The sequence below is a fragment of the Tachypleus tridentatus genome, chromosome 6 (genome assembly GCF_004210375.1).
Source record: "Tachypleus tridentatus isolate NWPU-2018 chromosome 6, ASM421037v1, whole genome shotgun sequence".
Lineage (NCBI taxonomy): Eukaryota > Metazoa > Arthropoda > Merostomata > Xiphosura > Limulidae > Tachypleus > Tachypleus tridentatus.
Window position 1 is genome coordinate 89,213,651 of NC_134830.1, and position 72,089 is coordinate 89,285,739.

At 34.5% G+C, this 72,089-nt stretch overlaps 2 protein-coding genes across 6 annotated transcripts in view; one reads left to right on the forward strand and one right to left on the reverse strand.

The window, feature by feature from the left end:
* Positions 1-289: 289 nt before the first annotated feature.
* On the forward strand, positions 290-34,645 carry LOC143253007 (uncharacterized). Of its 5 annotated transcripts, none has more exons than XM_076506038.1 (3): positions 290-338; positions 11,938-12,024; positions 30,793-34,645. In XM_076506038.1, exons 1-3 carry the CDS (start codon positions 305-307, stop codon positions 31,890-31,892), a joined length of 1,221 nt encoding a protein of 406 aa, XP_076362153.1. In that variant the 5' UTR covers positions 290-304; the 3' UTR covers positions 31,893-34,645. The 5 variants fall into 5 exon arrangements, with proteins under 5 accessions (XP_076362153.1, XP_076362154.1, XP_076362157.1 ...); XM_076506039.1 differs by lacking the exon at positions 290-338 and adding an exon at positions 3,549-3,920; XM_076506042.1 differs by lacking the exons at positions 290-338; positions 11,938-12,024 and adding an exon at positions 15,079-16,051.
* Positions 34,646-58,761: 24,116 nt separating this feature from the next.
* LOC143253008 (uncharacterized) overlaps positions 58,762-72,089 on the reverse strand; it is a 32,937-nt gene continuing 19,609 nt past the window's right edge. The window contains exon 3 of the mRNA XM_076506044.1: positions 58,762-59,022. Coding sequence (XP_076362159.1) covers positions 58,919-59,022 — 104 coding nt within the window. The 3' untranslated portion in view covers positions 58,762-58,918. The remainder of the gene's footprint in view (positions 59,023-72,089) is intronic.

Genomic DNA, 72,089 nt, shown 5'->3' on the forward strand with positions numbered 1-72,089 from the left:
ATTTTTATCTCTCTTTGACGTCCTTGCATTCAAATGTTTTTTAGAATATTTAAATTATTTATATATAATAAGTCTAAAAAGAGTATTCAATGTTGATTGAATATTACAATTTTTATATAAGTGATGAATTGCCTTATCTCGTAAAATGAAAATGTGCCATTACGAAAAAAAAATGTGTTTACAGAACAAATTATTTTGATTTTTCGATATTATTAGGTATAATTTCTGGAACGAAAGCTAATACGCGAAGAACGACTAAGTTTAGGTCCAAGCCTTAGCTTGTTGCTATGACTTCCAAACTTCGATGTTACAAAGTGCAGTCTCCCGCTGGTACAGAGGTAAGCCTATAGATTTACAACGCTAAAATCACGAGTTCGATTCCTCTCGGTAAACTTAACACATAGCCCGGTGTAGCTTTGCTATAAGAAAACCACATAAATGCAAATTAATAAAGTAGTGATTAAATTTAATGAGAATGGTTTTAATGAAGCGTACGAGACCTTTAATTTATTACAGGACAACATTTAATAAAACTGTTATTGCAGACGTAAAGAAGCAAATGGTGGAATCATGGCAAAAGAACTTTATTATAGAATTTCATGTGCAGGTATCAGTGGTACTTCTTTGGAGTTTGGATATTTGATGAGATGATCTAACAGATGCTGATTAAAGAAAGGTGGTGAGATCACTCTTTCCTAAAGTATCTGGAACGTTCTAAGATGAGCTGGTGCCAAAAGAGGCTCTTTTGTGGTATTCTACGTTGGCACCACACCAACATCGACATATTCAAGGTGTACTAACACATCGATGCTCAAATCCTGTCAGCTGATTCACCGTTTGGTGAAAGTTTAAACACAACTACAGAGCTATTTTTTATGTGGAAGATTCCACCTGGATCAGGGTGACTTGCTAATATCAAGCCGTCTTTCCAGTTATGATATTTAAACATTTTTATATTAACAATTTATAATAATCAAGATATACAATATTAACAATACATTTATTGTAAAGGCCAATCTTCATAGGCTCTTAATTATTTATGCTTCGCTTCGTAAATTGCGGAATGAAAAAGACAACTCAAAACCAATTTGGATCATTATACTCGAAATTCTAGCTAAAAATTCCGCGTTAAATAAATGTTCCAATGTCCGCACGATGTAGCGTGTGGGAACACACAAATTTTAAATCATGGTAGACAGGAGGGGTAAGATGTGGTAACTCAGACGTTTCTGTTACTCTTAAACAACATACGAAAAAACGAGTGGGCTCTGTCCTTGACCTCTCGAGGTCTCGGTTCGCAAGCCCAAGAAACACGTTCCCGGACAAACCACATCACGAGGGAACAACGATAAAAGAGTCTAGAGCTGCACGTGGAAATGCCAGTGGGAATTCTTTGCATATTTGGCACCCCCCGCCACTATAGCCACTGTGCAGCGGAACAACGACTACCGACAATAGAATAAACTTAAAATTACAGGAAAAATTGGCCCCCGGGACTTGCGGAGTACCATAGGGAGGTGTTTATAAGAGAGAGAGAGGCGGGGCCTTGTTGTATGGGAGGAAACGGGTTTCTTCCACGAAATGTCTGGGTTGCGATACGGTGTGATTAAATTAGCTTAGAAAGAGCGTTTAAGAGCAATACAAATGACTAATAACTACAATATGGTATGTAAGCAATCTTGCCCTACAAGCACTTAATATTAGACATACACACATGGTTAACATGAAAGAACAATTTTGTTAATAAGTTATTTGTTTCCATTTGACTTTAAATGCTTTTACGTGTTTGCAGTAAAAAAAATTAATATGTGGATGAAACAGTTATTATGACGTGTTTTGATATATTTAAAATAAAACTACAAAAAACTACGTCCATTACGTCTTCATCAAAGAACATGTATACAGATAAAATATGTTTGTTTGTTTTGAATTTTGCACAAAGCTACACGAGGGCTATCTGAGCTAGCTGTCTCTAATTTAACAGTGTAAGACAAGAAGGAAAGCAGCTAGTCATCACCACCCACCGCCAACTTTTGGGCTACTCTTTTATCAACGAATAGTGGGATTAACTGTGACATTATAACGCCCCCATGACTGAAAGGGCAAGGATGTTTGGTGTGATGGGGATTCGAACTTTCGACCCTTAGATTACGAATCGACTACCTTAACCATCTGTCCATGCCGGGATTGATAACAGATGTTCTTACCATGTATCCACTGCACAAACCAATTAAAATAAAATCAAAATTTATTGTATTTTAGTTATTACAGAACAAAGTTTTTGCCACGTAATTTTTTCTTTTGTAAATCAGCCATCATGTGTTTTGAAATGGTAGAGGCTGGGTAGTAAACCTATAAACCTATGTGATTACAAGTACAGACACAATTTTTGTTTGACTTGTTGCTTTGAAGTGAGATTACATAGTTTAAAATGCTATACATTATTCATACATCATTGCTGTATATTAACTGAAATATATGGATGTTTGTGGACAGCTATGGGGAGAATAAAAGCTAGCCAAACACATCAGCTTTAATGAATTGGCCACAACTACTTCATATTGTTCTTAGCAGAATATGGAACAGCTCCCAACCCAGTGGTAATATAATACTCAGACAACTGGACAAGACAAACTTTCATCCATTACACAATCAGACCATCGCTATTTGTCGATTTTGAACAAACGCAATCGTAGGGTACCTACCCTGAGATTGAGTTAGATACTCACAGCCGCAGCTGGATGGATGCTTTAACAGTGAACAGACGATTAAAAAAACAACAACTCACAAGGTCGGTCTCTATGCTCAGTCAGTTATAGAGTGAAGCAAGGCTACTAAATTTAACTAGTCATAGAGTGAAGCAAGGCTACTAAATTTAACTAGTCATAGAGTGAAGCAAGGCTACTAACATAAACTAGTTATTGAGTGAAGCAAGGCTACTAACATAAACTAGTTATAGTTATTAGCCAGAATTACTGTGTGAAACAAGACTACAAGCATCAGCCATAAACATAAGGATAAGAACCACAACATATTGTTGTCAAAATACGAGATAGAATTATCTTTTTTTCTGGTTGAGAGTCAATGTGAGGCAAAGGAATGGTATCAGTATAAACCAGAGTAGCATAACGTAGAGTAGAAACACGAAGAATCTGTATGATAAACAGTTGCAACATTAAGCATCGGTACAACACGAAGCCAACATAAGTATGATAGACAGCTGCAACATGAAATCTTTAGGAGTAAAGTAAAAATAAAGTTGATTTTTTTTCATTTCTGTCAGTCACTCCTTTTCACAATGTGGCTTAATTTGCGCTTGCCAAAGTCTGTCCAGACTAGCTAACTATTCATATCTTCTTGATACTGTTGTTGTCATACATAGTCAAGAAGTTTGCTTCTTTTAGTTTCATGTCGACTGCCGCAAGGCCGCCTGTTCGGTGCCGTTGTTTCAGGTGAGCGTGCATTGCCTGCTCACGCACGCACACACATAAACTCCACGAGCTAAGGCTGACAGCTACGTCACCACGTTTCCCGGAAAAAGCCTGAGGCGCTGGCTAAATGAATTATTTATATTGACTATGACGCGTGCGAAAGGGCTGACTGTGTGTGAGTATTTTTCGGCTTGATTTCTATAGCCCAGATCTAGCGATACTCTCTTAAGAGGTTTGGAGAGAAACACTGATCTGCCATCCTACCACGTGTGTTATAGTGTGCAACAGGTGCGCTCACTGTGTGTTTAATAACTTTTGTACGCATTTGCAAGCTCAGAACGTTTGCAGAATCTGCACGCATCCATCCTGTCGTTCAAAAGTGTTGTTCATGAACAGTAAAAACCAAGGGAGTGAAGAGTTAGTTTTGTTAGCTTTCAAGCTAGTTTCGTATTCCCACATTTCCTGCACAACGTATGAGGATAAACCCAGGTAAGAAATGCTTAGATGTGTGTATTATATAAGAAAACATGGGTAGCAGACGTAAATGTATAATTAAATCTTTTATCTGTGGACATTTACACCTGTAAACGTGAATTTTTCCACAATTAAGCCTTTCATTGAATTTAAAATAGCTGGAAAACATACTTTGTGCAAACGTTTAAAGAACGGTAACTTAAGTCATTATGTTTTTTTTTTTTTCCCTAAACAAACAAGGATAAAAATATATGTAAACACAGATATCGTATCTAAAAGCAAAGTGACTAATTGAAAAACGATAATATTTTAGTTGTTTAATGTGGTTTCCTCAATACTAGTATAAACACTGCTGGTTTGTGATGTGAGAGCTTGCAGAACCAGTCTGAGACCCCACACCTGTGCCTACTTTGTTTGTGAACTTGAGTTGAAGGTTGGTTGAACTCAAGTTATTCCCGTTAATCTTTGAAAAAGAATATACGGATATCGCTGAGCTTAACCGAACACTGACAACTATAAAATTACGTTTTAGGTTTAATCAGTAACTAGGCAACCAAATGCAGACCTTGGAGAGTGATGGTAATAAGTCCAATTTACACGTGAGGCAAGGAGACTCTTCATTTAAAAAGCAACCGTGTTGAGCCAAAGGAATAAACGTTGGATACACAGGGAACATTTATACACTAGAAAATAATACCATCTTATCAGAGTAAAGTATGTTTATAGAGCGAAATTAAGAATCAGATGGCTGTCAGTATAATTAATTAAATCTATTTGTCTTAAGTTTAAACCACTGGAACTTACACTGCATTCATTTTGTGTAACATACCATTAGATACCCGTGGTTTAGTGATAGACTTAAACCACACAGACTACATTTTGTAAATGTACACCATATCCATTCACCTAGCTAACTGCCTACCTGTAGGGTTAACATCACAACTGACACTGAATTGTACGAAAGGCTGTACTTACACTTTCGTGAAAGCGCTGAACAGTAACGATTTGCAATATCTGAACTTTAAAAACGATAAGAAAGTAAAAATGTGGGTGAGTTTGAAGAATGGTCATCGTTTTACTTACAATAGTTGTTTGTCTCAGAAGTTACAGGTGTACTCTGTGTGGTTGTAACTGCTCGAATTTAATTTACTTTAATGCATAGTTGTCGAATTACATTAACCCTAAAACTACCTACTTACTTGTTTTGTTGTTGCATTTATTTTACCATTCATTATTGATGGGATTTACATATTGTACTATATAGAATAGTTCTACAGATCTGATCAAACCATTTGTGTGGAATCACGAATTTTCTAAATGAAATATATACATATGAGATCCCAGCAGTGGTTGGTACTGCAATAACAATGACTTTTTATTTTGAGATTTATTCTTCCCTTGTTTTGCACAAATACATACAAGAATTATTCGTGAAACTACTCATGAAAGTTTTCAAATTTCCAGAAGCATATGGTAAGAGACCGTCCAGTATGTTGGTGAAGACTTATCAAGAAAATGTTTGATGTTTTGTGCACAGGGTTATCAAAAACTCCTTATTTAAAATTATTATGGTTCTTAAAACTACTCGACCTATGGAAGATTCAATTTTGCCAAGGGCACTCTGAGAGTTTTAAGATTTATTCAAGTAAGTCTGTATATGGTAGTTGGAAAAACAGGTGTTTATTATGCCTTACTTTTTTCTTGAGCAACGTATCAGTAATCTAGCCCAGTTTCTAAGAAATCATACTTGTCAACGTATTTTTCAATATGATATAGCATATAGTGTTTTTTACACATTTTGTACGCGTCTATTTTGTAAATGCGATATATATTCCACGCCAAGTGATAAAAACAAAATAGCCACCAAATATAACAAAAATCAATTTAATTTGTGATTTACTCACTATGTAAAGATAATCTATGATCTAATATGTTACTCATTCAGAAATTCAATGGAACCAAAATCAATGAAAGTTCAAATACATCATCGTAATATCTTATATAATCAAAATAGTGTGGTGATCTAAAGCTCTTTTTAGGATGTTTTAGCCACCAAGTAATTGATTGAAATCTATATATAACACACATTCTTCGTCTTTCAAAATAATTTCTCAAAGGTTGTTTTCCCCCATAAAAAATGGTCACTATACCCAGAAAGATCTGTAACTTCAGCTCGTTCAAAATATAAGTGTAATCTAAAACCATATTCTAAATATCTATAAATATAATGAAAAATAAAACAAAATATTTGAATTAACATTTTGAAACTTGCCCGAGGTCAAGGTCATCTTTCTGTTACATTAACTTCTCATGACATCATTTTAAGATGATCAGCCTACATTTATTATATAGTTTCAAGATAATGTATATTTTATAGAACTTCTAAACAAGGAATATTTGGTAGAACGTCTCTTAAAATCCATCGCTATTTGAATTAGTTCTTTTGCTAATACCTATATACATCAAATTATATCTCTTCTTATGAATATTTGTCTGTTATCATCCTGAATTCTAGTGTCTACTTAATTAGTACCCGTGAATTTCTAGCACACTTGCAAACATCAGTACATGAAAGTCTAAATCTCCTGCACTTGCATTTTTAAAATTAGCACCTGGTGTTGTAGCCACAAGTGATAGGTTGTAAACAGTAAGCAGGCATAGGTGGCAGTAGCTTCATCTCACCATCTACATGTTCCCATCCTATTGTTGTAACAGAAGATAGGATTGGCCATGTTTCCATCCAGGCATAGACCAGATATGATATTATACAGTATCACATATTTTGGAATAGGCTCATGGGATAATGTTATCTTGAACAGGATGATTCATGCCTTATTTGTCGTTGCCTTTAAAGGAACAGTGTAAACTTTAAACATGAAAGCCTTGGCGGATTTTGTTTTCCTTTCACCTGTAAGACATTTTTGTCTAAGTCTGGTAGAATACTCACATGGACTCAATTACTCTACTTGACTCTAGCTGCATTCAAGTACTATTGAATGTGGTTACATTAAATTGACCACCATTCTTCTTGGATTGATAACTGCACTACTTTATTCATTCATACTGCATGTATCATAAAATTACTAACTTCAGTAAACTGTACATCATGCTGAAGCCCATATATTTCAATTTTGCTTAGATAGATTCTTAAACTGGGTGCCCACAACATCAGACTAGTACTTTATAAGTAATTTCATTTTAGCTCGAAAAGAAACCATAGCGTCTTCAATTCTTGTAGTTAATCATTTAAAAAAATGACCTTACACTTTGATGGATAACCTTGAATACTTATTTCTATGCAATTTTATTTTGCTTCCATTGAATCCCTGCACACTTAAAATGCGAGAAGATAGTCTTATATTATCTTTCTATATTCAGTATATCAAAGGCAATAATGACTTGTTTTGAGTTTGGAGGTCATCTTGTTTTTTTATTAATTTGTTGCCTCAGAAGAGTAAAATTTCGCACGGCAGTGTTCATTATATCTCGCAATATCCTTATTAACACTTTTTAACTTCAAATCATCAACCTCGTATTGCCGAAATATAAAAAAGTATCAGAAATGAAAAAAATGTCTGTTTGCCAGTAAAAACGATTTATACATTCAGTATAATTTGTTTCTCAAAGACCCTGTGCCATCTCCGAACTCTCCTGAATGAATATTATGATTCTTCAAAGTATCTTTAGTGAAACATGGTTATATTACGACAAATATTTTAAAGACATAAAGATTTTAAGTGTGTGTGCGTGTGTGTATGTGGTGGGGTAAATCACTATGTACTCTCCTGGCCCGGCATGGCCAAGCGCGTTAAGGCGTGCGTGCGACTCGTAATCTGAGGGTCGCGGGTTCGCATCCGCGTCGCGCCAAACATGCTCGCCCTCCCAGCCGTGGGGGCGTTATAATGTGACGGTCAATCCCACTATTCGTTGGTAAAAGAGTAGCCCAAGAGTTGGCGGTGGGTGGTGATGACTAGCTGCCTTCCCTCTAGTCTTACACTGCTAAACTAGGGACGGCTAGTACAGATAGCCCTCGAGTAGCTTTGTGCGAAATTCCAAAAAACAAACAAAACAAACTATGTACTCTCCATCTAATACAAATAAAATGCATGATTTGTACGAAAGCAAGTTGGCGACATGGTGTTTTCAGTTTCAGTCAACAGTAAGATAAATTAAAAATTCAGAGTTAGGTATAAACAGGCACGTCCTAACATCGTACAATTGAAATCTAAGCGCGTGTTTTCTAAAAGACACTAATTTACAAAAACACTGATGCGCTTTATAACAGGATTAGTAAGAGTTTATTTAACGCAACAGCTAGAAATTAAAGTACACAGTGAAATTGAAAAGTTTACCAACTAAGTTCATTTTAAGAATGTTTTGTCAGTACGCACTCGTGATTTCGTCTGTAAATGACGATGAACTTAGCAAACTGCCCTACTTTCTCGTCCCAATGCGATATACCAGTCCTTTAAATTATCAAATTAAGTATTTTATTATGGTAAAACGACTTTTTTGCCTACACGGTCTTTGAGGAAGACAAATAATAATCTTGATCGGTACGACTGGTACTAAACAGAGCTTGTTGTGTGTGTAATGTTAACTAATTGTTTTAAACGTGAACCTTCGGTTTTCTAACAAGTTTTTATGAATAACGACACAGAGTTTCAAGTATTTCTTTCATTTATTATTGAATATATGAGAAAACAGGAACTGAGGTTTCTATAGACTTTTTTATTATTGATTTTAAGACAAGTTTTGTACCCTCCATCTAATTAGTAGGAGTAAATGTAGGATTTAGATGATGGGACAGTTGATTGTTTTGAAAGTTTCTGCTGATTTGTAGCTTATTCTCTTCTATAAAACTATTTTAGTAAAAACTGGAAAGTGTTTTAAAGAATTCTGTATATAGTGGAGGAAGGAATGTAAAATTTCATTATTAATATATTAGGAAATATTTTCACATCTCGACGTGTAACAGAAATGCCAGTTTCTTCTTAAACCTAGTAAAATTATTAAGGGTGTTTTTGAATTAAAGACGCCACATTTCCACGGTTAATACTTTTTGCCTGTTTTCATGTTCGGTTCATCATGAAAAAGTTACATTTGGCAACACCAGTGATGACTATGTTAGACATTCTAATAGAGAGTTTCATTCTGTTTGCAGCCCGGCATAGCCAGTTGATTAGGGCGCTTGATTCGTAATCCAAGGGTCAAGGGTTCGAATCCCCGTCACACCGAACATGCTCGCCCTTTCAACTATAAAGGTGTTATAAAGTGATGTTTAATTCCACTATTCGCTGGTAAAAGTATAGCTCAAGAGTTGGCGGTGTGTAGTGATGACTAGCTGCCTTCCCACTGCTAAATTATGGGCGGCTAGCTCAGATTGCCCTCGTATAGCTTTGCGCGAAATTCAAAAACAAACAAACAAACTTCTGTTTGTATGCTTCTGCTGAAAAGTAAAACTCTGATGAACAGTAAGACACCAATCTGAGGAACTATTTGCTCAAGATGTCAAAAATTGCATAGTTATTAGATTTAATATAGACGCTGGCACTTATTTTCAATTTTACGACTAGTTCAACTCAAACCTGGTTATGTGTTTGTTTATAGCAACACAAAGAAGTTTCTAGTTAATAATAATAATTTTCAATTAGAGTAAACAATGTACTTAGAATGAAACTGCAAATCAACCTGGTCGCCAGTATAGCTAATTAGATATACTCTTCACACGTTTCTACTTATAACGATTAAAATGTATTACTTCCTCAATTAGGCACTCTCGCTATACCTTCGATATTTTCGGCCGTAATCCCAATAATATCTCACGAGGTTTGGTCAGCTCAAGAGATTTAGGTTAACTCTATATACAAATTGGACGCTAAAGATGCAAAATAATGTCTTCAATGAAATTACAATAATGAAAGTTAAATTCATATAAAAAGTAATTACATTCAATACACTAACTAGTAAATATTATTACACTAATTTAGAGAACCTATAAACAATATTCCTTATGTTATACTTATAGTTCTTTAGGCATATTTTTCGAAGACTTTATTTCTTTAATGAAATACTTTACTTTTCCTTTATATCATTTTCATTAATATATTATTGTTTATAAGTTCATTATGATTTTGAATATCATTATTAATTTTACATTTATTAAGATTATACTGCACTATTAGCTTATCATACGAATTTAGGCCTAACAAAAATATTCTAACCTCGCTAGAACTTGTGAGATATTATTATGTTTACGGTTAAAAATATTGCTAAATGAAGGACTTTTCAGCTGATGGTTTAACGATTTATTTCTACTTATTACAGGTATAGTTTACTTGTATTTTGATTTAAGATATTATGCACTTCTATTCAAATTAAATGAATTATTTTATAGTTTACTTTTATAGTTATAATCTACGTAAGTTATTTACTTTTGATTAGACGTTTTTTTTTTTAAAAAAAGAGTGATTTATAATATATCATGATTATCTTTGTTGAAAATTTGGGGGAGATAAAAACTAACTCATTCTAATATATTGTTATTAACACTGTATATACACTAAATGAGAAAGTGGGGGTCTTACACTTTTTGCCTTTCCTGTGGCACAGCGGTATATTTGCGGACTAAAAACGCCAGAAACTGAGTCTCGAAACTCGTGGTGGGCGCAGCATTTGCTATATTTGCTATATATATATACATACGCATTCATTTACGGAAATTCATTTTAACATTGAAACTAGTTAGTTAATTAAATTGTTGTTGAGGTAAAGTTACACAACTGATCACCCATGCTCTATCCACTGCAGGTGTCGAAGTCCGATTTTTAGGCTTACAACCCTACAGTCTTACCGGTGAGCCACCAGAGGATTTCTGAATCTAAAATATAAACTTGAAACTACTAAGTTTAACAATTATTCGAAAACAACTTAAGTGGTCCTTTTCATAGAGTTATTCTGAGAGTGTCTCTGTAAAGTATTTCTTTTTAAGTATAAGATTATAATTTCCAAATAATGAAAAAGGTAAACTTTTACTAATAAAATATTAAACTAAAAGTAAATTAAAAATTAACTGAACGCGAAACAAGAAAAATTTAGGAAGACCTTCATATGTTCCATTTCCTTTAGGCATCTGTTTTGCTAGCACTGTTCACAAAGATTCGCACAAAATCTGTTAGTTCATTTTGCTTAAAGACATATGTTTGTACACTCATAAATGAATAACAGATGTTATAATCGTTGTTTTTAATTTAATTAATTTATTTTTTTCAGACAAAAACTACCAGTCTTTCTGAACTTAGATAAAAAGTGGGATTTACGTACCTTCAGTATGGACTTATCGGTACGTTAGAGGGCTTAGAATGTTAAAAAATAGGGGTTCGGTCATCGTTGTAGATACAACACAGATAACCAGATATTTGGAATTTTTCTAATGTACAAATAATTCTCTTCCTTAGAATTTGAGAAATTAATTCCCAAAACTACACAAACGACACCTGCACATAGCCATTTTGAAGTAATAGACTAGAGGATAAGCAGCTAGCCAACACTCAACAATACTCACGTCAACTCTTGGGTTGTTGTTGTCTAATCGGAATGTGGGATTTAACCGTTTCTCTTATAACGCACTTACAGTCCCAAAGTGCGGACTATAAGCTTTTGTGACAACGGTTCGCGAGCTAAGGATTCTTGGATTCATATTAATACTAAAATTGATACCATCTGTTTCTGAAGCAAGATATTATCACGAAAAGATATGATTGACAAACAGCTTTTGACGTATTAAAAATTACGTTTTGCTGTGAATAATATATTTTTTAAGTATCACAGTTGTTACTTGCTAAAAACACACACACCAACTTCCAACAAATCACCTGTAAATAAACAACAAATTTACTTACATATTAAATGATGTCTCACTACGGTTTATCATAATACGCATGATTAATTGGTTTTATGAATTATTACAATATTTTATTGCAACTTTGAATATTAAGATTTCAGAGCATTGATGTATCTTTTTAAATTACAGGTTTTGCAGAAGGGCGCCATCTCGTGGCAGTCCCATCAGACTTGATGAAGGAACAGGTGAAACCTCTTGATCTTAGTACAGTACGAGGTACGATTTCAATTTATTTGGGTCGATGTGCATGTAAGCGTGTACATTTTTAAAATCTGTAATGTTTGAAGAATATAATGTGTTATCAACCACACTGCACTGTGCTGTACCTTGAAACATATTCTGTTTGTGTTATTAGTATCTTAGTTAATTTAAAAATATTTGAATCTCACCCATTATTAACATAAATATATAATTACTGCACTTTTGAAAAAGCAGCGACACAAGAGGTTAGTCATACAAGATATAACTATCTTTTACCGCAAAGACTGTGCGAGTAACGATTATATGTGTCGTTTAAAGTGATTGGTGCTGCGAAGACAGTTCAGCCTATCAGCATTCGTTAAACATCTTGGAAGCATATCGCTCACGATTGCAGTGCAAAATAGGGTTGTAAATGCCAGGTCGCGCTAATTTAGTATAAGTTATTATGCTTAATGCTGATTTATTTTTAATTACACATCTTTCATGATAGTTTTGGTTATTTTTATATGTTTTATTGCTGTTATACAAGTATATGTGTGTGTGTGTGTATATATATATATTTATAGGTGCGATAAACTAAAGACACCGGTCAGAATACGTCTCTGATATTTTGCATGTAGATAATATGTTTTCAATGATGATAAATAACTTTCGATTTCGTCTGTATCTGCGAAACATTTAGGAATTATCTGAAACATCGTATGCGCACACATTTCTCTGGTTAATATAGTGTGTTAAGCTTACGAGATTTTCTCGTAATTTTCTAGTACTGTAACAAATTATGGCACAGCGAGGCAATGTCGATTATAACTATCTTGGTGTTCGGATTATTAAAGTTTACTTTAGTATTTTTTATTTCTATGAGACTAAAATAGACACATTTTAAACACATAATATTTTTTTACTTTTTTCTTTGAGTAAAATAAATGTATTTGAAGTACCACGGTAAAGATCTCCAAACTGGTTTTGTAGTGGTACAGTTTACTTTTCTTTAGTGAGTTTTTGTTTGAGTACTCGTTTAGTAATCTTGGATGTTATTTCGTATTTGATAGTATAATTTCTTCCTTATATTAACTGGAAGTTGCTTTGTTCCAGAAAGTGTGATTTTATTGAGAGAAAGACCCTTGCAAACGAGAGTATTATGTTTACTAACGTGATTGTAGGGTTTGACATAGCGCCTGGCCGTTATTTGTAAACATATTTATAGCTTTAGGATTTTCACAGTATTTGTAAATAGTCTTTAATGAAAACTGAAAAGTTTCTTATTATAAACGTCAAAGAACTGGTCATTTCATTGGCAGATATTTAAAATTAAACCTTTCACATACACCTAATCTCAGATATATGTAAAAATCCTCTTAGATATTCAATTTATGTAAAAAATAATAATTTCAGATATTTGAACATATAAGAAAATCAACCTAACAAGCGACAAAAAAGAATAGACTAACATTTGTATATTGATAGTTTTGTTTGTGAAATTAAACTAAAGATTCTGGGTTTGTTATTTTTGCACAAATAAGTTACAATGTCACAGCAATGTTCAATTTCTGATTGACATAGAAGCTGTTACCCAATTCGTTAGAAGAAAAGCTGTTTGGCTCTCGTTACACAATGCTTTGTTTTATGTTTGTTCTTTGTTGTCAGTGAGGTGATTATCACGCGTCTTGTTAATATATTATCTCCACAAACTCGCTGTAGTTAAAGGAACAAAGGATGTGGTGAATAAGGGAGAGGGGTCTCGTTACATTTCATTTCAACAAGTAACTAGGTTTGTTGGTAAGACAAATACAGATACGAAATGCTTGAAGTTTAAAATGAAAGAGAGAGAGCATGGGTATTTTTCTCAAAACTGAAAGCTGTTTGTTTCATTTTGCATACTAATTTATGTCAATCGTTAAAAACTAACGCTCAGTACAACGAACCGTGTATTCTTTCGGTCAAAATCCGAAGTTTAAAAGAGTCATTGTGGGACGGATGTAATAAATGACATTTCTTGCGGAACACTCACTTCTTCTGTGGCTAGTCATAGTTTAACACACACGACTTAACACCGTCTCACTCCGAACATTGGTTAACCAAGTACAACGACGTTAGCTTTCGTACAGTACATAGATATGTTACTATGAAAGATATAGTTTAGGCTTAGAAAAACCATCTTTCACTTCTAAATTATGGACGGTTAGTGCAGATAGCCCTAACTATAAGGGCTTTGCGACACGTTATGAGTCTTGTAAAAAAGATACATACATGTCATACCGTATTACGTTGCTGCTCCGTAAAACGTTTTGCACAAGTTATTTCAAGGTCTACAAAATAAGCTTTTGAGTTCAGGATTTACTGGGCTATATTAAAATCACTTTTAATTAACGCTCTTTGAAAAGTTAGATACATATGATGTTTCTTTTTGGATTTTACGCAAAGCTACACGAGAGCTATCTGCGTTTATCGTCCCTAATTTAGCAGTGTAAGACTAGAGAGAAAGCAGCTGGTCATTACCACCCACCACCAACTTTTGGGCTACTCTTTTACTAAAGTATTGTGCGATTGACAGCTGCATTATGGCGAACATGCTTGGTGGGAAGAGGATTCGAACCCGCGACCCTCAGATTACTCTGACCACCTGGCCATGTATGGCCACAAACGTATGATGAAAAGCATAAACGATCCACAGAAACCAACACTTGAGTGCCAATAATTCTGTTCCTTTTTTTTAGCAAGATATAGGTTATAAAGTTGCATTTTTATTAAAGAGCTTTTGCTATTCTTATGAACTAATCATTGATTATATATAAATCTTATAGCAATGAGCTTGTTATTTCTCTATTGGTATTAATTTGTCTTAACACAGATTCTTGAATTATGTTGTCTCTGATCGGATTTTAGCTTAGTCATATGTGTTGGTGACCTCTTCCATAACCCGGATGTAAAGATCTACACATGGCGCCGACGAATGGTGTTTTCAACAAATCTATCATCGCCTTCATGTGTTACGGCCGATCGAAATAATTGACTGCTTCGTTTTAAATTTTTTTTATCTTACTGAAAGTATATTTGTTTGACCTCAATTTATAATTAACTATCAATATATATATTTTAAAAAACACACACTCTCAAAACAGGAATATATTAGGAATCTCGTGAGCGCCCGTCGTTATAGTTATATCTGTCCAATAGCTTGAACGCATGTATTATCCGTTACGAAGTTTGTAAGAAATCCGGAAGTGACAACACGCCACATCGTCCTTGTTCTCCACTCCCTCCCTTTACATAAATTGAAGCTATTGCAACCATCTGTTTTAAAGCTTCGTAACGTCTCAAGCGTGAAACGCGTCTATTGCACTGCGAGAAGGTGGAAAAAAAGTACTCCAAAGAACTAAGTCCTTGGCTCATCATTACCCTTAATAAGGCCATAAGACACGAATTTTTTCATTACACGTTATTCTTTGTTCTGACAAGTTCATTTTTAAGGATATTTCTCAAATCATAAAAGAACGTGGAAGTTATTGGTGAGACGGAAGTGAAAGTAGGTCAGTCTAATGTGTTTTTTTTTTTCCTGATTAACCTGCATGACGTATCCTGGAAATTCTACTGTAAACACAGTAAAACAACCAACAAACTTAAACCACATGCTACAGAAAACAAGGCAAGACGCACGCGCCACTCTCCCCTGAAGAGAAGCGTGTGAGGTTTGGTGCTCATCAGTCACATTCTGGGTTTGCGGTCACGCGAGGTCGTCGGCTGGCGTGTGGTGCTGACGGCGGTTGTCCAGAGAAGGCATGTTTTAGCCTGACAAGAAGCCGGAACTGGAAATCTGGCCAGGCCAGAGCTCAGTTATTGCTGAACGAGTGGCAGCGGATTTACTGAGCTACAGTCAACCACAGGTTTCTCTCAGCGAGCACTTATCGCCTTGTAAGGACCCCGAGTTTTGCAGAAACTACCTTGAATCTTGGGTACTCTGAACTCAGGAACAGAATCAGCCTTACGAGAAGCGGAGTTTTCATGCAGTTAGAAGAAAAAGAGACAATTGTAATTTCACACGGCAAGTACATTATCTGTTCTCTGTAATACGTATATATATTTTTTCATTGCTGAAGTAAAAGGCTACAAAAAAGTTAAAAGTCTGGGGAAGCTAAACAGATTGTTTTGGTGATTGTCACGTGGTTGCGTTTTTCTGAGCACAGGTGCTGACTGATAAAGTTTAAGGCGTCCTTGCTCTGTTTTTGTAGCCTTCCCTGAAGCTATGTTATTAAAGGGAAACAACTACGCGAGTCTAAAATCACTTGTAAGGTTCATCAGATAATTATAAATTATTTTTGTGTACTTGAAATATTAGAAGAAATGTGTGTTTTTAAGTTATAAGTACTCGTATATGAGCATCTCATCGTATTTTTTATTGTAAAGATTTCTCCTCTCCAATTTGTCAGATCCCACGTATTTTTTAAATATCAAATTCTTTTTATATTTAGAGCAACTTCACAGTACGCTATCTGCTGTCACCATCGCACGAAATCGAACCCCGGATTTTAGCGCTCTAAGTCAACCGTGATACTCAAACCTTGTAATTACATTCAATTATGCATATGTTTTTGATAAATATTGTAGAAACTAAGTTAGGTGGTTAAATAGCAACATCTTAAGAAATAGTTTCTGCATAATCGATTGTATTACGTGTCGTGTTTCCTTATTTGTCGACGATACGACCCACAGATTGAAAACCACGAATCTAGATGGTTATATTTCGGCTTTGCAGTTAGGTATTATTCCATTCTTTCTGACGTACAGCTTCTAAATTACAGCTCTCATCCAACAGGCCTAACTGAACTAATAACATGTAATAGTTGGACTATCACCGCTCAGCTTTGATAGTACGAGAGAAATTGTAACTTGGTTCTTCAACATTATATTATACATTTGTTTATCTCAGGAAATGTGCTGATATTTTCAAGATTTGTGCAAACAGTTTATAGTTTACTGCTCTGTTACACACAGATAAACATCATAGATGAGTTTTGTGACTAACCCTTCTACTCTTCGTTATTTGTGTGATAACTGTGTTGTGTGACGTAACAAATTTCTTGCAGCGCCATTTTCCACATGATTTACACTAATGTGTTATTTATTAATTACTAAACATAAGGCCCCACAATGGCACAGTGGTATGTCAGCGGACTCAATCAGCTGAAAACCGGGTTTCGATATCCGTGGTGGGCAGAGCACAGACAGCCCATTGTATAGCTTTGAGCTTAATTCCAAACAAACAAACAAAATGAAACATAAGCTGAATTAACTGTCACGAATGTGTTTAAATAAACACATACACGTGAGTCATTGTATACAAATTACCGTATTTTATTTTTCGTGCTTGCGTGAATGAAAAATAAACACATATAAGTTCACAGAGTGAAGTAATTTTTCAATTACGCTTACAGCTGCTTTTAACTGAAACGCATCAAATGCAATATTCCAAAATAAATTCCCGTATACTAGCTCACGTACACGTAACATTCAATCCAACCCGTTTTGTCCCTTCTCAGGGGCACTTAAGAATACGCGCCTGGTTTGGTGACAAACGGATCAGAGTTTCTCCGACTTTAAGAAGATATACACACACAAACCTTTGTCAAATAAGAGTTTGCACAGATGAATGGCGATACAAACCAACTTGTAAGTCTATGAGTAAAGAAGTTTACATTTTCCACTAAATATTGAAAATTTATATTTTATTTCTCCAGTTTGCTCAAATAATGTTCTTCCATATTTTTGTTATAATTTCTTTGAAGAACTAACAAACTGCATTGGTTTGTCTAAAATACCCTTTTGTAGAATACGACAGAGAGCGTCCTCTATGGTTTAAAAAATTGGTCAACATGCTGTCTGCAATGTATTTTGAAAATACCATCAGAAAATGTAGAAGGGAGGAAGCAATACTTTTGCATTGAAACATGGTGAGAAGGAAAACGGGCTTTTACACTACCTTTCTGAATTTGGTTGTTCGATACGAGACAATAACTTTGGGATTTTTATAATTAAACGCTTTGTTTACTACTTACTGAAATGTTATGTATTCTTTGCTTGTTTGAGACGCTCGTTTAAAGCTATCTGGGCTAGTCAACCTTAATTTTGAACTGTTAAGCTGGAAGGAAGTCAACTGGTCAAAGCACTCACCACCATGTTTGGTCTACTCTAATTAACTAGAGAAATTTGATCGTCACACTTATAACGCACTCTCTGCCACATAGCGTGACATTTTACGATGTTGAGACGCGAACCATAGATCCTCGGGTCCACGTTGTGGTACGCTAATCAGTGGTAAATCCAGGATTTTTGGTTAGAGAGGCTGATTTAAAAACAGACACAACCAAGTATCGAAAATCCTGTTTACGAATCAGTGACTTATAAACTTTAATGATTTGTTTAGTGTCCCCAAAAATTTACAGTTGTTTACAACCTAAACTACACTACACATATTAGAATTGTTAAATTGCCAGTTATTTTTATTTATGTTTTGATATGGAATAGAAGAACTTCTTAAGTTAGGTAAAATAGCGACAGATTTACAGCGTGTTACTGGATCACTGAAGGTAAAGTCATTCGCTTTACTATTAATATTAGGAGAAGACTACTTCAAGAATATGCTACTGTTAATGTATTGTTTTGAATATTAATCCAAGAAATTAACTGGATACAAGGAGCATTCATGTATATACATATTTGTAAAAGAAAACACAACAGTTAGAATTATCGGATAGAATACAACGAACGATTTTTTAATTCCTCAAGCAACTAGGCTTAGTATATGCAAAACTTCGTACATCTCATTTTGACACCTTTACATTGATTTCATACTTATGAGCAATCAAAGCTGTTACGTCACCAGGCTCAGTACTCTAGAGGCTAGTGGCGTCATACTTGTCTTAAAGATTGCGTAAGATATATGCTTCATTCCTCATTGTGTTCCAGACTCAGATACATTAGAATTTAGTATATATTTCTTTCCAAAACTTTTGTGAAACGTAAGATAATAGTTTTTCAGTTCTACCTTTTCTATTATTTTTATTCTCTGTTTGCCGTGTTCTTGCTTGTTTGTTTATTTTTGAATTTCGTGCAAAGTTACACAAGGGCTATCTGCGCTAGCTGTCCCTAATTTAACAGGGTAAGACTAGAGGGAAAGGCTAATCATCACCACCACCGCCAACTCTTGAGCTACTCTCTTACCAACGAATAGTGGGATTAAACGTTACATTATAACTCCCCCACAGTTGAAAGGGTGAGTATATTTGGTATGACTGGAATTCGAACCCGCGACCCTCGGATTACGAGTCGAGCGCCCTAACCACCTGGCCATGCCGGGCCTTGCCGTGTTCTACCTTTGCGCATGGCAAACCGATAACTTTACGAAACTAGTAGAACAATATTTATAGGCCTGGGTGGCGGTGGGTGATGATGACTAGCTTGCCTACCCTCTAGTCTTACATTAAGGACTAGTCTAAATTAGGGACGGCTAGCGCAGAGAGCCCTCGAGTAGCTTTGCGCAAAATTAAAAAAAACAAACAAACAAAGAATATTTATACGTATAAAGTTTCAGTTGTTTGTTCGACTACATTAATAGCAGTTGTTTTAAATACCCAGTTGTTAGGGTTACGAACAAGAAGGCTTATGATGAAAACAACAACTGGATCGATCAATGGTCATGCTACATTGTTGGGCAATATATCAATAGACATAATAATTTAAGAAAATACCATCACTGTAAAACTGTTAACGGAAAATATTTAAAATACTCTACAGAGTCAATATTAGTGTTAGAAAAACTGCACAATCCTTAAAGAACTAAGTTCACCAACTAATAAATATATTGATTGTTTAATGTATCCATACTAGTTAAAGAGATTACAAATTTTTGGCATAAAAATTTGTAAATTTCACTACGTAGTGTCAAGTTTTTAAACTATATTTATTGCCCCCCGCTAGTACAGCGGTATGCCTCCGGATTTACAACGCTAAAATCAGGAGTTCGATTTCCCTCGGTGGGCTGAGCAGATAGCCCTTTGTGGCTTTGCTATACAAAAAACACACACACACACACACACACACACTATATTTATTACATCTCGTAGTGTAAACATGCCTAACGATTAAGTGTATATGAACTAAACTCGAAAATTTTTGCACGTTGACAAATGGCACAGACAACGAAAAATGTTATATTAGTGAAAATGTTTTTAATCCATTGAAGCCATTGTTTATGCTATTGTATGTTAGTTAATGTTATATGAAACTTATAAATTCAATCCATATTTTACATCACTGTCTTAATTGAAGAAAGAGTTGATAGTAATAAAGGAAAATGTATTTGGGTTTCAGTACAGTTTGAATGTTGTTAAATTACAAGCATACACAATTAACTGTTTCTAAGCGTAACACCTGTAATACGGAAGATGATCCAAACACAACGGGATTAGCTCTACCACAGTATCAAATACGGGTCTCAATTTAAGGTGATTAGGTATGCATGAAACATGAATTTTTTTTTTTTCTTAACTGTCACATGATGTTATACATGTAGTTACCACATTGTGGTGTAGTGCTAGACTCGAGGCTGTGAAGCACACAGGCGCATGGGAGCTTGTCACGTTTAAACAATAAACTGAAACAACTTTATTGTAGTGCTCTAGCGTTACATGTGTAGATGTCCAACTAGTACATGCAGATCATCACATGTGAACAACTGACGAACAGACATGCGCATCTTAGCGTAGATATAGAATGGTTGAAAACGTGCCCACGTGTAATTATCTTTCAGCCGCTCTGTGGTTTCTTCACGTTAGCGCTGTTGTGTTGGTTAGAGTTATTAGTTTTAAGAACAAATTATCTATTTAAATAAACCTTTCGGAACCGGGTAATTGTCGCATCAGAGTTCATAATTTCATCTAGATAACACGAACTTTTTCGGACACATTAAAGTCGGCATACATAATATATATACGTTAAGTTTGAAGCTATGCAATTATGATCACGATACAATATTAATAATGACATTTTTAACGGGAAAAAAGGCCGTCCTATCAAAATGGTTTGATATAGCGACATTGTTAAATAAAACTTACAAAACAAAATCATTGCCCCCTGTTGGCTAAATTTTAAACAATATTTTAAAAATACAAACAAAGGTCACACAACTGTCTTTGTGACAGAGTTCTTTTAAAATATGTAAACTGTAATCAAAAACGTTCCAACTTTGGTTCATTTATGATGAAGAAAAACATAAACAAATAAATCTGATAAACGAGTGATTTCAGAAGTTAAACCTTCCTTCGTCAGTGGTAAGTTAAACGTTTCATTGCCCTTAAATAAGAAAAATATACTTCTAATGTGTTTCTTTTCATCGGGGTTCTTTCCTAAGGCTCACAAGTAAGTACATTGCAGAATATTTGTGTACATACACTTCTGATTGGTGAACTGCATCGCTCTGCTCCACGCCACAATGTGGTATCTTCTGTTGAAGATTTTTCCACGCCTGTTCAAACATACATATCTATCGTTGTTAAAATTTTGCTAACATTATAAAACGTAGGTTTTTCTCTGTATAAGCTTAAAACTTATTTAAGCCCTTTCGTTCTAAATGTCGTTTAGCACAGGTCACGAAATAGCAAAGACTCAGACCTTGCCTTTTATGTTAACCTTGCAGCAAAGGCACAAATAACTATGCGCCGAAATGGACGTTGTAAACAAAACATTGTGATGTTTGTTAGGACATGCCAAAGGCAAATGTAAGGATAGAACAGCCGATGAATGTTGGACTTGGAGACCATTTTAAAACAGTTCATACAGCCCTCTTCGTTTGATTTTGATTTTGTTTAGTAACCCTGTCTCGCTTTACACTGTAGGTGGGCAAAGTTGGTTGTTAAATTTCATGAAACCAGTTTGTAGTATCATTAGAAATGTGGGCTTACGTAAGACTGTTTCCTAATTTACTTTCTATCAAAGACACGATGAGATAATAATGATAAGTTTATTGTTCTGGCTCCAGATGGCCCAAAGATAATCTGTAACGCTCAGGGGACTAGGATCATTCACAGCCGAGGATACAATACAAATATTTTATTTGTGTAACTTTACTTAAAACAAAACAACCAACGTATAAACCCACTAACAAATAACAGTGTGCAACATTTACGTCCACATACTATAATATATAAATGTTTAGAAATCTTTGTTTCCTAGAGAAATAAAAACGAGGACACACAATTTTTTCTATTATTCGTTTTTTACGCTTAACTACGAACACTTGGTTTGAACACTTCTCCCGCAAATAAAATATGATGTGAAAATAATAAACAAATGTACCCAATTTAAGCTTTAAAGTGTATATTAAAGAAGCGTGTAAACTAGTGTTTAAGGTTTCATTCTAAACGAATATGGAATAATTACATGAGTAATAACAGTTTAAACCTAAGTGTTAACACCATGTCTTCACTGTAATAGTTCCAGGCAATTTCACGGTTCAATGCAGTCACTCTTAGAATATGCGCCGGTTACCATGTGTATACTGTATGCTGAAATTCGGCATGTGTTTTGAAAAAGTTGTTTGTTTGTTTTTAATTTCGCGCAAAGCTACACGAGGGCTATCTGCGCTAGTCGTCTCTGTGTGTTTTTGTGTTTGTGTGTTTTTGAATTTCGCACAAAGCTACTCGAGGGCTACCTGTGCTAGCCGTCCCTAATTTAGCAGTGTAAGACCAGAGGGAAGGCAGCTAGTCATCACCACTCACCGCCAATTCTTGGGCTACTCTTTCACCAACGAATATTGAGATTGACCGTCATATTATAACGCCCCCACGGCTGAAAGGGTGAGCATGTTTGGTGCGACGGAGATTCGAATCCGTGACCAGCAGATTACGAGTCGACCGCCTTAACCCACCTAGTCATGCCATGCATTAACCAAAGTGAATATCTGGTCTGAAACAATGCAAATTTTGGCAACACAGAAAACACAAATTCTAGCTTCCTTCAAGGAAAGAGATGCAGAGCTTAATAGTGACAGATTTAATTGTGTCAGCCCCCCAAAAAAAAAAAACAACAACAACAACAAAACAAACCCAACAAACAACAACAACAAAAACACAAAACTGGTGTGTAGAGTAAGATCAATAAGACACAGGTCATTCTGATTGATCACTGTTAGCCGAAAAATACCCGCGTGCAAGAACTCTGTGGGGTTTCCTTTGTTTCTGGTCTTACACTAATGTTGTTGGTGTAGTTTCGATAAGTTAAGCCATGATGCTTGATGACGAGAAATACTACATGAAATAAAAATGTATCTCAGAATGGCTGGTATAGGTATTAACACTTCTATTGCTAAAAAGTTTTGGTTGGATTTGTGTTTAGTAGTTTAAATTTGTTTGTATCTGATAAGATATTGTTCATGTTTTGAATGTTTTCATCTGTGTTTATTATAACTATAACATTAATTCTATAAACAACTTTAAACAAGACAACAACATCAAAATTTTAAAAGCAGATAAAGGCATTCAAAAAATGAACAACATCTTATCAGATACAAACAAATTTAAACTACTAAACACAAATCCAATAAAAACACACGAAAACCAATTAAACAAAATACTACTACAAATGAAAGAAACCAACACAATCTAAGAAAAAATTTATTCTTACTTCCCAAAGACCGACTCACGTACATCACCATTATACGGCACCCCCACACCTCACAAACCTGATTGTTAACTATGACCTATAATGTTAACCTACGAATCATTTAACTACAAACTTGGTAAATATATAGTGTGGGAATTTTCAAAGACTCTCTTAACTTTAAACCTATTTTTAATCAACTAAATCATAAACACGTAATGGCCAGTTTCAATGTAATCTCTCTCTTCACAGAAGTTTCAACAACTGAAGCCTACAAGATAACTTTAAAACATTATATCCAAGACTCCAGCCCATTGATACACGTCCCCAGCAACCACTTAACAACCCTGATAGAATTCACTACCACTAAAAATAATTTTATGTTCAATAACCAAAACTACCTACAAATAAATGGACTTAGTATGGGGAATCCCATGTCACCAGTTCTAGCCAAGATTTTTACGACACAGACTGAATCTCAAGAGATCAATTCAGCCTTACACTTACCACTATACTGGGTCAGGTATGTTGATGATACAATTCAGCCTTACACTTACCGCTATACTGGGTCAGGTATGTTGATGATACAATTCAGCCTTACACTTACCACTATACTGGGTCAGGTATGTTGATGATACAATTCAGCCTTACACTTACCACTATACTGGGTCAGGTATGTTGATGATACAATTCAGCCTTACACTTACCACTATACTGAGTCAGGTATGTTGATGATACAATTCAGCCTTACACTTACCACTATACTGGGTCAGGTATGTTGATGATACAATTCAGCCTTACACTTACCACTATACTGGGTCAGGTATGTTGATGATATAATTCAGCCTTACACTTACCACTATACTGGGTCAGGTATGTTGATGATACAATTCAGCCTTACACTTACCACTATACTGGGTCAGGTATGTTGATGATACAATTCAGCCTTACACTTACCACTATACTGGGTCAGGTATGTTGATGATACAATTCAGCCTTACACTTACCACTATACTGGGTCAGGTATGTTGATGATACAATTGCTGGATTCAAGTCTACACAACACACACTTAGTTTTTTCAATCACGTTAACTCGATACACCCTAACATTAAGTTCACCTGTGAACAGGAAAAAACCCCAAAAAAACTAGCCACATAGCATTTCTTAACCTCAAGATCACTAGAACTGATACACAATTCAAAACAGAAATTCACAGAAAAATCACCCATACAAGATTGTACATTCTCTGAAACAAAACAATAACTCAACATATTGAGAAACCAAATTAACACAGCCACAAAACTATGTTCACCTGATAAAATTAACGATGAAATAAACAAAATAAAACAACACTTCATCAACATCAACATATTTCCTCCAGAAACCGTGGAAAAATTATACGCACACACCTAGACCAACAACAAACAAATAATAGTAAATCCCAAGATACAACAAACTACAAAATCTTATACTGCTGCATACCATATGTTCCTGCCATTAATGAGAAAAAATAACTAACATTTGTAAAAACTTATAACAAAACACAACATTCCAGTAAACACCATTTTTTTTTTTTAAAAACCAGGTACAAAACTAAAATCCATACTATGTAAAAATTACTCTGACAAACACGATACCAACATAATTTATAAAATACAATGTAAAAACTACCACTACTTCTACATTGGACAAACAAGGAGAAAAATGGAAACCAGATTCAAGGAACACAAAAAAGCACCTTCACACGTTTTTGAACACTACATATCAAGCAAACACAACATAACCATAGAAAACTCCCAGATACTAAGTAGGGAAACAAATATAAACAAACACAAAATTGAAGAAGCAACTAATTATAGAGCAACTAAAATCAAAATTAAACCAATATAAAGGAACACCTTTATATATATTCTAATTAATAACCTGACATACAACCGCAACGCCCCCTACAATCCCATATCCCTTTATACTATCGTTCCTAAGACACGTGTCCAGCAACGATCAGTTGCAATCTTTCTTTGTTAACCTGAAAATGACCTAGGAAGGTCGAAACGTTGTTCTCTGCTTATCAATAAAAGTGATAGTACCCATACCAGCCATTCTGAGATACATTTTTAAGCTATGAGGGTCCTGGTAGTGGTACAAAATATCCGAGTGCAAGAGCTCTCTGTGTGGTTTCCTTGTTGCTGGTTCTAACTTAATATATAAAATGTATTGTCGGTAAGTTCAACCATCATTAATCTACTACGTTTTAGTTGTATTATTTTCGACACACTAAAGGAACAGGTGAGAAACTACAAACTTCAGGCATAGTTGTCCCTATTTAGAACTCCTGACCAATGAGAGGTCAACCAGATAGTGTTGCCCTTTTAACCGAATAAGAATATCTGTTACATGTATGACAGGTCCACTTTTTACAGGGCGTAATTGATCTAGCGGCGTTCCATGTGTTCGAACTTGGACTTGTTGATCCAAAGTTCGAAACATAAACTACTAGGCCATGCATTATTCATCACACCCTACATTTTATATTCTTAAAGTGTAAGTTTAATGCTTGCAAAATTCTAGAATTTGTTTGGCTCGTTTATTTGTTTTAAACAATAATTTATTTAAAGGCGTTATTTCAGTTTGCATCGTTCAGCGCTAAATAACTCGAACTTTATTAATTTCATGGATTAAATATGACGCCATTTTCAGCGGGATGTCCTGTTCTTTCCTCTTTCGCTGAATGTCTCAATTATGGTTAAAATTTTGAAACACCCAATACTCGTGGCTCAAATAATTAATAACGACTGTAAGAGTAGTTAACTTATATGGTTTCGTGATAAAGTTGTTCAGGTAATGCACACAAGGTATTACTCTTAACTGAAGCTGGTGTAAATATTACCATATTCCCATTATGAAACAAGAAAAAAAAAAACCTTTGTGAACCAAGTTTCCACAATTTCTTAGTTACAAATACAAACTTAAGAAAGCCCTCACATATGAATCTTTGGTCTTTTCATGAGAAATACCAATTCTGTGTATTTACTCTATACTTGTTTCAAGGTATCATGAACTTATACGTCATGAACACTACCATGGGTGAACTCTAAAAACCACGTGTTTAAACAAAGTGAATATCTTATGCTGAAACGTTTTCTTTCTATCTATTATCGCATAAATAAACGAATTCCAAAAGTAGCTTAACATAATGATGTATTTGCGGACAGCCTCAGTGACTACTTGGTAGTGATATTATTAAAAAAATTATTTTATATTATTTCGAATTTTTTAAAATATACACACATAAATGTTTAGGCTTAGATAACACTCATTCCGTACCTTCATTGTGAACAAAAGTTAAGTTTTAATGATTATCTCTGGCAGCTAGCTATACATCTGGTTTATTCTTTATAATTACGTTGTTACTAATACGTTAAACGTTTTTTAATTTAGTTGTTAGGTAGAAGAGGGTTTTTTAATTTAGTAGTTAGGTAGAAGAGGGTGGGTTTGGCCTTTTATGATGCAAAGCAACTAGACTATCTGCGCCAGAGTAGCCCAAGAGTTGGCGGTGGGTGGTGATGACTAGCTGCCTTCCCTCTAGTCTTACACTGCTAAATTAGGGACGGCTAGCATAGATAGCCCTCAAGTAGCTTTGTGCGAAATTCCAAAAAACAAACTATCTGTGCCATAAGCTGAAGGAAGTAGGATATTAATATTTAAATTCTTATAAAGGTAAGCCTAGAATGTCTAAAATACTTTGGATAACGCCACGAAAATCTAATAACTTCGATAGGTGTCTAGAAGAGTGAGAGTAGACGTAAATACCAGTAGGCCAATCAATTATTAATCTACCAATGAATCAGTCAGTTTAGTTTTGAGTTTCTATGCTGCTAGTCGTTCGGTAAAGATTTAGTTTCAGTGATGTGATCAATGTTAGTTATCGAGTAAATTCAGTTACTGAATCGATTAGCTGTGAAACTGTTAAGAGTAAGTTTACTTTTCATGTTAGTTGAAGTATCATTAGCGAAATATTTCTATAAAAAACGTCAATTATAAACTTAAGCCTATAAGTTATAACAGTGTACAAGCCTGTAGAAACAATAAGGAAGATATAAACTAATTTGCTATCGTTACGTAGACTGGACTATGGGTTACTTTCACCAAATAATTTAAAAGAGCCTGCCAAACAAAGAACGACGCTACCACAGTATTTTCGAAGTATGCCAATTTTGAAAAATAGTTGACAGTTGATTATTTTTCAAGATTTATTTAACTTGGTTTACGTATCAATGGCACAGAATTTCAAGTTTCAACAAAATAACTTAATTTTCGACTATGTAAAATACTGTTGTTTAAATTGATTTAAAATTTACATTTTATAATAAAAATATGTTGACGTTTGAAAAAGATAACTTGTAAAAAAAACACCACGAGGTGTTGTTTGCAACAATTTATTGATACTGGAACTTCAACAGTTTTAGCTCGATATATTATGTATATATATATACTATTATAAAATTTTTATTATCAAAATTTCCATTACGTTCCAGATCTGGATACCAATATTTGAATAATAACCAACATTAGTTTGTTTTTGAATTTCGCACAAAGCTACAACAGGGCTATCTGCGATAGCCGTCCCTAATTTTGCAGTGTAAGACTAGAGGGAAGGTAGCTAGTCATCACCACCCACCGCCAACTCTTGGGTTACTCTTTTACCAACGAATAGTGGGATTGACCGTCACATTATAATGCCCCCACGGCTGAAAGGGTGAGCATGTTTGGTTCGACGGGGATTCAAACCCGCAATCCTAAGATTACGAGTGGAATGCCTTCACCCACCTGGTCATGCCGTGGCCACCAGCATTAGTATTCAATTGCTCTTTTATACGTTGCTCTATACAAGATGTGGTTTATTTCGAGAACAAAACCTGTCAAGTAATTTTCTTTTCTGTGTGCATCCAGTCAGTTTTGTTTATCTTATTTTCTTTAAGCTTTGTTTTTCAAATACTACTTCTTAAGCCTCTTAGTAACATTTTGGTATGTCTTCTTATTTATACTACTAGAAATTTGGTTTTGATACCCGTGGTGGGAAAGGAACTGACAGCCCTCTATGTAGCTTTGTGCTTAATAACAACTAAGTCCTTACAACTCATTATACAAATTATTTTCTTTATTGCAGAAGCACAGTATTTTTCCCATAAGTTTTTATTACTTGGTTGTAGCATCTGAACTTTGTTCCCTTTTCTAACGTGTTTGTTATTTTTTCTTATAGCAAAGCCACATCAGGCTACATATTTTGTCAACCGAGGGGAATCGAACCCCTGATTTTAGTGTTGTAAATCCCAAGACTTACCATTGTCCCAGCAGGGCGACTCGTTTCCAAGGAAAAGAACATTCGAGTGCTACTATTTCAGTCACATAACGATTGAAAAACAGTCCTTGAAATAACTTAAGAACTGGCAGTTTTATCATTTCAGATCTACCTTTTGTCTCCTACAAATCATTTGCCAATAATAAACCAATTAAAAAGACTGTTTGGACAAACATATACAGTTTACATGTTTACATAAAAAGACTGTTTGAACAAACATATACAGTTTACATGTTTACATAAAAACTTTGAGTCTTTTGGTTTCCGATATTTCACCAACTTTCTGTGTTGAAACCGTAATATGTAATTTAATTATTATTAACTTGTGATCAAACCAAACAAACTTACTTGTGTAATTAATATTCGTCCAACATATTTTTGTGTGAAAATAAATTAGGGGAAGTTAGCGATGCTATAGTAGTGAGTCATGTGTCAAAGTAACTGTTTCAGCTGATATCATTACAGGTTATATCGTTGGGATGTTATCATTTAGAAAAAGAGTGTATTAGTCAGAATATGATGAAAAAGGTTAAAAACATAGAAGTGTGATCTTTATTAAATGATTCAAATACTACAAACATACGTTTGGTAAGGACTAGTGACATTCTTAGAATGTCATAGAAGTGTGAACTTTATTAAATGATTCAAATACTACAAACATACGTTTGGTAAGGACTAGTGACATTCTTAGAATGTCATAGAAGTGTGAACTTTATTAAATGATTCAAATACTACAAACATACGTTTGGTAAGGACTAGTGACATTCTTAAATGTGTCTTAATGAGATAAAATGGACCAGGAAGAGAGACTGCTATTTTCGTCATCAGAAGTTGGCTATGAGTATCTGAAGTCTGAAACTGAGCCATTAAATTGTTTAAAGAAAACACGTATTACTGACCCGTTCCCTTTCTCCATAGCGGTCTCTATTGATAAATCTAATTCCGGACATCCTTTCGAAATGTAGTGTTATGATATGAACGCAACGGAGATAAGGGAGAAATCCAGTTTCAGACAGAAGAGGGAAATATATGTCACTTTGTTAAAGTTTTAATCACCACTTCGGTTCCTGATGCATCACGGGAAGTTTACTGATATTATTTTGGATGAGGATGGAGAATGTATTCACTATGAACTCAGTTTTGGCTGCAGAACTAAAGTCCATTAGGAACAAGTAGTCTTAATCACTGACTTCCCCTAACTGCTGAGGGTCGGACTTTTAGATTCCTACCACCTCCTTTCAGCTTGGCCCGAAGCGACCCGGATGCGATGAAACAGCTCTATATAGCTGTGATTTCATCTGCGTCATTTCCTGCTTGTCTGATTGTGCTTGATTTTAATGGCTAGCTTCCCGTTCAGTGTTTCATCCAATAACAACCTTTAACTTTCTCATAATCTCTCCAGACTACAGGAAGGATGCCATAAAGTTCTGTTGGCTGTGGTCAAACGACTGTACTGAAGTATAACAACTCATGGTGGATGCCATGGACAATTCTGTACAAAATTCTATGATGGTACGCTCAAAAAATAAATCTGGAAAAGAAGTATCCTTTATCATCTCAAACACTAAAAGTATGTGACATTGTGGATATAACATATTAACTAGAGGAAAATAATTTCAAAGGGGACAGTATCGTATTTTATTATAGTGTCGTTGATATAAAATCGTTTTACTGCTGGACCCTCTTTTATTTTTATGATTCCCTTTAACTTATTATACTTTTTTTTGTGACTACTTGTAATCAGTGTTGCTTTTTCTTTCTTTTTTAACAGGCATGGAGACCAATATCACACTATGGCAGTTCTTGTTGGAATTATTGCTAAGCAACCATTACAATCATATCATCACGTGGACGAATAATGATGGTGAATTCAAGCTAGTGAATGCTGAAGAAGTTGCTCGTCTCTGGGGATTACGCAAGAACAAGCATAACATGAACTACGACAAACTTAGTCGGGCTCTTAGGTATTACTACGACAAGAACATCATTAAAAAAGTTTTGGGACAAAAATTCGTGTATCGTTTTGTGTCGTTTCCAGAAATTGTGAAGACAGAGAATAAGATACCTTTCCATGTGAAAATGGAAAGCATTAATAAGAATGGAACCATTGCTTTCCACAATAGCTCGACTAAAATAGCTTACATTCCTTCTGGTCAGACTTCGCCTGGCAGCTTTTTTGACGATGAAAACTGTCCCCAAACGGTACCTCTAGATCTTCGAGAGGACAGCGAGAAGAAAGCATCTTTGTCACATGAGGTTGAGAATAATCCACCTTATTCCTGGAGTAGAACTGGTCCAACTCTTTCTGTTCCAGAAGTAAGAGAATCTGATGAGAAAAGGCGCATTGAAAACGATGTATCAAGAAGTGATTCGACCAGCCCTAAAAGAAACGTATCTACTTCTGCTTCTCCGGCAAAAAGACAAAAGCTTGAAGCTGACAGCGACTCATGCTCTTCTTCTTGTTCTCCATCAAACTCCTTATCTTCAAATGGGGATGTTAGTATTTCATTAAATAAGACAGGTAAATTCAAGGGAAAGCCTTCGCCAATATTTCCTATTCCTAGCAGCCCAAGACCCACATCTGGATCATTTGCTTCACTTCAGACTCCTCTAGTTACTTTGGCTAGCCCTTTCCTCTCCCAAAGCAAGACGCCAGTTATGCCCTTGCCATTTTGGGCTCCACTGAGTCCATTAACGCTCTCCAGTCCTCACTATTCGACTGGGTCTTCCCATTTCCAGTTCCCTCCCCATCTTTCCAGTCTAGGACTTACTGCTTTTCCACCATTGAGCCCTTTCATCACGCACCCAAACTCGCCGTTTGACCCCAAGTTCATCTTTTCTCCAACAAAATCCATTCAAGTGTTGCAATGATCGGCCAAATATTTGAATATATACACAATGTCGAGGAAAACACAATACTATACTGGAAATATTGGCGTAGCTGGAATATAATGTTATCTAGAAGTGCAGAAATTAATTAAAAACAACACAACTAGTTTTCCGTAGCCTGTAAACATAGATTTAAAGACCAGTTAAAATGCGTAAATTTATTTGTTGGGGCAGGGTTACCTTTTTAATTGGAGGCTGTGATCACTCCCTTGTGTGCCTTTTGACGCACTGCTGTGTTATAATCTATACAGTCTTAGCTTAAAACGAAATGTAGGGTAATGTGGGAAAATGTGATAAGTTTGTTAAGGCTTAAATGACACGGTGATATATGAAGTTATTTGCTATGTGTACATGTAGGTTAGAATTCAAAATATACACACGAATTGCCAGACGTACGCAAAAAACGCGTCAAATATATTTTGAGATTTTATTAGTGCAGTAGAGTTATATTTATGTTTTTAGAACGAAAGCTGGGTTGATACCAGTTGAATGTACGCTTTAATATCAATATTGACAACTCGCATGTGTAGAAATTATTAACATAAATTCGATTCAAGGAACTTTCTCTGTCTATTTTACACAACGTTTTTTATGCTGTATAAACTTTGCGTGATTATTCCAGACTGAGAGAGGTCAAAATAATTAACCTTTAGTAATATAAGTGACCTTACCTGTAGTAAATATGTGTAAATTGAAACACTTCAAAAGTAAAGCCAAGCTGGAGTGTGTATAGTTTTGCTTTTGTGTAAATATTTTTAAGTTTGTGTATATAAACAAATATCTAAATCATAAAATTGACATTTTTTACTGGAGACAAGACTAGCCGTCAGTTATGTGCGAAAAAGTATATTTATTGAAAACTGCTGGACAAAGTGCCAAGAATTTAGAGATATAACTTTGTATTCTCAACTTACAAGTTATAACAAAGTGTGCAAGTTCGTTTGTTCAAGGTTCAAAGGGAAAATCAATACTTGTAATAATGAGCACAACTCAATGTCTTAAAATACGATTGAATATTAGAGATAGCTCTCAAACACTGAAAAAGATGTATGTCGAAATGTTAGATCTAAACGAACTATTCCATATCAAGTTAACACTCATAAATTCGAATCTAAATATCGGGATAATTTGATATGACTGTTAATGACCTAACCTTATATTGTTAAACTAATAGCAAATATACAAGAAGTACTTCAATTATTTCTAAAATAAACATTACACCTTTGTTTAATTCCGTATTTGAGTCTAAATTGTTAAAAACGATTTAAAACTGGAATATCTCGCAGTTTTTGCTATTAAGTTGATAACTTTTGCAAATATCCAGTAAAATTATTTTTAATATTAATAATTATTTTCCATATATATAACTGGGGGCTCTTTTTGAATGTTTTCTAGGCCTTTGGTCTCTTGTTGTAATTAGGTCATTGATTTCGTATATGGATGTGACCTTTGGTTTCTGTGCATTATCTAAAGTTTTGATTAACTGCGCAATTAAGCCTTTTAATTTTTAATGAATTCACATTTTACTAAATTTGTTTACTTAATAAAATTAATACGTTGTTCGTTACATTTTGTTTTTTGTTTTTGGAAGTTGTTTGAAATAAAAAGTGACGCAATGTGTTTTTATTTTTTAAATGCGAAGTTTTGTATTTTCTTTGTTTACATTTTAGAAATATTCTAAAGTAAGAAAGCTTTTGTATAACACGGTTTCTGTTGGTAAAATTACAAAATTGAAGTATTTTCCAGTCAATTGATTTTAATCTAAAATAACACCTTAGCTTAAGAACTTTCTGGTAATGTTTTTGCTGGGTGGATATTATTAATTTATCAATTAAAAATATGTTACTAAAGAATATTACCATGATTTATCTGTAGGAACTACGCTTATGCGTAATTTTATTATAATTGTTGAAAACTTGCAAATTCGTCCTCTGTCTAAGATTGAAACAGTTATTTTTGAAGCTCGCCTTAATCTTATAAAGATTTTAGTCTTCTTTTAGGTAAACTATAAATTTTATGTATTTAGAAAAATTAAATACAAACATGTAATTATTTTGTAAGAAGACCATTAATTAAGCAAAGCTTTTCAGAAATAATTGTGTTACATCAACGATCACTTTCATGATAAATAAAATCAAACGTATCAAAGGAAACGAAAAAGAGAAGAAAACGAAGAAACAATATATTAAGTGCTCACCTTGGAACTGAATTATGATCTTTTTACGTGTATATTTCTCACAGCTATACGAAAACTTTATACAATTTATCAAACGTGTAGTTGTTCTATTTTCCACGTAGATAATTTGTTTCATGTGACAATCACAGTGCCTGTTTGGTGATGAAAATCTATCTGTGACTTTCAAGTGTGAGTTTCATTTCCTGAACGTTGCCGAAGATAATAAGCTTATTCTACCTCTAAATATTTAATGAACGAAAACAGTGAGTGAAGAGATTTCAATGAGCTGACTCTGTAACCAAATGTATCATAGCTCATCAGGGACAAAGAGTTTCTAGTTATATTTTTCTACATATATAAATATATCCTTGATTTATACAATACAGAGACCATGGATAACGTATATTTCCCGACAAGAAGCGCCTAGTCTTTGCACATTTTCCCTGTACTTGTAATGTGTATATTGTTTACATGAAAATCTTAATTTTTTTGACCAAGAACATTGTAAAAATAAACGTTCTCGTGTATAATAAAGTTGTTTTATGGTCATACTATAAAATTGTTGTTGTTATTGTGTCTGTTGACTACACAGTAACGTGGTGTGTCACTGTCATTGTTCTGTCAAATACATAATAACCTGCAATATGTAACTGTTACTGTCAGCTACACAGTAACATGATAAACATGAAAAGAACTGTGTCCTGAGTAAGACTCATTTGATTGAAAGTATTTAAGTAAGAATAACATATATTTTAATAAAGGTTAAAATAACATATTTTGACATATGACACTGCTGAATATTCGAACAATGAATATTTTCAATGTAAATTCACGTTGTGAGTGTTTAAGAAAAATCACTTGCCCTAAAATATGTTTTAGTTGTTCCATTTAAATTAACTTCTAAATGATAAAGTACGTTTTTGTTACTGCATTGAAAGTCAAACATTAAAATCATGCTAAACAAACAATTTCCTCTGCAGAATTAGTAGAAAAATTCTTATAATGAGAATGGCAATGTTGCTCTATTCGGTTGTAGTAGGCCAAGATATGATAAAAATCAAGGTTAAAATACAACCAAAGTTCATGCAAAAAATTTTTTTTTAATTTTATTTGTTTTGGAATTTCGCACAAAGCTACTCGAGGGCTATCTGTGTTAGCCGTCCCTAATTTAGCAGTGTAAGACTAGAGGGAAAGCAGCTAGTCATCACCACCCACCGCCAACTCTTGGGTTACTCTTTTACCAACGAATAGTGGGATTGACCGTCACATTATAACGCCCCCACGGCTGGGAGGGCGAGCATGTTTAGCGCGACGCGGGCGCGAACCCGCGACTCTCAGATTACAAAGTGCACGCCTTAACGCGCTAGGCCATGCCGGGCCCCTTGGTCTGACGATGCGGATTAGAATGGTTTAGTTCTTAATAGCAACTTGCACGACTTATTATATTAATCTCTTTTTTTTTACTTTAAACTTTTTATCTCGAGTTCATTTTTAGAATCTAGAACCATAGTTTTTAAAACCACAGTAGGTCATTATTTAAAACCAAAACTATTCAACATGTGCGTGTGTGTGGGTGGGTAGAGGTAGACGAAGAAGATGGCCTTCCCTTGAGCTAAAGTTTTTAATACACGTTTTATTTAACGGGCATAAAAGGGTATGAGTTATGTTATAATTGGTCGAACAAAGGTTTTTCTTTCTTTTATTATCTTTACCTAATTCGATTTGTTAACTGCCTTTACACTTCTTGATACTTCACCAACGGAAACTGTTAAACTATATTAGTGAACCATCACTTAATTCCTCCAGACGTAAAAATAAAATACACATGAAATATTCTTTGCAGTTGTGACGAAAGTTTGGGATAAAGGATTTTAGAAGTATTAGAAGAAACTACATATTAAATAATGTCTCTGGTGATTAACATCAAAACACCAGAAACATCTAACAAATAAGTAAACATCACGTTCGTATTCTTCTGTACGAGGTGCTAGAAATAAATATACAGTATCAAAAAATGGATGACTTTATCTATAAATACTGTTGACGAAATTAATGCAGTTACATAATGTATTGAAGAATGTATCAACAAAAGCTACTTTGATTTGATCTGTTATGAAGGTACACAGAGCCATCTGCACTAGCCGTCCCTACTTTAGCAGGGAAAGACTAAAGGAAAGACAACTAATCATCATCACCCACCGCCAACTCTTGGGCTACTCTTTTACCAACGAATACTGGGATTGAAGGAAACAGTATAACGCCTCTACAGCTGACAGGGCAAGCATGTTTGGTGGGAAGAGGATTTAAAACGCGCGACTCTCAGATTGTGAGTCAAGCGCCCTCTAACCACTTGGCTATAGCTACTCTGAGGACGCAATAAGGTAGTTCTTAATTGTTATCCTGTTTTCATTGTACACTATTTTATCAAGTCAATAACGTTTTAAAGATCTCAACTTTGAAAAAATGTAAATACCTCTGTTAAGTTGGATAAAATAAAACTTGGAAAAATCTGAATAGTTAAGGAAAAGTAACAAGCGTTTCTTAAGCGAAAAAAAATTATTTAAAATGTGGAAATTATTTAGTATATACAAATATATAAACTACGGACAAAGATAACTTATAAATTCACATTAATAAAAGTAATCAGTTTTGAATGAATAAGTCTGAAAGTCTAGTATAAGTGGAAAACAAATATGTTTTTTGGAAACATCATATTTTCCTGGAAAAACGTCTCTTCTGGAAAAACGTGTATAAACATATCTGAGATTAAGTGAACAAACAGATATGTGTTAACAAGAAAAAAAAAGATAAGATTGAAGGTCGCTGTATCATTAGTAGTATAACTATTTAAATTGTTTTTCGAATAATTTTTCATTTCGTCTCAATAACACAGGGAGAATATGAATGGTAGGTGTTACGTTAGTAGTGATATAATTATATAGTGTTTCATGCTACCTTAAGTTATGGTTTTGGCAGACAATAGTTTACAGAATTATATATATATGTGTGTTCGAAATTTGGCCGAATTTGTTTGTTATTTTGTGATTATTATGTGTCACCGTTCAATCGTTTCAACTATGAAACAAAATTTGCTTGAATCATTCATTGCCAAGAAAATGAAATGAACTTGCTATCTATTTGGCTTGGTTGTTGTTAAGCACAAAGTTATACAATGCGCTATCTATATTTGCCCACAAAACTACAGAAACCCAATTTTTAGTCTTCTAAGCCTTTATACTTGCGGCCCGCTATGGCCAGGTGGCGAGGGCGCGCGACTCATAATCTGAAGGTAGCGGGTTTGCATCCCCGTCACACGAAACACCTTGGGGCGTTATAATACAGTCAATTATACTCTTTGTTGTTAAAAGAGTATTCCAAGAGTTGGCAGAGGATGGTGATGACTTGCTGTCTTCCCTCTAGTCGTACACTGCTAAATTAGGAAAGGCTAGCGCAGATAGCCCTCTTGTAAGTATTGCGAAAATTCAAAGCAAACAAACTTTATATTTGCCACCAAGTCATTGGAGAAGAGGACATTTGAGGTTTCGTCAAGAAATAGTATAACACTAGTAGCTGATGCCATCTCATGGGTTTGTGTACTAGTATTGTGTTAATAAAACAATATGTTGTTTCAAACCAGTAAGTCATGAGAATTGGTGATTATCTATCGAGTACGATTCTATCTCAGCCTGCCGGCATAAGTATAACTTAGTTTATTTATATATTAAAACTGAAAATGCTAAATACTGAGAGATTACAGCAGATAAAACCTTTATTAGATAATACTTTCAAAAAAGACGTTATCCACTAGCCCCTCCACTAGCGCAGTGGACTTAAAAATACTGGAAACTGGGTTTCCATATGCGTGGTGGGCAGAGTACAAATAGCCCATCGTGTAGCTTTGTGCTTAACCACAAACAACCAATAACCATCATCCAAGACGTGATAGACAGAAAATAGACTTATATAATACTTCTTAAGTTTACTATTTGGTATTAATTTGAACACATTTAGTAACAAAATTAATACGTTTATTAATAATATAGTTTTAGTTTTGAATTTTTTCAAATTGAACGTAGTACGAAGCGAATTAAAAATATATATTTTCAAACTTTGTTAGATGTAATTGACTATACTGCAAATGTATTTATTAGAAGAATTTTACGTAGTGAGAGAGGTATGTTTCATTCACAGTCAATTAAAATAATTTAAAAAATTGTATTACCAATGAATTTCTAGTAAGTTTGAGGTTGAAAACTAATTATCAAGAACGTTAAATCTTTAGACTGTTTTGCCATCTGTTGAGATGTAATGAAATCAATACATAGAGTGATAAAATAATATTTTATTTAAGCAATAAGTTATTTAGTTGGTGACATTTTATATCGAGACAACGTTTTCTTATCTTGGGTAAAATGTTTTAAGATATTAAGGTTCGAATTAAATCCTGCAGTTGTAACTAACATCGAAAGCAAGAAATTTACAATGTTTCATCTTTTCAAACTGATGGCCCTCTATTGCTTCACGGGTAAAGCTGAGGGGTTACAATGATGCAAATCGGGTTTAAATAACTGCGGTAGGCAGAGCACAGATTGCAATTCTGTAGTTTGCTACTTAAGGCCAAAGAAACAAAAATTTAAAGATACAACTAATATTTTAAAAATATTTGTTTGTTTGTTGTAAAGCAAATACAACATGATACGGATATCGAACCTTATGTTTAGTGTTATAAACTTATTGATTTATGGTTGAGTTACCGGGAGAAGTTTCTAAAATAAATAATTTTGTCGAGAATTGGGTTATAATAGGTGACATTTTCCGTACTGAATCATATAACTTGAACAGTTACCAAGCAAGTACTTATGAAACAAAGCAAAAGCTATATATCCAACTGTTAGTAAGATAAAAATATTACTACAATAAAAACTGCCTTTCTGTTCTCTTCTGGAAGAGAGTTGGTATCAATAATAAAATTATATAAAAAACACGCAGTATTGTGACGGCAGTGCTGATAAACTAACATATTTCGTATGAAGCATTTGTTTTTATAAGGTCAATATTTTATTAAGGTTTAATTAAAACTTTAAACCTAGGATTTTATTGTTTTCAAGAACTGACTATGTGATTTTTTTTAAAGTGAAGTATGTACATTCTGATTACATAACGTAAAGTGTGTACATTCTGATTACATAGCGTGAAGTATATACATTCTGATTACATAGCGTGAAGTATGTGCATTCTGATTACATAGCGTGAAGTGTGTACATTCTGATTACATAGCGTGAAGTATGTACATTCTGATTACATAGCGTGAAGTGTGTACATTCTGATTACATAGCGTGAAGTGTGTACATTCTGATTACATAGCGTGAAGTATGTACATTCTGATTACATAGCGAGAAGTGTGTACATTCTGATTACATAGCGTGAATTGTGTACATTCTGATTACATAGCGTGAAGTATGTACATTCTTATTACATAGCGTGAAGTGTACATTCTGATTACATAGCATGAAGTATGTACATTCTGATTACATAGCTCTGCAATGGATTTATTATCTTGAAATGTTTGCATGTGACACGTACCTTAATTCCTGTAAGTTGAATCTGAAAATGATATCCATTTTTTCCATTACCTTTTTTTCAGAAACCAGATCCAAATGACATTGTTCTTGTACTAGTGCCAGACCACATTATCCTTAAATTTGTTGTAGACTACCTCCACCTTCAGCTAGTTTCAAACTGAGAAATCATTTTTGTATCTTATACAAACGTTAACATCAGTTTCCATGGAAGCTTGTCCTGGTCATTTTCATCAATCACAAGGGAGGTTGTAGACTTGTGGGCATCAACTCACTCGCCAGTAGGAAAAGTTTTTGTATATACTTACGGTATGTTAATCTTGCAGAAATATCTCCCACGGAAAAACCAAGATGGTATCTTAGACGTAAGACGGAGAACGATGGATAGTTATCACCTTTAGATTCCATCTAGGAACATAGGGCCGCAATCGCTTGCGGATTCTTCAACAAGTATTTAAGTGAGTAGGTTGTCAGCCCACTGCAGCGAGCCGTCCCTAATTTAGCAGTGTAAGACTAGAGGGAAGGCAGCTAGTCACCACCACCCACCGCCAACTCTTGGGCTACTCTTTTACCAACGAATAGTGGGATTGACCCTCACATTATAACGCCCCCACGGCTAGGAGGGCGAGCAAGTTTGGCGCGACCCTCGGATTACGAGTCGCACGCCTTACGCGCATGGCCATGCCGGGCCCAGAACGATGGATAGCTAGAGCAAAATTAATTTTCTCGACTAACGAGATATGTGTAAATAAAACATAGATATCTGAATAAACCAAATATTTTGAAAATAGTTTTGTTAAAAAAAAACACGTTGTATGCTTGCATATCACATATTGTTTTTCCTTTATTTTTAGTTGCCTTGGCCTTCTACAGTTTTAAAGTATAGAACCAGCAAATAAATAAAATCATGGTGTAAATGCCTTTTGTCCCTGTATAGCTACTTACAAGGCGATACAGATGACACATTCTCGTAACAAAGATACAATGCATGATTAAAACCCTTTAATGAAGAACACAATTGGCCAATTAATTATACAAAAATACTTTAACAACGACAAACGTTACAGATAAAAGTATTTAAAGAACAAATACAATATGATAAAGTAAAACTACATTTTAACAATAATTAACAGCAATTTTCAAAATGTGTCTTTTAACAAAAATAAAAAAGAACAACAAAACAAAACGAATAATTTAATCTGTATAATGAACAGTAGTCACAATAAACCTTTCAAATAAAAGTTAAAGTACAAAATAATACACCTTAAAAACCATTAGGTACAGAACAAAATATCCATTACAAAGTGAAAAACCATCCTTTATTTGAGGGTGGAACTGATTTCTCTTAACCCTTGAACGGCGGCCATCTTCAATTGATACTATCACCTGCAATATTCTCACCGTTTAAGTGTTAAAGTAAGAATATAAGTTCAAAAACTAACAGGAGGTTTGACCAAGATGTTTTTTATGAAGTAATTACCAATCAGAGTATGTGAGGTGAAAGTAAGAAGACTGTATGCAATTGTTCAAAACAACAGTGTGTGGTCTCACTTATGAACGATGGAAAGTCTTTTTGTACTCAAGATATGAATCCAAATACTGTTTTCTCTCATTTCAGGTTTGTTCCAGAATTATTTGGTTGAAATTATGTTCCAAACCCATTAAAACTTATTTAGGCAAATTATTAATGTCAGACTTATCAACAGTGACTAGCGCTACCTGTGTGACTTGTAATTTCATATATAATGCCAAGACATAACGTGACCTACTATTGGGAGATACTGCTGTCTCTTTCATACACTAGGTACAGATTCACAGCCGCAACCCTTGTGGGAACACCATGTTTTCCTAAAGGAAATGGCAAAGAACAGAAACAGCAGGCCAACAGCAAGTTAGTGATTTTCTTCACTACCTGTAATATGAAAACTGCATGATAACTGAAAAATGTCGTAACATATTCTTAAAATAAGAAGATAGAACATGCGTATTATGCTTACAAATCAAAACTTTCTCTATCTTTCTGATTCAAACATTTTATCAGAAAGAACAATCAACAGTATTCCAAATTTTTGTTAGCGTTGACGCTGGACTAGAAATCAAATGAACGGACTTGACGATGTAGCTGAAGAATCCCCTGTAGAATGGATCCGACTCTCTTCACCTTACTCCTCCCCCTCCTCTGCTAAAAATGAGGGTTCGCTAGTTGTGGCGGACAGAACACAGATAGCCCATCGTGTAAGTGTGTGATAGGCCTAAATCTACCTAACGTCACAATGTTTAGAAAATAAAATTTTGACAGAAAGAAAGAGGTTCGTGTTATTTTATCATAATTTCAACCAAGTAAGCCTGAAAGAAGATTACAATTCAAGCTGAACTTTAACGTTTTATGTAATGGATAATTATATAATTACTTCACAATCAGGGGCTTATATTTTTTACACCCGATGGGGGGATGATTTTTGCAACCGCTTGTGTGGATTGTTCAATTTGCAAATTGTCAATTTCTGATTACATGAACCCGAAAGCTGTAAACATGCAATCACAGAGTAATATTGTTGCCACGATACTTCAATGTTTCCATGTAGGTTTATATAAGTGAGGTGTTGTGAACAGTTTTCAAAATGTTAATAGAATAAAGATAAATATGCCACAAATTAACTGCCACATGAATTTATTCCTGCACACTGCACAGTATAAAAGATGACCATTATATTTGACAAGGTTACTAATAACTTTCATTGCATGAATTACGTTTTTAAATATTAATAAAATTAGTAATTACACTTGATAAGTTTATATCTACTGAAGAACTGTTCATGTTGTTTGATAAAAATAATTAGAATGTCTTTGCGAACTCTTGAAAATTGCACATCAATACCATATAGCACATAATTATTCATACTTTTCATTGAAGTAAGATTCATTTAGTCCTCTAGTCTACATGTTCCCAAACGTAGACCTCCTTTGTGATCTGTTTATGAAATCTTTCATAAGCTCTTCTATATTTATCTTGTCGACTTAATCTTTGTGAGTGTGACAAACCGCCACATGATTGAGGCGGCACTGAGACATAATTGACCTTAACCACGTCTTCAAACATCTTATTTCAGAAAAGCTGCGTTCACGTTCACAGCTGGATACTGGACATACAAGCAAAATTTTCATGAGAAGAAACACTTCACTAAACATCTGATTGCTTGTTTCATGCATTTTACAGCAAGCGTCCTTCGCACCTTTCAGAGATACTGCTTTTGTTGTTCCTTTGAACATGGGCAACTAAAACTCGAGCCGTTGTGCAAAGATTTCTGGATAGAAATTTATAACCGAGTTGTCAATCTTGCCAGATGTGATCATGTTTTCAAGTGCCAGATATTGCCTTAAGTCATTGTTGTCTGCATTGATTCTAGTGGTCAGATGTTCTGTGTCCACAAATTCAAAATATTGGTTTCTGTAGTAATCACTAGCTGTAGCAGAATGGTGTTCTGAGGCATCACCTGTGATCCTTCTGGAGGGTCTGCGAATGCGTGGTAGTTCAATAGGCACCAGATCTAGGGAAGTTACCTTTTTCTCAGCTTCATCAAATACCTTGTTGTAATTTTCCTCTGTTCGAAATATCCGAAATTGCTCAACTGTCATTGCAGATGCTTCAATCATGCTAGATACTGTCGCTGATTTTGCTTGGAAATGCACGGTTTAGTTCCTCTAATGCAGCTAATGGACGCTGAGCCATCAACAATCCTAAAACTGTCTTTCCTTTGTCAAATCTGTCCAGCAGACCTGTTGCTTTCACTGCTACATCTGATTTTTCATTTGCTAGTTCAGACAAAGAATCAACAATGTCACTGTAGTGATCATTAGCACATGTAATTGCAGATAGGCGGCACAACCAGCGTGTTGGATACAGTGGGTGGATGTATTTAACTGGACCATTGTGGCTGTCTGACAATACAATGTTTTCAAAGATTGTTTTGTATTTGCCGGACCTCTGAAGCAAGACGCCAAGTTTATTTACCCACTGGATAGAATCTCGAACACATTCACAACTTCAACTGCATGTTGCATTATTAAATTAGCCTTCTGTGCTTCGCAGTGAAAAAACAAAGCTGACGGTTACTTCTCTTCTATTTTTGCCTGGCATCCACTGTACCCACCACTCATATTAGCGGCTCCATCATAAGTTTGTGCTCTTAATCCTGACAGTGGTAAATTGAGTCTAGTCAGTACATCAAGTATGGTCGAGGATATTGTTTCACTAGTTGTATTGGAAACACTGTACAAATCAAGAACTGTCTCATGGACGTCAAGGTTTTCATCTACGTATCGTACTCATATTGCTTCCTGTTCGGCACCTGTAACATTTTGAGTGCCATCAACCATTAATGCAAAGATTTTACTTTGCTGCACTTCGTGTGCTATGTTCCTAAGTATTTGATGGTTGAACATCTCCATTATTTTATTCTGAACCCGGGGTGATGTGAATGTGGTTTTATTTGACAAGTAGACCGTCAACTCAAGATCTTCCTCTTCCAGGAGTTTCATTAACTGCAGGAAGTTCCCTTCTGTATCAGTATGTCCACATAATGCTAAACCTTGACGCAGTGAGAAACGTAAACTTTTGAATATTTTGGCTAGACTTCTTTTATATTCTTCCTGCTGCTTCTTTTTTCCATCATGTATCTGGACAGTCACTGAAGTTACATCAAGTGAACCTTCTGGAGATATAGCGAATCTGTGCTGAGAGGAGGATTGGTGTTCGTTGAAATTCTCTTTTGACTTTTTCCAGTTGCAAAAACTGGTGGATATGAAGGTAGACTCCACTGGCCTCTCCAATTTCCCTGTAAAAAGGCCTCTATTTTCCGCCTTGGCACAATAAAAGCATTTGACTTTTTGAGTCTGATTGTCGAAGTGCAGCCATAATAACTCATCAAGCCACTTGCCCTGGAAGTTGATATTTTGAGATTTTGCTTTTTGTCATGGTATTAGTTGTGCATCTGGATGATATGGCTTTCCACACTGTATCTGTGGAGTGTCAGATTTTTCATTACTGCACAAACTTGTTTCACAACTATCTGGTGGTTCATGATGTGCAATAGTTGCAGAAGTATTTTCAGACTCGTCCTCTGATGGACATGGTATTTCCTCTGCATGGCAAGTTTCTATTCCTTTGCTTGAGGTTGTTGGATTATCTGCATCTGCATTGTCACTTGTAGTACTAGTAACTGGCTTGCAGAACTGTCTAATATCGGAAAGTTTCAGACGCTTGCTTGTCATAATTGGAATCTGTTTCCCAGATTACTCAACAGGTTAAAATACAGTTTTTATTGAAAAAAACTCTAACGTACAACGAACGAAGATAGAACAGAATGGAAGTGGGACTGAACTGTACAATGTATTTAAGTCGAACGCGCGAACCTCACAGTGACTACCGAACCGACTGACCGCCTGGGCATCGCTGGGACAATAATGTGTGCTAGCTACAGCACAAGTAATTGCAAGTTTCTCAAAAAATACTTAAACAATCACAAATATATTATATTCCTATTAAAGCTTATCAGAAGGCAAACACGTTGTGATATAATGTCTATAAGCACGTCTATTAAATAAAAACACCTAAACAAAAACTAGCAATACAATTCAAGTAGAGGCTTCAGGCCGTTGAAATCGCTCCTTTTGTGTTCTAATTATACAAGAAAATACAATATTTTTACTATCTATGATAAGAGAATATATTGTTTTTTATCATAAAGCACCAGCACTTTATTAGAGGGCAGTGATAATCTGAAATTTCATGGATTAATGAGAGCCACAAACACAGGTCTAATGAGCCCTGTTGTAAAATCGAGGCTCAGACTAAAGGGAGTGGAGGGGGTGACGTAGGGCGCGTCTGGATCCGAGGGCCCGAACCTGTCGTTAACTATACACTAAACGTACACTATGGTCAGCGGCTTCGGCAGCTAAGAAGAGTAAGGCGTTCGACAATAAAACCGGCTAGACATGCATAAGAACAAATAGCGTAGGAAAACCGCACAATATACACATAGGACTGATGCAGCTACAAGCTACAAATGGCCTGCCAGATCTAGGTCACAGGAGTTTACGCTTGGGAGTAATATTTTCGAATTTCATGCTCTGTTCAATCTGTTGTGATGAAAATTTTACTTAATCTTACACTACGTACAAGACGTAGGTAGATTCTGTGATAGTGCTTGCAAGCCTTGCAAGTATACTTAGGCCTACTGACTGATACTTATGAACTATCGCTTGGATCGAAAAGCTTAGAAGCACGCCTATATTAAAGATGTACATTTCGGCTACTGAAAAAGCCTACATCTAGGCCTAATTATGTAATTCGATTGTTAAGAACACGAGAATCACAAGATCAAACACATAATTTGTAGGCCTGTGATGTAATAAAACAATTCAACAGACTAAACTGTAGGGGGATGATTGTATGCACCATACCCCCCACCTAAAATGAAGGGAGGGATGTATTCCACCCATCCCCCCAGGATCTACGCCCCTGCTCACAATAATAGTTATTGATTTACGGGGAGCTAATGTGTTATATTAAAGTGTCAGCTCTACATATTTCAATAGCTATGTAGAAACTTGCACTTGCTATGTGTAGTAACATAGGCCTAATTAATATGCCAAGGTGTTACAAATATGTGAATCACTCCTCTGACAACAGCAGTTGAAAGTTGTAGAGCAGATAAAATGTAAGTTGATTTCTTTCTTTTATGCACATGATAATACATGATTTGAAGATGTTTTACGTAAAACTAGTTTCACATTTTCTAATAAGGCATTTCATATTTATTGTTCGGCCAGTATAATAAATGTGTAGAACGTGCAACACGCCTTCTTACGGTCAATAGGTTATGTGTGTAATAATAATAATAAATATTTTGATTTAGTAAACGACTGAAATATAATATGTTTACTTCCCCATTGCTGTCTGTACTAAGGTATCGCTCTTACTATAAATTATTTATTATCATTTTCACAAGTTCCACATTGCATTTCATTTCAACATTTTTATATCTAACTGTTTTAATATGTTATTATACACGTAATTTGACGAGCCGGTGCACTGTACATTTCTGAATCTTATTACGAATCTTTGTCATGGTTAATGGTCTCTAATTATTAATCAATTATCAATTACTAATTTCTTTTTTGTTTCGCAGCCAAAAGTAGATGTAAACAAATTAATACTTAATAAAATAATACTTCTTTCCTTTCTTTTCAGTAGACAAAACGTAGGATGTAAACTAATTAAAATGTGTATATGATTTAAAATAATTAATAACTAAGTAATCATTAGTATTTGTTGATTGTTTAGGCAACTAACCATAACTACGAATAATATCTGATAACTACAGATTCACCATAACTACATAACTAACGAGAAGTCAAATACACAAAGTTTGCTTGTTATTAGACGCAAAACAACACAACGGGCTATCTGGCTGAGCTCCCCACTGGTATTAAATTTCCATTTTAGCTTTAGAAACACATAGATTTATCTTTGAGCGCCACGAGGCCGTGCATTACAGGACAATTAGTTTAGTTAAAAACTATGTACTCTGACAATATGACATTACCACTTTTAAGCTAAAATTCGTATTGAAACAAGGTCAAGCAACTGGCAATAGCAGTGTTTAATTTCTGAACTTGTTGCAGAAATTTTGTTTAACATAAAGAGGAAGATAAACATATTACAATTAATTGTGAGAGTGGTTCGGTTGTAAATCGGTGTTTCACTGAAGTGGTCAACCATATTACTTCTCTGCAGCCCCCTTCCAAAATAATACACAAAACGTTTGAAGTGTTATTTTATAGGAATTTGGTACGTTATTCTAGAATCTAGAAAGCAAGCACTGGGCAACAAGCTGAACTACTTATATTTAGAATAAAATACAGTAAAATGAAGAGCCACTTTACTTATTTCATTTCAATATAAAAGAACTATCACAACAGACACTGCTTTAAACCTTCATTATAATTTTTCGGTTAATGACTCCATGGAATTGATTCCCAGACACAGAACCAAGACTCAAGTCTTTATTGTTATAATTAACTATACTTCCTCACAAGCAACACATTACATTACCTAATGCTATTGTATGTTAGGAACACTACACTTGCAAGTGACTAATAAATACTTAGAAAATAACTGTGCTTAACCTTTGTCATACATATCATTCTGCAGGAAATGTCCGTCTATACTACTGTTGCTGGCGAGTTTGTAGACGTCTCGCTTAGGGATTTGAGACCCCTCCCTAATAAGTCGTGATGAAAGATATGTTATAATACACTAAGTTTATATTAAATAATAAATTATCAACAAGCGCTCCTGTTTCATTCCAAGCGGAATTCAATTTATCGGAGGAAACTAGTTTATTAATTTTAATCACAACATATTTAGATAATTAGATCGATCATTCGTGACAAGGTCAACTTGTAACTAGATATATTTCTATACTTCCCCAAGGTTCCCGAAAGTGCTCTGTTTCAAGAGTAAATAAAACCAAACTTAAGAGTAACAAATACTTTTATTTCTTGTGTTTTAGTTTCTTATGTCATGCTTTGTTGTATATTTTACAAAGTGCACAATTCTTCTACCTATTCACGACTCTCGCACGTTTTACTGACGTCACGACAGCATAAGTTGCAACGTCATTTTAATGTCTGCTGACTGACTGACAGACAACACGTTACTGTATTGTGGTGCGAATAGTTATAACATGTGACTTTTCCAGGCAGCTTTCGACTTGTGGAAATTATTTTTATAAACTAGAGTATCGGACGTTTAAATTGAAGCAGTGAAGGTCTCAGAGTTTGGCCAAGCATCATGCCCATCTTTCCGTACACGGAATTGGAGACATTTGTAGAATTTTGTATGGGTTGGGATGGGATGGGAGCAAAATAAGACAAGGAATTAGTTGAGAGCATAAAACTTTTACTTTAGGAATATTCATTTATTATTTTTGTTTTTTGAATGTTAGCCGTCCCTAATTTAGCAATGTATGACTAGAGGGAAGACAGCTAGTCATCACCACCAACCGAGAGCTCTTGGGATACTCTTTTAACAACGAATAGTGGAATTGATTGTAACATTATAAAGTCCCCGTGACTGAAAGGGCGAGCATGTTTGGTGTGACGGGGATTCGAACCCGCGACCCTCGGATTACGAGTCGAGTGCCTTAACCACCTGGCCATGCTGGACCTTTTCTTTTTCCTTTTTAAATTTTAATTATAAATATATTTTAATTTTCTAAGAGCAGACTTTTTAAGGTTATTTTCTTTAAAACAACACGTTCTCTGGGGAATCAGCGATAAACTGAAGGTCCGATGTTCGATTCTCTGGAAAGAGTGCAGATAAATTATTGTGAAACCTTGTTCTAAAAAGCATAACAACTGATATGTTAATAAATGTCAATTGTCAGCATGTTAAGCTGTAAGATATATAACTCGTTTCTTTATTGATTTCCTGTAAACATTTTTATTCCCTTTTGCTCTACTTTCATTTTATAGTGTAACGAATTATGTTGCTCCCCTCTCTTTATCATACACGAACATACAAAAGAGGGTAAAAATAGTTCGTGAAGAAGTTACACCAACTGTTAGTATGACGGAGCTATCGCGCATCGTCGTCCAAGCCACTATTTACCTTTGACTTTTGAATACCAAAGTTTTGTAAACAGAAAGAAAAGGAAAAATAATTTTGGCATGTTAATCAATATATCATTTGCAATTCACAAAATAAGTAAGCCTGTTTTTGGAAAAGAAATCTACATGTAAACATTAAAAAAACACAAAGCAAGTCCAAAAGTCCTGGTACTAGTACCACCTTAAAAAATGAAGTTCCGATTCACAGTATCAGTGAACTACCAACAGAATTTCACTTTTACGTATAAACACCTCTACAAGACGTTACAACCTAAATCTAAATGTTAAAAATTGTATAAAAAGTAACATAGTCGACATTGTAACATACGAAAGTGTCCACTCATAGGAATTGAACCGTTGGTTTTAGCGTTGTTAATTCGTAGAGTTACAGCTGTTCCAGATACATAAGAAAAAAAACGTCTAATAAAAAAACTTCAATAAGTTCTTAATGTTACCGAATTAGGAACTGACAGCGAAATATCAGTTCGAAGTTCTTCAAATTACTGTTATTATTAATAATAATTAATATTAGCGGTTTTCATGTCTAATGATAAACGATATCAAAATATATAACATATCGCCCACAGAAATGTATAGATTTGTCCATATTTGTTACGATTTACAAAATATATTTTTTAAACTTTGTGTTAGGATATAGGAAACCGAAATTCTATGAAGATATCTAATGATGAAAATATGGGAATGAAAAGCTGACGAAACGTCGTTTAGATATTCTTTTTCTTTGTTTAAAAAATGATGTTGTATACATCAAGTATGATTTCTGAAATAAAGTAAGATACGAGTGATTTGTAGATTTAGAAAGAATTGTTAATCCAGCTATTAGTCATAAACAACATAATAAAATATTCAGCTGTTCACGTGGTTGGAAGTATTTTGAATGGTTAATTTAATTTATTTGACAACAATAATTAGCTCAGAAACATAAAGCCTGAGCTAATATTTATTATACTACAACTTCCTCAAAATTTATGGGTAATTTTCTTGTGGAGATGAAGGCACACAAATTTATTCAACACTAACATATCATGATATTTGTTGTGTATGATTATGTCAAAGAATTACTAAACACAATTATTCTTACGCAAGTTTAGCATAATTTTAACCCAATTTCTTTCTTTCTTATTTTTTTCTTTAATATTTATCAGGTAAACGTTTCAGAGTGGCTTCTAGTACGTAACAGAATCTTTCAACCATGATTTTATCAAATGCATTCACTACACTGACTGTTATTAATAATGTCGGAGATTAGAATGGCTTTTGTCCCAATATGAAAATTCCAGAACTAATGCAATATTTCGCACAGATTAACTTTATAGAACGTAGTGAAAAGATAAACATCTCAAATATTTAAAAGCTAACTTACACACGTCTTGTTTGATTCATTGTCGATGGCGGTTTGTAATAAGAAATTAAGTTTAACTTTTGTCGAACAAACTCAGCTTCTTTCACTCTTATATCATTCTGCTTCAGAGAATGCATTTAATCTCCAGTCAAAAGACAACATTTTCGGCAGGAATAAAGGTCATTTTAAACGATTTCGTATTCTTCACGCCTCTTTTGATCTTCTTTTAGGTCATATTTAAATAATCTTGCAAAATGCTAGTGACAATGAAAACAGGAAAAAAAAATGTTTTCGAGGAGTTAAAACGTTATCGTTTGAATAGAAACGTTTTTAAGAGCTGAAAAAAAGTTACCCAGATTTCAGCAGTCCTGGAAGAATTTGCTTTTGTGACCAGGAATTTTTACACGTCAAGCTTATAGCTATACAGAACCATTAAAACTATTATCCGCCACTGTAGACCAGGTTTTATATCTTTTATTGTTATCAAAACTAAAATATGTAATTGTTTATCATTTTTTTACATGAGATTGAATTTATATTTTAATGCTGTGAAAATGGTACCGTCTTTCTTGATGATGTAAATAGGGTAATGTGTGTTTTCTTTTAGCAAAGCCACATAGGGCTATCTGCTGTGTCTACCGATGGGAATCGAACCCGTGATGTTAAAATTGTAAATTTGGAGACTCAGCGCTGTACTAACGGGGAACCTTTTCGCTATTCTAAATCGGATAATATGTATTTCTTGTTGATGTATGAAGACTTTTCGAAGCAGCTTTAATCACTTTGGAGAAAATTTTTTTTTCAAATTTTTCTTGTCTACAACAATGTAAAAAAGTAATTTGATATATTTTTAACATCACAACGTAAAGTCAGAATCACTTGTCTAATCAATATATTTATATTTATGAAACTGTTTGTAGTTGATCACATAGCTATACATTGGGTTCTCTGTGCTCTGCACACTACGGGTATCGAAATCGGTTTCTAACATTGTAAGTCTGCAGATATACCGCTGTTTTTCTAGGAAGCCCTTAATTAGCTAAATAGAGATATTTATGCGGTTTCTCTGATTTTGCTGGTTGTGATATGCAATCTACGCAAATAATAAATGATTTTAAAACAACTAAAATAATATAACATAGTAACAGACTCTCTGCTGTGTACAGTACTCTATGTAACTTTGTTACGCAATCGTAAGTGAGCTAAGCTGAGGGCTGAGTGAGATATATTAAAATGAGCAAGTCTCAAAGTAACCACAACTGATACTACAGTCGTGATGTGACTGTAGTATCAGAACTAAAGTTTCATATTATTTGACATTTATTTTAGTATTATGGTGCCATCGACATTTGATCGCTTTTGTGAAAGGTACGTAACAGTCCTATTAGATGCAAAGTATTCATATGCTTAGATCATAAATATTATCCTAAGTATTCATATACTTAAATCATAAATATTTGTTTAGAATGGTAATTTAGAATTTTCAATACAGGAGTATTCATTGTACTTAATGACATTGAAAAACAAAGGAATATGGATGAAATTCGGGATCTGGAAACACCAGAAAGAGAGTTACAACAAGTTGTACTCCAACAGTAGTAAGTAACGTAAGACATCTTATAACGCGAGAACCCACGAACACAAAGATAATGGCAAAAACTGTTCTCGTGTGTCTCAGGCAACAGTACGAAACATAATTAAGTACGATTTGCATGTGGAAAAGCGGCATGAGTTACTTCCATGACATATCCAGGAAATTAATAATAATTGTAGGAAACTATATCAACGATACCAGACCAGGGCGACATGGAAGTGTGTAGTGACTTTCGACAAAGCATATAATAACTCTTGTAAATCTCGTTCTGTCTATTTTTAACAGGTAAATGAATGAAAACAATTTTCAAAAGTGGCATGTAGTAAAACTTATTGAGGGGATTCATGATATTTGGTGAATGATACACCAGAGGCAAATTAAGGCCAAGAAGCGTTGATAGAAATATCTAGATAAACTCTACTAACACTATGTAACACAAATTTTGTTCCTGGAATAATAAGTGTTATTTCTTAGTTGTTTATATTATAAAAGTACAGAAAATGGCCATTATTTTTTTCAAACTTTGCTTTTGTGACCTGGATAATGAAATTTAAAAATTAACCTATTTTCTGTGTAAAAACAGGCAAATTTGCACATTTTCATTTACATAAGGTCTGAATAAAACAACTTATGAATCAAGATTTACATGTATTTATACTAAAGTTATACAAAAATGAACAAAAATGTTTAGAAGTGAGTAGTTTTTCACGATTTGCGACTGTAATGTAAATCACTTTCACTTATCAGTCCTCAAATATAGTCTCGCATCATGTTTTCATTATATGCTCCCAGGTCACGAAAGCAAAGTTTGAAGAGAAATTTAGGTCTTTTCCATTTACTTTAGGCATAAGCAATTGGAAAATAACACTTTCTGCCCAGGAACAAGAAAAAGTAAAAATTTTGTTACATAGTGTTATGAACAACAAGTATGGAGGAGTGGTATGTTTTGTGCATGACAGGAATGTAATGTAAACTACGTTATAGGACTATTCTCAAGATAAGCACTATTCAAATAAACCACGGCTGGACGTGGTAAACTGAGGTAAGGTTCCACAATATAAGGTACTTATCCCTCTGTATACCATTATTAGTCTTTGTTAGATCATTTGAAGAGAGTCAAACTTATATAAGTATTATAAAGAAAAACACAAAACGTGAAAGCGCAAATCTCCATGAATCTGTGCATGGACCAACTAAACATTTCTGCAACATTTGGCGAAGATTTATCAACAGGAAGCGAAGTAGCGTAAAAAACGCCTATAAAAACCGCAAAACTGAAAAGTTATATATACACCTGCATGGATCTAGGAAACATCCGTACCAAATTTAGTGAAGATCCATTTTGCGAACTAATTACATGGCCATACAAAAGAGAGTACTATTATATTTGTGTAGACAGACTTAAACGAGACAAGCCTAGGATAAAGATAGTACTATTATATTTATATGGATAGATGTAAACAAGACACGTCTAGAGCAAAGATAATAGTATTATATTTATATAGATAGATGTAAACGAGACAAGTCTAGAGCAGAGATAGTACTATTATATTTATATAGATAGATTTAAACGAAACATGCCTAGAGCAAAGATAGACATAAGTAAACAAACTATAAATGTATTTTTAGAGATAATAGTGATAGATTTTCTCATCAAAAATTTTTATGTTAATTACAATTTATCAACTTTATAACGGCAAGAAATCAATATTTTGAACTATACGTATAAATATTTCGTATACGGCGTACAACATTCCAACTGTGTACTGAAGTGTAAATTATACTTGTCATATTACCAAAAATAATATACATTTGAAAACAAAAATTTTCACCTTACTTTTAATAGATTTATTCATTTGAACATGGCCTTTTGGGTTGGAATGTTAGTTTTACCTAGATATTGAAAAAAGGTAAGGATAAACCAAGGGGGAAAATATGTGTAAAATAATTTAGTTTGCCTATATACCTTCTAGTAAGCTTATAAAAATATTAATTATTCTACAACCTTTGTTAACTTAGCACGTGTACCCCCCTTATAAACGTTCTGCTTATTTTGTGTTAAACGTGGCTTAGTGACTAGTTTGTTTGTTTGTTTTTGAATTTCGCACAAAGCTACTCGAGGGCTATCTGTGCTAGCCGTCCCTAATTTAACAGTGTAAGACCAGAGGAAAGGCAGCTAGTCATCACCACCCACCGCCAACTTTTGGGCTACTCTTTTACCAACGAATAGTGGGATTGACCGTAATATTATAATGCCCCTACGGCTGAAAGGGCGAGCATGTTTGGCGCGACGGGGATGCGAACCCGCGACCCTCAGATTACGAGTCGCACGCCTTAACACGCTTGGCTATGTCGGGCCAACCAGTGATTAGTAGACTACGTACCAGAAGTCCCGAAGTGCGAGCCTCGAGTTCTGCTGAGCATGCTCTGTACTTCCAGCTGAGAGGGGCGTTGTAGCTCTAGAGTTAATCCTGTTATTCGCTTAAGAGTGCTCATACAGTAGTTCTAAAAAGAGGTCTTAAATTTAGGGGTTTTTCTTTTTGAGGATGTAGATTTGAAGAATTGTTTTGCTTAGTGATTTTTTTTTCAGGATTCTTATAAAGGTGGCTGTAATTTCACGCGTAATTAAAATGAATAAAATATCATGAATATTGTAATGAGACCACGGGGAGCACAAATGAGTGGCCACCGGAAAAATTCAATGTGGCTACCTTTATCTCATTAACGGCCCGCATCGTCACGTTTTTATAGGGAATTAAAAACACCTTACGTACACTAGGTTCGTATATGATTTTGAAAAATTAAAAAAAATGTTATTCAATTTTGTATTTGAATTTGATAGTATATTTTGTCCAGTTATTTTGTCCAATAAATCAAAGCGATACCACAATGGAACTCCTTTTAATGACTATTTTAATCTTGATAAAATCCTGACTATGTGCTTGAAATGGCTTTGATTTCGAGAACATAAACTGTTCCAGACATTTGTGTTCTGATGATACACTTTAAAAACGAGACTATTATAAGTTATTTAAAGGAGAGAACTATTTCACAAGTTAATATATCATTTAATCATTCTCATTTAATGTTTATTCGTCTCCTTTTTTTTCCCTAGAAAAACTATTCATTTTGATACATTTTACTGTATGGTTATTCTTCTTACTAACTGGACTGATGACTGGGAACTTCATGATGACGTATCTACTTAATTTCTCTCCACAGTGTTTGATAAATACTTGTAATACCCATTAATGTTTGATTGTCTTCAGTGAGAACTCGAAATCTATCGCTATATAGCACGTTGTGTCTGACGAAGCACTTAACAAAAGTGTTTTAAACCAACATCTTCAATCATTTTTCTTTTACGGCAGCTCGTTATTGGTTTAAGGCTAGAGACTTGATACCGCTTGTGTACTCAGGAATAAGCTATGACAGCGGATATACCTGCATAACCACAGTTAACAAGGTGTTACTGCTGTATTATAAGAACTAGGCAGAGCAGACTGTGCTGGACCTTAAATGTCTTATCGACAGTAACTGCGTGGTGTGTACAGTGAACTGTTTTTGTTGAAGATAGCCTTTCTGAACACAATATAAGCCTAAATGTATACTACTTTCAATGTAATTTTAAACAAAGAAGCTTTCTGAAGATAAACTTTATACCTATTGTGAAAAACACAATACTAATTACTAAGATTTTTTTCAGACGTCTTGTGATTGTTAAGTTTTAAAACCAACAATTTTTCCGAAATACAACATGATTTTAAACGTGAGAGAGGTGTGCAAAATTCTATCTTTTAGAAAACTGTAACGTCAAGAAAGTTTATCTGGAAAGGCATGTAATGGCAGGTAAACTTGATTGTTTGTGAAATAAGTTTACATGTGTGATAAATTCTTTAAGTGATTTAAGACCGACTGTCCAAGTGAAAAATATGTTTTCTATGTAACGACTCCATGTATGAGGTTTTACATGGCTTAGTTGTAGAAGCTGATATTCAATATTATCCACAAAATGTTGGCATAATTGGGAGCCAATTTGGGACCAATTGCAGCACCGTTAACCTGAATGTAATGTATGTGTGTGTATGTTTCTGTGATGTAACGATTATTTGTAACTAAGCACAAAGTTAGACAATGGGCTATCTGCGTACTATCCACCACGGGTATCCCCAATGGTAAAGGGAGGAGCGGTTTGTGATGTAAGGATAGGATAAGTCCAAATATTGTTTCATCTGTTTCTATACGAAGTGAACTAAATTCCCAAATCTTATGAAACTTCCAGTGTACTACATTTAATTTAATGCACGAAACTTTCTTTGATATATCAGACAAACAATTGTAATGATGATGTAGTAAAGTATACAGCAAGTCTTCTTACCGTAGAAAGTACACTTCAAGAAATGTCTTATCTAAACTTATACTTACGAAGCGATATTTAAGGTGAGGTGCTCATAATACAAATATTTTGATTTTTTTTTCTGCCCAACTTTTCACCGAAAGACGTAACACTACATGTATGCTTATAGTATTGTTGTTCTTAATTAAACTTTCAAGGGTTTTCTATCAAATAAGCACTTCACAAACAAATGTAAAGTTAAGTTATATTAAGATGATTTTGAACATGCAAATCAGCAAGTTGCATGAAAACCATAGCGGATATAAAATTGCGATGGAACGACATGTAACACAACTATGTTTTAACATTATAAGCAATAAAAGGGTTTGTAGGTAGTTTGAAGCCATCGAAACTTGGTGCTGTTTTGGAAAGATATGTAAACACTCTTTCTAGCACAAAGTATTGATACACTAAGATAATAAAAATTGTTCAATTTAGGGATATCCCTTGTACTTAATGGCATTGAAATACAAAGGAATGTGAATAGACTTGAGAACCCAGGACTACCTAGAAAGAGATCTACAACAAGTCGTACCTTATCCATGGTAAGCAAAGGGAAGTGCCAAGTGAGAGTTAAAGATCCACAAACACAAAGATCTGTAGTAAAAGCTGTTCACTTGACACAAGGAACAGTACACGACATAATCAATAAGGGCTCAGTGTAGAAATGAGGCCTAAATAATATGGATTCATCAAGATAGGTTTTTCAGTCAAACCTTCCGCTCAGCCATCCCACATTATAAGGAGATAAAGAATGAATCAGGTATTTATGCTATTTCGTATGGATACATATCAGTCATATTGCTGGATGTATCACCTATGAGTTTCTCTGTGATCGGACTGTTGAAATTAGTGCTGGGAAACCGTTATCCTAACACAATATTACTTGGAGCAGGGGCATGCTTTCGACATTTCTGACTTGCTATGGAGTATTTTGCAAATGGAACTATGCTTTAGGATTATTTTCAATAACACAGTCGTCAGATAGCGTATGACTTGACGTGATGACAGTTCAGGATTGTATCGATATAGAATGGCTTCCAAATCGTTTTAATGTAGCTTACTTAACTTTTTAGATAATTCATAGGTATTAAGTAAGTCATCACAACTTTATCATAGCGGTATGAATTCATTTTAAAATCTGGCAGTCATAGAGAAACAAGATACACATCTCTCTACCTCTCACTTCAGTTTGAATTTTGTAATTCGATTTTAATATATGAAGAAACTTACATTCTATTGTTGTTACCCAGGGCTAAAAAAGAAAGCCACTTCTAAAGATACTTGTGCCTATGCTTTCATTTTTATTATAATGTTTTTCATATTTTCTAGTATATATTTTTGCAAAGCCTCTGTCGAAAGTATGTAAGGAAGCAAGCGTTTTTACTTAAAATGTTTGTTGTTGTTTTGGTAATTAAAATTTATAAAAACTGAGTAAAGTGATATTTCGTTTAAGCAAGGCACTTTGGAAAAATTTAAAGTTTAAAAAATATGTAACTTGTTCCTTCTTCGTCACTGAAGTTAATAACCTACACAACAAGAGCAACAAATAAATAAATAAAAGTGATACAAAGGTTTTTGCTGAACAGAATGTAACATTGGTTCCACTGAACAATTCATGTTTTAAGTTCTTCATATTTTTAACCCCAAATTACAAAATTTGTTTATACGTTCGTTACCAAGTAAAGAGCTGAAGAAAAAAAGATGAAACCTTTTTTTTTTAAACACAAAATACCCAGGGGACCACAACAGTAAGTACGAAGGTTAATTATAATCTTGATGGAATAGTTGTTTAATTTTTGTGGTTCGTATGTTATTATAAACACTGTACCACCAACGTTATAGGTGCACAAGAAATCTGGTTGGCTCAAAAATAGTTTACAAAACACGCGTTTAAAGAACTGATCGAAAAGGTCTGCTTTTATGCGGAAGTTTGTTTTCTGCTTTCTCGACAGAGGGCATCGTTCCCTTATTTTTTTTAAAGTGATAGTTTTTAATGGCAAAAATTATGGTTTTGTCTGTCGAAAAATTAATAAGCATACATTTATACCATCGAGTTTTATTTACATGCTGGTTATTGTAATTTATTTAAATATTTTGTATCGTACATGTTCGACAGTTTTACATAGTGGGAAACATGAGAATATTTTATACTGGTCAAACATTAAGAATAATACACTGTAAAGATTAATGCATCATTCCAAGAAAAAAAAAATAAACATAATTCATCTTCTTCCGCTTTTCTGCATCCGTTCTCTGAAAGATGACAGGTCAGGCCATCCGCCCTTATAGTGAAGGATGTAATCGGGGAGATCTACTCCCATGGCAGCTGGAAAAAAAGTGATAGGAAAGGTTAATAAAAATTGCACTAATAAATAAAATAATATAGATTTTTTAAAATAATATTTCTTTTCTTGGCTTGACATCTATTATAATGAATTAATCATGGTTTTTTTTCATTATGAGTTTGACTATGGATGATGAGTATTTTTCTCAACTTTTATTTTTAAGATATTGAAACTTCTTAGGCGAATGGTACACTTACATACGAGGGCTACGAGAGATATTGTTTGTTATCGAATTTCGCCCAAAGCTACACGAGGGCTATCTGTGCTAGCCGTCCCAAATTTAGCAGTGTAAGACTAGAGGGAAGGCAGCTAATCATCACCACCCACTGCCAACACTTGGGCCACTCTTTTACCAACGAATAGTGGGATTGTCCGTAACATTATAACGCCCCCACGGCTGAAAGAGCGAGTATGTTTAGTGTGACAGGGAGTTGAACCCGCGAGCCTTAGAGTACAAGTCGAGCGCCTTAACCACCTGGCCATGCCGAGGCCCGAGTGATATTAATCCGTTATATAAAGTATAAACTGTATTTGTTTAGTTTGCAGAATTTTCGCACAAACTTACATTAATAGGCTAAAGAGAAGGCAGCTACTCAACTATAACTCCCAGCTCTTGGGCTAATCTTGTCTGAATAAACAGTTGGAATTGCTAGTCAGTCTTACAGTGCACTCAAGGACCCAAAGGAATATTCTTGTTAAATGTTTGTTCCAAAATATTCATGTTAACAAAACATAACGGTTATACAAGAAGTGGCTTGGCATGGTCAGGTAGTGAGGGCGTTTTATCCACAATTTTTTTCTATCATACTGCATGCTTATTATGTGACGCTCAATCATACAATTCGTTTGTAAAACAATAGTCTAAGAGTTGCCGGTAAGTGGTGATGACCGGCTATCTCCCGTCTAGACTTTCACTGTTAAATTACGGATGGCTAGCGCAGATGGCCCTTTGTAGCTTTGTGCAAAATTCAAAACAAATAAAATGAAGATTTTCTTGAAGTTTTGTGGGAGTAATATTGCAACACTTCCTTTCCGCTAATACCGTTATGAAATAATACCTGGCCAACATTAATACCGTTATGAAATAATACCTGGCCAACATTAATACCGTTATGAAATAATACCTGACCAACATTAATACCGTTATGAAATAATACCTGACCAACATTAATATGAAAATTACGAACTAAAATGATATTTTTGTATGCAACATTGCAGAGGAAACTTTCTCATGTTTTAAATGTTTCAATATCACACGGTGTTTCTGAAAAGGATCTAATCAAAAATTGTGTTGTATTATGATGTGTAAGACTTGGTAATATAGAATTGGAAATTAATATGCTTTATTTCTTTATCCGAATTAAATTGCTAAAATAAAAAATATTCATTTCCAATTCTATATTACCAAGTCTTATACATCATAATACAGCACAATTTTTTATTAGATCCTTTTCAGAAACACCGTACGATATTGAAACATTTTAAACATGAGAAAATTTCCTCTGTAACATGTGTTGCAGACAAAAATATTATTTTAGGTCGTACTATTCATGGTGGCCAGGTGGTTAAAGCGCTCGACGGGTAATCTAGGGTCGCAGGTTCGAATTCCTGTAGCATCAAACATGCTCGCCCTTTCAGCTGTGGGGGCGTTATATATGTGACGGTCAATCCCACTATTCGTTGGTAAAAGAGTAGCCCCAGAGTTGGTGGTGGCTGGTGATGACTAGCTGGCCTTCTTTTGTGTCTTACCCTGCTAAGTCAGGAACAGCTAGCGTCGATAGCCCTCGTGTAGCTTTGGGCGAAATTCAAAAACAAGCAAACATGTTCATGTTCTAAGGAAAGTCTATTTCACTAAACTTGTAAGTAGCAATTCTAACTTTCTCGGTAAAGGTTAACTTTAAAATGAATCTAATCACTAGTACTGTTACAAAAATACTCACATTATGTACAAAAATTTATATATTTTGATGTGCTATTTTGTGTTTGAATGCACAAAGTTTATAAAATGTAAAGGCAGTCCTGTGTATTTAAAATAATTAAAACAGTTGAATAGTTTATTTAGAGTAGTCATGTAAGGGGTTAGGTACTAGAGTTCTTTACGTCGAGGTTAAATCTTTTTCACAACACGTGATACCAACCAACATTTCTAGTAAAACGTGCTTTGAGCCGAATTTTGTGACAAAAAATTAGGAAAAAACAAGAGATCAATTTATCTTATAAAAGACGCCAGATCTAGCGACACTTTTAATACCTGGATATCAGGACAAGTATTAAAATTCAACAAAGTGACGGTATATGTGCACTAAGTGTCTACAAACAAAACACAAATTCTTAACACATAAACAGCACTGTATGAGATGAGCTCTGAGGGATGAAAAATCCATTCCCTTTGTAATCCACAATATTATCTACACTCACCTCTCCTTTACACACACTGTGGTATCGACCGCACTTCCCTATTCCTTATATCATAGAGCTTGGCAAGGCCTAATGGTTAAGGCGCTCAACTCGCGAGTTCGAATCCCCTTCATCATATATGCTCATTCTTTCAGCCGGAGTAATTGGTTGTTATATTGTTATGGCCAATCCAATTATTTGTTGGTAAAAAGAGTAAACCAAAAGTTGGCGGCGGGTGATGTTGACTAACTTCCTTCACCATAGTCTATCACTTTAAAATTAAGGACGACTAGTGTGCAGATAGTCCTCAAGTAGTTTCGAAGTAATGGAAATTAAAAACAAGCAAGCAATTGTAGTTTCATTTCTGCATAGTTTAATGAAGTTTAGAAAACTTGCCATGCACAAACATAAGTCGAGTTTTTAAATTATATAAATGAAAAGCGAAATAACTACAAGGTCACTAAGATTCTTTACTGTCTACAATGGTGTCAAATCATTCACATAAAAATATATTTCAAGAGGTATTTGCTCTTGTTGCATGAAATATTGGTCCAGTTTGAAAAGGCGTAATTTTATACCTTGCTAATTAAAATCCAGAAACCATGATTCGAAGTTACGTTATAAAACGTATAACAATCCAAATATTTAAACCTTTGACTATCACAAAAAACTATTTACGTCATTCTGTACCATACCAATCCAGCTTTTTTTAAATGTTTAGAATTTCTAAAGGTGGAACCGCCTTGCGAAGTAAAGAAATGTTTAACCTTTCAAACGTTTAACTTTTTACGACTAAACCACTTTATATCAGCATTACAGTAATACAATTCTGTAGGAGCCAATTGTGAAAACAGAAGAGGATGCCCTTATTAACCATTAAAATTAGATGCACTCTAGTCTAGTTTAGTTGGTTGAATTTTTGATACCATCAGAGAACAATATGGCTGAATCTTGCACAGGTGCAGTTTTGGCTTCTTCAAGTTCCTCTAGAGTCTTATCGGCAAGCTTGTTGGTTTATAAAACTAAAAATCGGGGTTCGATACCTGTGAAGGGCACAACGCAGGTCGTTCATTGTGTAACATTACGCAAAATACAGACAAATAAAGAAACAAACACTTGAAAGTACTTAGTATTTTCTAGGGCATAACTTATTGATGGTTGTATAGTAATTCTGAAAGATATTTTTAATTTTTATCCAATTTACGACTCTTTTGTCAAGGTAGAGTAATTTTTTTTTAAATAAAGAAGTTTGTTAGTGCTATATTAACAGGCTACATGTTTATCAGCGAGAGATCTCTCAGTTTTATCAGCGAGAGATCTCTCAGTTATACAAAAATAAAATATTTGCGTCGATCAGCTGATACACTCCTCTTGGGCCAGTGGTCTATTACTGTTTATCACATGGGCAAGGTATTGTGCGTGGTTTTCCTTTCATGTGTAATTGAAATTTCATTGTATTATATTGCTACGTTATTCTGGTTTACGAGTTAGTGGATACGATATAAATTATAAGCTCTACTAAGTCTTGAAAACTGATGTCCAGAAGTTTCACTATAGACAACATTCACAGCCATCCTTTATTGGGGTGGGGTGAAAGTAAAAGAACATCAACATTCTAACAGCTATATATATATATATAAATAAATGTTTGTTTAATATACGAAACTGATAGTCGTTCAGTGCTAATGGGTAAGGAATGACTTAAGAACTGATGTAGATGAATTAACGAGAATTCGCTAAAAATATGTTACAGAATTTTTTAGAACCTGTAGCTTTTTGAAAGATTCTAACTAAGTTTTCTTTATGCATTGCTGCTTTACTTGTAAATACACATATTTTTCGTTGTCTGAAAATAAATATGTATTGTAATACATGATAAATTACATGTGAGATACAAGATTCTTAAGTGGATATGGAATGTTGACTTTTCTTAAACGATTAACATATGTGTTTACCTTTAATTTTACATTTCTTCTCAGATTTTCAGGAAAGAAGCTTTGGATTTATACAATTTTTATGCCACTTGCTGAGCCAAGTGGTTAGGGCGCTCGAATCGTAATCTGAGGGTCGCGGGTTTGAATCCCTGTTATACCAAACATGCTTGCCCTATTCAGCCGTGAAGACGTTATAATGTGCGCTCAATCTCACTACTCTTTGGTAAAAGAGTTGCCTAAGAGTTGTTAGTGGGTGATAATGACTAGCTGCTCTCCGTCTAGTCTTACACTGCTAAATTAGTAAATTTGGGTTTGTACAAAATTCAAAACAAACAAAAAAATTATGTCACCCTCACTTTCCTTCAGTAGTTGAAATTACAACAATATCGCTATAGGTAAAGACTGTCACACTAGAGTGACAACATTCATGATTTAAACCAAGCTTGGACTTCACTTAGTCTGAAGCACTATGGTATCTATACTTAGTTCACCTCTTGAATAGTTAATCTGGGACTTTTATATACGTGTACGCTCTCTTCAGAGCTAAAGGTTTGTTCTGTTGTTATTGGGTTTGTAAAACTTTTGACTGTAAATGGCATCGTCACTTCTATTATAATAATGTATGTATATAGATTAATAGAATTCTTTCGAACGGAAATGACATATTCTAAATCGGCTAATTTCACAAATTTAAAAAAGACTATAAGGTTTTATCTAAACTTTCACTGAAGTAAAATTAAATGGAGAATGTTTTTTATGTTTTTTCACAATTTAAATTTATCGTTAACTGTACGTCAAGATTAAAGATGTATGTTAACAAACTTAACCAGTCACCTTTTATTAGTTATTCTGCGCCTATAAATTTTTTGGACAAAATATTTATTCTGATTTTTTGATCTTCTCTACTTATGATCTAGTTTTCAAGCACAAAGATGTTGGACAACTTAAGATATCGCGCCATCTAGGAAACACAAATAAAAGTTACCCATCCTAGGACTTAATTTAAAATTAATTGTGTGTACAACTAAAATATAAATATTAAAAAAAAACTGCTTTTCTCGCTTTTAAATACTTTTGCTTTGATTTATAACACTTATTTTAAACTTTCCTTCTTTTGTGTTTTTTATTACCTGTAATAAACCAGATAGTTTACAGATAGAAACAGGAATCATTACATACATCACGTTACTCTGAGTTTTTTCGGCTTTCAGTATATTAAATTTAAAATCGTAAATCAGGATCAACATAAATTAATTCACGAACACAGCTACTTGAAATGTTTTTCTTTTCTTCTTTAATAAATCCATGTATATAAGAAAGAGCTGTGTGTAACATCCTGTATTTGATATAATGAATCCCTGTATATGTAAGAAGCAGCTGTGTGTAACATCCTGTATGTGATGTAATAAATCCATGTATATAAGAAGGAGCTGTGTGTAACATCCTGTATTTGATATAATGAATCCCTGTATATGTAAGAAGCAGCTGTGTGTAACATCCTGTATGTGATGTAATAAATCCATGTATATAAGAAGGAGCTGTGTGTAACATCCTGTATTTGATATAATGAATCCCTGTATATGTAAGAAGCAGCTGTGTGTAACATCCTGTATGTGATGTAATAAATCCATGTATATAAGAAGGAGCTGTGTGTAACATCCTGTATTTGATATAATGAATCCCTGTATATGTAAGAAGCAGCTGTGTGTAACATCCTGTATGTGATGTAATAAATCCATGTATATAAGAAGGAGCTGTGTGTAACATCCTGTATTTGATATAATGAATCCCTGTATATGTAAGAAGCAGCTGTGTGTAACATCCTGTATGTGATGTACTAAATCCATGTATATAAGAAGGAGCTGTGTGTAACATCCTGTATGTGATGTAATGAATCCCTGTATATGTAGGAAGCAACTGTGTGTAAAATCCTGTATGTGATGTAATAAATCCATGTATATAAGAAGGAGCTGTGTATAACATCCCGTATGTGATGTAAAAAGTAAATTCAACAGTGTCATGAAGCGCTCGTTTAAAGCAATTGCTAGAGTATCTTTGAAGATCTCTTCATTCTCTGGAGAGAGACGGTGGAAGAGTGGGTGTTCCCTACCAAGTTTCCGTCGGTAATCTTGTTTTATAAAACATATGACAAAACACAAACGTAGAGCAAACTTTGTAGAGAACCTCTTTCAATTCATATTTTATTTTTTATGGCTATACCGTTTTAGAAGAATAAACTACAGCGAGACTCTTTAACAGCACTAAGAAATACATGTTTATATCACTAACGAACTCTGTTATAAAAGGTGCTATATACCTATTCTGTATAGTGAATGTTGCATATACGGGACAACCAAAAGCTTTCATGGTTTCACTTTCTTGATTAATTTCCCATTCCTCTTTCTATGACTACATTTAGTACAGTGAGCCCAAGGGAAACTTCCCCAGCCTCCTCGCTTTCACTCTTTGACCTTATGTATATTTTTCACAGTTACTTTGATTTTATAGAATTATTAACAAACTAGAATACCCTCTTTCTAATTTAGGTTTTCTTTCTATAAGACTTGAATATAATGATTTCCACAACATGAGTTATTAACACTAATATTTCTTAACAGTAAATATAAACTGCTACACGAGTTTCAAAACAGTCAGAGTTATGAAGCTTTGCAAAAAAATGGACAAATATGTTGTAGTAAATAAATCGTCATAATTTCTACATTCGCATCTTGCCTGTTTTGATACGTATCATGTGTCAGAGACCTTTGTGCGCATGATCATTTAAGATAGTTTACACAATGAAACATCTATTTAAATAGCATCCTTGTCAAGGATGAGGTAAGGTTACGTGTACCATTATGGGAGTTAGGTTATCTTATCCAAGTTTTTAATATGATGTTAACTCACTGTGGTGTAGTCCTGGAAAAAACAAGAGTAAAGGTGGATGTATGTTTAGATGGAGGGGAAAGTTGAAATTTAGAGTACGTATATTCTTGATACGTAACAATAATTAAAATTTTTACTTAATTTTTTACAAAATGTATTTGAATAGTTTTCGATAATTCGCACAGTTTAGACGTGATAATCAAAAAGACATACTTATTGTTTCATAATATTAAAAAAAATTCTAACCATTTATGAGAGTAAAATGGCACTAAGTTAAGAATGTAGTGTTTAAAAATATAATAGGCCTAATACTAATGTTTTATGACAAATATAATTGTGAAATGTAATTGTTTGCACCATGAACCGTTGGCTCTCGCTTCGTTCTACTTCGGCAACGCTTGGCCCTGGCGGGCTTTCTAAACATTATGCCATATCGTTCTGAAGAGTCTTGTATCTGACTTCCCCGTATCCACGTGGAACTAAATACCGATGAAAAAAGGTGGAAACTGATAAGCAAAGTAGAGAGTTACATAAAACATGATGAATCGCGCCCTGAGTGTACCTCTCGTCTCTAAACATCATAAATAACAAATGCAAAGGCCAAACTGAATTCTAGACATAAACGTAGCTCTATTTTAAATGGTTTTTGTATGTAAAAATAGAGTTATGTTTATGCATTATATGACTGCTAAGCGGAACTGTATTGTAAACACGGACTGATAGTGCGATAGCTAGAAATCGGGATTTCGATACAAGTGATGAGCAGACCACAAATAACTCGTTGTATAGCTTTGCGCTTAATTACAAACAATAGTGCGATCATGCAACACTGAAAAAATAAGAGTTAATATTACTTCTTGGGTTGGATATGGTACTTAAAAAAGCACGTCTATAACTAATGCCACAACATAACTAGGACTATTACTGAGGATTTAGTAACAATTCCTGAGAAGAAGGGAAAGGTGAACGGTGAAATTGACCCAAGACATCGATCCAATCTCGATTAAGAAGAGAAAGACACACGCCTTCTCAGATTATTTTATTCCAGAGCCAGAGGGAAGCTGAATTTACACTACTCATCATTTACATGAATGTTTTTTACTAAACCTAAATTCATGCTTGCGTTCCCAGTTTACTGACTATGTGGCTGTATGGAAGAGTTCATACACTCCAGTCATAGGCCAGAAATTTGAAACCGTGTTAAACCAAACAAAGAACTTCTGTAACACTCCGAAAATAAAAATAAATGACCTGAAAATGTAACTTATATTATTTACAAAATCACTTAAAGTAGACAGCCCCAAATTATACTTCAATGGAATACTTCTCCACTTAGTCACATCAGCCAAATTTCCCAAACTAAACTATGAATCAAGGATAAATTTTATCAAACACACAAAATAAATCACAAATAAAAATATAGCTGTGTGCAGATTGTGTACGACGTCTGAGTGGCGACAACAGGGGGCGCAACAACAGAAAATATATAAAACCTGTAGACTGCTCTTGGTTGGATATATCACAGACCAGCGAAGAACAACTCACCGAAGAACAGCCAGTAGTTCCACCACCAAAACCACGTTTCTCACTTACACCAATGGGCTTCAAGTGTGGAAACAAGTTCATGATGAAGTTACCACCAACATAGTTCATCAGTTTTTGGTTTTGTTTTTTTTCCCAGCTACTTCCGGGCACGGTCTGGGTAGATTATCCGGCGCCCAGGCCGTGAAAGTGGGTTTTCTCGGGGTACTCCCGTTTCCCCCCACAGCAAAATCTCTGGCATCGGACCTGTAGGTCCCAGCCTCATTCTGAAAAGGGCCGTTTACCCAGTCAAAGGTATCTAATCAATAACAGTAAATTTCAAAAATTAATTCGCCAGCCGCCAGTGTACTCCGTCCTCGAGCCAAGGTCTGGCTCACTTCACTTTCGCTGCTTTCGTCCAGTTCTCCCGTCCTTCCTCTCACTCACAAATACAGCACTCCATTTTTTGAAATGTTAAAAATAAAATAAAAATCCCACGGATATTTTAAAACATATCTCATGTAAGGGGATGAAGAGGAACTACAAAGTTCCTGAACACCCCAGTTGGAGAGAGAACTCTTCTGATTTCTCTCTCTCTAAACTGAACCCCTGCCACGTTAGTTTAGTTTAGTGGTAGGATATACCTGTTTTGTGCAGATAAACGAAGCTAAATCACACATAAATAAACTACAGAAAGTCCAAGTAATCACTAAAGAATATGTTTCCAGAACCATAAACACAATATTTCTATACAATTATGCAAACATTCTTAGTGGATCAATAGATTATTTTAACAAACATTTGAACAAAAATGATTCACCAAGCACACTGATAAACTTTGTCATAGACGATGAAAACAGACCTTAGTACCTCTCACCACTAACTCTAGTAAAGTTGTTGTATAACTTACAGCTTCCTACTACCGAGCGGACAGGTAGCTAGATATAATTTTAATTTTATTTGTGTAAAAATAAAACTAGTACTGTATTCTTTATGGACAACTATGAAATTGTTTGTGAGTTTATTTTTAGTCAAACACAAAACTTCACAATGGGCCATCTGTGCTCCGTCCACAACGGGTATCAAAACCCAGTTTCTAATGTTATAAGTCTGCAAACATACTGCTGTTTGTGAGAACAAGACTGTATGGTCATAACGAAATATTTGCCAGTAACAAAATAGAAAAAGTCAACGTTTTACATTCAAGGTATTGGCTTAAAAATAGCCACTTGCGTATGAAACAACCCACGAACGATCGTAGAACACGTGCAACGGCTGAATGTTGTAAAATAGATTTTCCTATCTACCAAATATATATTAGTGGAGAAATGTGCAGGCTTCATCGAACAAAACAAAGCAATCAAATGACAGCCAAGGAGGGAGGTAGAAGTCCCGTGTGTACCTAATTCTTCCAGACAACAAGAGAAAAAACTCAAGTTCTGTATAAGGTCTGTGCGGGAAGTGCACTGTTTAGCGTACTGGATAATGTGCCCACATAAGGGATTGAATGAAACATTAGGAAGTAAGCTGTTACACATTATTCCTAGTCTTTTTTTTTTTGTATATTTTTCTCCCTAACAAACAACTGGCTTCAGATAGTGAATGATTGTTTTCGATATTGTACATTTTGTTCTTGTGCAGAGTGTCTGCTTGCCACTTCTAAATCATAACTTTACTTCATATGTGAGGTTTGGAAACGAAGTTAAATCTCCAGTTTAAATGTCGAAAGCTGGTAAAGTATTAGAAAGTATTAGGTTTAAAACTTGTGGTAGAAATTACGTTAACTGCTCATTTTTTTTTACACCTGCAGTTAACGTGATTTTTTATCATAAGTCTCAAGCCTATTAAATGTCAAATTTTTGCTTGATGTACCCCTACTGCTTTGTGGATCCTACAGACTTTGATACCTCTACAAAGAGGATACATTCTACCATTCATACCATGCAGGTTGTACCACATGTTCATTTGTTTGTTATGTATGTGTAAGATAGTGTTAAATTTTGATCTAGTTATTTTAAATTCAAATCAATGGAAGTACAGGGAAGATGCAGCAGTATCAGATCTTCATTTCGTAAGGTGTTAAAATTAGCATAATTATTATTATTTTTTAGATTATGTGTGTGGGCCCGGCATGGCCAAGCGCATTAAGGCGTGCGACTCGTAATCCGAGGGTTGCGGGTTCGCATCTTCGTCGCGCCAAACATGCTCGCCCTTTCAGCCGTAGGGGCATTATAATATGACGGTCAATCCCACTATTCGTTGGTAAAAGAGTAGCCCAAGAGTTGGCGGTGGGTGGTGATGACTAGCTGCCTTCCCTCTAGTCTTACACTGCTAAATTAGGGACGGCTAGCACAGATAGTCCTCGAGTAGCTTTGTGCGAAATTCAAAAAACAAACAAACAAAAAAAAAACAATTATGTGTGTGCGTTTTTAAACTTTTTTTCAGCAAGAATGAACTATAGGACTTATGTTTCATGAAAAGTAATATTTAACTAATTTTTATGGGACTCTGTAATGTTTATTTTTTGTGACAGATATACTATTATACATCTATTCTAATATCGGTGTAAGTTTGAGTTAAATTTATATCAAAAAATATACGTAACTTAACTATTAAAACTGTGTTACGAAATTCCAGCCTATTCACTAAATTTGTAGAAGATTCTCGATTGTAAGAATCAACAATATATATATATGTACGTAAACACTAGCATATCGTCAGTATTGTTATGCAGCCCGAAGTTTCTAGAAACTCTCCTCACGCCTATTCATTGGGCATTCTCCAAATATGTAACATCAGCCAGCTCATTCATCAAAAACTCTTTTAATTTCAAGTCTAAACTTAATCAACTTCATCATAAAGCCTTAATAGCCAGTTTCGATGTTATATCCATCTTTACAGAAATCCCAACCACTGAAGCCTGCAAGATAGCCTTAGAACTCTATATCCGAGACCCTAACCCATCAATAGACATTCCCAGCAACCAGTTAGCAACCCTCATAGTATTCACTACGATGAAGATAAACTTCATGTTCAACAACCACAACTATATACAAACAAATGGCCTAAGCATGGGCAACCTAGCATCACCAGTTCTAGCCAATATTTTTATGACACAAGTTAAAACACAAACAGTTAACACAGCATTACATCCACCACTATACTGGTACAGATATGTAGACGACACGATTGCAGGATTCACATCTACAAAACACACACTTAAGTTTTTCAATCACATTAACTCTATACATCTCAATATTAACTTCACATGTAAACAGGAAGAAAGCAATCAAATATCATTTCTTAACCTCAAAATTACAAGAACCGATACACAATTTAAAACAGGAATCCACCGAAAAATCACCCATACTGGACTATACATTCCTTGGGACTCAGCACACGAAACAAAACTCAACATACTAAGAAATCGAATAAACACAGCCATAAAACTATACTCACCAGATAAAATTAACGACGAATTAGACAAAATAAAACAATACTTCATCAACATTAACAAGTTTCCTCCACAAACCGTAGAAAACATTATACGCACACACCTTTTTTTAAAATGCAAAATCAACTAACAAACGTAAATATATGCCACGAATTAAAAAATTACGAAACCATATACTACTGCATACCATATATTCCCGACATCAGCAGAAAAATAACCAACTTTTGGCAAAAACTAGTGACAAAATATGATATTCCAGTTAATACCAAATTTATTCAAAAACCAGGCAAAAAACTAAGGTCTATACTGTTTAAAAACTGCATTGACAAAGACCACACCAACATTATTTATAAAATACAATGTGATAACTGCCACGACTTCTATATTGGAGAAACAAGTAGAAAAATGAAAACCAGATTCAAAGAACACAAAAAGTCACCTTCACACGTTTTCGAACACTGCAAATCAAATAAACACAACATAACCATAGAAAACACTCAACTACTAAATAAAGAAACAAACATAAACAAACGATTATTAAATAAGCCTTACTTATACAACAACTCAAATAAACACAATATAACCATAGAAAACACCCAAATACTAACTAAAGAAACAAACATAAACAAACGCAAAATTAAAGAAGCCTTACTTATACAACAATTCAAGCTCAAAATAAATGAATACAAAGGAACACCTTTATTCCTATATTAATAAATATAATCAAACATCTAACACCGCCCTCTACATTCCTACACCCAGTTACACAATCCCCTTCACATACGTGGTCAGCTATCGGTCAGTTACCTCTTTCTTTCTTTGTGAACCTGACGATGACCGAAGAAGGTTGAAACGT

Bases quoted from the DNA above. Each gene is read 5' to 3' on its own strand.
- LOC143253007 (XM_076506038.1), top strand. From the start codon at position 305: ATGTTACAAAGTGCAGTCTCCCGCTGGTACAGAG. The intron at 339-11,937 runs GTAAGCCTATAG...TTTAAATTACAG, and splicing joins AGTCTCCCGCTGGTACAGAG to GTTTTGCAGAAGGGCGCCAT. The intron at 12,025-30,792 runs GTACGATTTCAA...CTTTTTTAACAG, and splicing joins TGATCTTAGTACAGTACGAG to GCATGGAGACCAATATCACA.